Below are 61443 nucleotides of genomic sequence, written 5' to 3' on the forward strand. Positions count from 1 at the left end.
CAAGATCACCTCAAGGCAGTTTGAGTTGGGTTTTCTCTTACTTACAAATCAAAGCTTCCCAACCGAACAAGGCTCAGTAAATATTAATGGATAGAGCAAGCGAGGATGCTCGAGGCAGCCCCCCTCTCCAACTTGGGGACAGAACAACCCCGCCATCCAGCCCCCAGTCAGTCATTGATGCAAATGGTGAACCACTGGTCCTGTCTATTGAGGGCTCCAGAAAGAAGATCCTAAAGGCTTTGCTCTGAGGCACACTGCGGAAGTAAAGCCTCTTTACACACTTTTGAAAAATAAGAAAGAGTGGAATTCAGGGATATTGGCAAGCAGGAAGATATTTGGAGGTAATGTGTGCACATCTATTTTTGTGCCACACACATATTTCTGCATCTTGATCTGACTTTCTCATACGTGTAAGATGGGAATCTAGGCCTGAGACGACAACGTCAGGCGCCCATTTTTAGTTGATTTTCAGTTCATTGCTAGCTGTTTCTTTAACTGTTCCCACTGAACCCAGACACTGCAAGACCATCAGCTTAAAAGATCATGTTTGTAAGCTGGCATGGATCACGGCTGAGGGAGCAGATGAAGCTGTTATCTAGATGTGGCTGTGACATGAAAGAATCCCACGTCTTACCCACACCTGCCTCCTGCCAGCCATGTTTTCTGCCTGCCCTATGAGATTTGCGAAGGACACAAAAGTTTCCCAGCTCCTGTCAAGTGGGTGACATATGCAAGGTGTCTAAGTTGTCACAAGGCTCCTAGTCAACCTTAATTTCTACCCCCTTAAATTCAAAATCTAGGTTATTCTGTGGTCTTTACAACACTAGAATGACTTTTCTCTTTAAAACTTGGCAGATTGGTGTTTTTGTTTTTAATCCTTGAGCTTTGTGAGTGAGTTTTCCTGTGCCTACTTGCCCATAACTTACTCCTCCGGGCTAATGACTGCTTTTTAATGAGTTCAGCCTGTGCCTCCTTGGACACATTGGCAGGGTGAGGAGGTTGTTAATTAGCTATCAGATCTAGCCTGGCTTCTGAAGTCCAGAGCTTTGGAATGTTACAGAAGTGTAAACATAATCATGGCTTTTTGCATTTGGTAATTATACCACAGTTGAATCCTCAGGGAGCCTCCCACCCGAGGATTCTGCTACCCCTGACCCCTGAATGGTTCTGTCATTAATGGTCAGTCTCTGGGGACACATACCCAAAGGAAATGGCTGCCTGTTTTGTTCTAAGTGGCCTTTTTCCTCTGCAACATTCCTCACTGTTGACCAAACATCCTATTTCAGGATGGAGAGAATGAACCTTGTCCCCCTCCCCTTCTCAGAGGAACGACCAATGAGGCTGGGGTAAGAAAGCTCCTCTGGGAGTAAACTGCCTTCCTGTGACTACACCCACATGGTACCAAATTATACCAAATATGTTGGGGCCTTTGAATCAATACCTACTCCTGCAAGAAGCCTGCATGATCACCCAAACTGATCCTCTCACCCCCAATCTTGATCCACGCTCTCTTTCACAACACTTCCCAAGGACATCTCTGCACTGGCCCTGCGCCAGGCTCTGTAGACCCAGAGGGGAAGCAAAGGAACTCACAGTCGGGTGGCGCAGAGACCTCCTGTCCAGGTCCATAAATTTACAAGGAGACTGGAGTCTGAGTGAAGGTGAATCAGGGAAGCCTTTGGACTTCCACCACTAGGCCATTCTCAGGGGGTGGGGGAAGGGCACTACAGGCAGAGGCCACCACTGACCAGTGGGCATGTCTGCCCTGCTTTGCTGCTTCATTGCACGCTGCCCTGTGACTGATCAGACTGTGTTCCAGTGATAATTTTAAGTGTTGTATTGTGAATCAGTTCTTCCTACCTCTGAAAAGCTGTTCTCCCAATCGCCTATTTTTATAAAAGTGTGGACACTTAATATATGAGTAAATGAACGACTAATGAATGGATGAATGAGTGTGGGTCAAACGAGACCCAGCTTTACTCTGAATCTGTGAAGTCAGGCAACATTCCAGGAGCAGCGCTCCGGCCGCCACTTACCACCCTTTGTCCAGTGGCCAGCATTTTGGGGTGAAAGAGAATGGGGGGTGGGGTCAGAGGCTGGCAATTCTGAATTTGTTCCTAAAGCTTGAAGAGACACTCATCGGACTGCGTCGGTCCTAAAGATTCCCCCTCTCTACGCGAAATAAAACAAAGCCATCAGGAAAACTGCTCAAAAACTCGCTGAGGGCTGAAAAGTGACCGCCTTCGGCCACAGGACAGGTGCGTCCAGATCCACTTAGGGCATCCAGAGCCTCCCTGTGCTGCAGGGAGCGCCCCCTGAATGAGTCAGCAGTCTAGAGCCACGACTCGCGAAGGCCGACCGCAGCCAGAGCGGCGAGAACGGGCCCGCGGCCGGACCGAGAGCCGCGGGCGCACAGGCCGGCCTCCTCCCGCGGGGCGGGGCGGGCATGGCGCAGGCGCGGCGGGAGGGCCCGGCCCGGCAGCCCCGGGCGTCGGCGTGAGAGGAGGCGGCGGGCGGGGCGAGGCGCGTGACGGCCGCCTGGGCAGGTGAGGCGCTGAGGCGGGGCAGCCGCGGGCGGCCCGGAGGCCTGCGCGTGAGTCCGGCCCTCGCGCGGGGCCGGAGCCGGCTGCACGTGCACCTGCACCTGCGGCCATGGCGGCCCCGCCCTCAGGACGCCGCCCCGCCCCCCGGCCCGGCGCGGTCCGCGGGAAAACCCGGCGTGGGGTCGCAGGCCCGGGCGGGCTCGCGCTGGTCTGACGGCCTCCCCGCCCCAACCCCCCGGCGCTGGAGAGGCCGGTGGCCTCGTCCACCGGGACCGAGGACCCTGCCCTGGCGTCCGTGCGCGGGGCCGCGGGGCGCCGGGGGGACGGGTGCAGGGGAGCGGGTGGAGGGTCCCGTTCTCGGCCCTGTGCTGGCAGAGGGTCGTGTGTTTTATGCGGCCGCGGAATCTCAGAGGCACCTGTTCGCCTCTGTTCCCACGAAGGGTACAGGCTCGGGACAAAATTGGCAAGAGCCCAGCTGTACATTGTAAAACACTGAGCGGAAGTCTAGGAAGGAAAAGACCAACAAGGCAGTGATCAGACAGTCTGTGCTCGAGGTCGTTGCAGAGGCCGGAGGTGAAGGAGGTGGGAAGATGGCTAAGGCCCCCCAGACGAGGGCTGGGGGAGCAGCTCACGGGGAGTCCAGACGCCGGGCAGGGAGTCCCACTGACGCAGGCCTCTCTTCCTTACCACACCACGCTGTTTCCACAGCTCAATTACCTAGACCTCAATTTAGTTTTTCTTTTTTTATTTTAATATATTTTCCTTTGAGCTTGGCAGATGATTAAAAAAAGAAAATAATTGCTTAGGATTTATTTGAAAAGCTTGTCTGGGAGCCAGCTTGTATAGTCTTGGATGCCCCTGCTCCGCAGACCCTGACCCCATGGAATACACCCTGTCATCAGAACCCCCATTTCGTGTACAAACACACAGTTTAGGGGCGGTCGTTGACTAATACAAAAATGAATAAGAATTATACCTCACGTCTATGTCACCCTTTGTAAGGTAGCTTACAAAGCACCACCTGTACATTTAATCCTTTGATTCTTACAGCTCCGTATAAGGTAATTCCGGAATCATTCTTGTTTTACTGACACAAAAACAGTGCCATGTCCAGATTCTTACAGCTTGTAGTAATTTGAATTCGATTTTAATTATTCTTGGTGTGGCCCCTCCCAATCACCCGCCTTTATAAGGACATGCTACTGAGTTGAGATCTGATGCATTGTTCCTGAGGGGTTCAGAAGATGTTTATGATGATTGTCTTATCTGCTTATGTCACTTAAATGGTGCCCGGAAAGTTCGGTGAGGACTGGAGTTCTGGGGCTCGAAGCCCCAGTCTCTGTCAGTATCCCAGAAATAAGGCAGCTCTCCTGCCAGCTCGGTACTTGCCTCTTTGTGAAATGTCGAGCAGAGAGACACGTCAAGTCTGAGGCTTGTGTGGCAAGAACTGTCTGGAGGCACTTTGAGGAACCAGCCTCACCTCTGGGCTCAGTGGCCTCTGACACAAGAAGGTTACAGCTGGGCAGTGCCTTTTGCCTTCTCTGGTACTGCTGGTGCAGAAGGCAGTGTTGGCTGGCTGCAGAAGGGGCAGCATGGATTATGCATCGTGGAGTGGGCAGTTAGGCCAGAGGGGCCTGAGACAAGCCAGGGTTCCCTGCAGACCTAGAACCACCCAGGAGGCAGGCCTGCGGTGACACAGTTGGAGAAGTTCAGTGTTTCGTGTCTGTCCGTCAGATGTCCTGCCCTCATTGAGAATGAGTGAGCCCCCCAGGGAAGAGAAAGATAATGCCTCCTTACAATTCTGTAGTGCTTTACTGCATTTCGCGTTGCTCTTCTCATACATTCTTCCTGACAACCCTTCAAAGTGCTCTTGTTTTTAAGAAGGAGACACTGAGGTTCGGAGGGATGAGGTGACCTCTCAGAGTCAAAGAACGAGAACACAGGATTTTTGTCCTGAAGCCCAGTGTCCTTTGTGGTATCGCCCTTGCCTTCCCATGCACACCTGTGTAACTTGATAAGGTAGGTGTTCTGAGCCCAGATAGGAGGCTGTGCTGGTGAGGGGCAGAACGGCCAGACATTTGGGGGTGCTGTGTAGCTTCTTGATAACAGATCAGAGGAAAGGACCTCTCCCAGCCCCACATTCCTCACCCTTGGCAGTGTCTCCAGGTTTCCCTGTAGCTGATTATGTCCTGTTGTTCTGCTTTCAGCATCTGTTCAGAACTTTGTGAGTTTGGCACCTAAGAGGACGGCAGGACCGGAGCCAGGTGGACAGTCTCCCCGAGGAGCAGAGCAGGAAGTCAGAGACTGACGCAGGGAGGTGAGAGCTCACTGCAGATGGCCGCTACATGGTCCTTGAGGACGAGGGTGGGTGGGAGCTCGAGGGGTCCTGGGTGTCTGTGTCACCAGGCTGCTAAACTGGCATTTTCAAGCCTGTTTCTTTATCACCCAGAATTGGCAAGACCTTATTACTGTGGGGAGGAGAGGTACAGAGTGGCTTCTCAGCTGAGGATGGGCAATGTGACCTTAAGAAAACGTTTGGCTTTGGATTATAAACTGCTTGCAAATAACATCCATGCTAATCCTTCTCTTTTTGCTGAGGAAGACCGGCTCTAAGCTAACATCTATTGCCAATCCTCCTCCTTTTTTTTTTTCCCCAAAGCCCGAGTAGATAGTTGTATGTCATAGTTGCACATCCTTCTAGTTGCTGTATGTGGGACGTGGCCTCAGCATGGCTGGAGAAGCGGTGCGTCGGTGCGCACCCGGGATCCGAACCCAGGCCACCAGTAGCAGAGCGCACGCACTTAACCGCTAAGCCACCGGGCCGGCCCAGGGACAGTTTTGCTCTCAGCCTTCTTCAGGCCAGGGAGCAGACTTCAGCACCTGTGGGCCCGCTTCCTGAGCCCTGACCCCCACACTGTTCCAGCCTCTGCAGAAGTGTTCAATGCAGAATAAATAGCCATGGACTGGGAGTTGGGACACTCAGACCTGAGTCACAGCCAGGCACTGACCAGCCCCCCCATGTGACCTTGGACTAGCTGGCCCCTTCTCTGGGCCTTAGTTTCCTCATTTACTCAGTGAAGGATGGACTAAACTAGAGCTCTGAGGGAGGGAGAGGGAACAGAGAGCAGAGAAGGGAGATGAAGCATCCTTTCCAGCTGGGTTCACTGAGGGTCAGAGGCAAGGAGGCCCATGTGCACTCTTAGTTTGCTTTGTCTCCCTCAGCACCCATTTCTTCCTTCCTCCCTGTCTCTGCCTCCAGCCAGCTCATTTTGAGGAGGGAGGATTCCCTGGGTGGGGCTGGGCTGGGCAGGTGTACCCTCACTGTTTAGAATATGATGCTGTCTCTACTTGTTTCAGGCATGAATTAACCCACCTAGTGCTGATATTTTGTTTTATTAAGACTTTATCAGTTCCTACCAGAGGCAGCTTCTTGAACAGGCAGGAATTTGGCCTAGGGAAGCAGGGAGTAAGATGTGCACACCCAGCAGGAGAGCAGTGGTGGCAGATGCCCCTATGGCTTTCTGGAGCTCAGAACCCCAGAGTTGCAATCACGTGGTACTTCAGAGTCTTTCGATGTCAGAACTGAGACAGCCTCATAGATTTTCTAGTTCCTTCCTCTTTCTGTACAGATGAGGAGACCCAGGCCCAGAGTATCTTCATAGCTTATGTCAGATTGCCCTGCCAGGGAGCAGTGGAGCTAGGACCCAACCTGAGGCCACCTGAGCCCCAGGCGTGAGTGTTTTCTTTAAGGTCAGGCCAGCCAGACCAGTCCACAGTTACCTTCTGCACTGAGCTGAAATTGAATGGCTACAAATTAGTTCCAACTCTGCCTCACTGTGGAGTTTACAGAGTAGAATTCAGATCCTTTCATTAGACATTAGACATTAGCCTACTGATTACCAAGATTTGTGTTACTGTTACTGAACCAGGTTCGTTTTGCCTGCCGCACCATCGTGCCAGTCACCAAGACGACGAGTTTGCAAAGAGAAAGGACTTAATCACAAGGTGGCCAAGCGAGGAGGTGGGAAATGAATCTCAGGGCCGCCTCCCCGAAAATGGGGACTCAGGGATATTTATGGGGTTGGAGGCAAGGTGGTCTGAAGTGTGGGAATAGATGATTGGAGATAAGGAGAAGAGAGGTAACTGATGATCTGCGCAAGCGTAGTCAAGCTTCATGCCTCTTCATAGGAAGCGTATTCACAAAATGGTGGCATTACCATGATCTGAGGGTAGAGTTCTTAGCTCCTTGACATCAAAAAGTCACTTGTCAAGCCTTTGTGCAGGCCCAGTTGATGGGTTGGTGGTCTCAACTGGCTGAACTGGACAAGGAGTCTCTTCCTGAAAAACCATTCTTAATTACTCTGTTGATAAGATGAGATCAGTTGAACTGGTCCTGGAGGGCCCACAGTTACATTAAGTGCTAGAAATGCGGGGATGAATGAGACGACAGCCTCTGCCCTCAGATAGCTCCACCATATTGTGTAGACAGACATGTAAATAACTAAAATACACTAAGTCCATTTGCTTGTGCAGGGTGCAAAGGTATGTGTGTGTTTGCACATGCTCGCATGCTATATAATTAGAGGTGAGGGAGCAGTCAACTGTCGGGGCTTTCAGAAAAAGCTTTGGAGAGAAAATGTTATTTGTGCTGGGACTTGACCTAGTTGGCATGGGTGGGGCGGGCATTCTGGGTAGAGGAAACAACACGAGCAACAGTGCGGAGGCCCAACCAAACATGTCACAGGCCTTGCAGGTGGAGGGTCCAGCGAGGGTGGTGAAGCGGCAGGGAACGAGGCCAGAATGGTGGACGGAGCTAAGCTGTGAAGGGCCCTGTCGACGTGCTGAGGAGTTCATTGTTAGTGAAAGTCTGAAAGCAAAGGGAGGATGTGATCGGGTCGGGGTGTGTTACAGTCATTCAGGCGACAGCGTGGGGAATAAGCCGTGGAGGACCCGACTAGAGCCAAGCCAGGCTCAGTCCTGGGGTTGCTGAAACAGGGCAGATGCAAAGTAATAGGGGCCTGGGTGTGGACAGCAGCAGTGAGGTTGAGAGGAGGATGGGTAGCAAACATATTTCATAGGATGGACAGAACTTCCTGACTGATGGGATGTGGGCAGTCAGGGAGAAGATAGTAAAGTAAAGAAAAATGTGACTCAGTTTCTGGCTCGAGCAGTTGGCTGGGTGCTGTGTTGTTCACTGAGCTTGGGAACTCCAAAGAGAAACTGACTTGAGTGTAGGTCAGTTTTGGACAAGGTGCGAGAGAGATCACCTACAGAACCCTCCAGTGGAACTCTGAGTCAGGAAGAGCAATGGGAACCTGGATGTCAACACCAAGCTGGTGAGTGAAGCACTGGAAGTAGGTGAGGTTGCCCAGGAAGGGAGTGTGGTTGAGAGGAGCCACTGATGTGGCAGGAAAAGGAGAGAAGGCATGGGGAGGTAAAGGATAGACAGCAGGTGGGGGCCTCAGTGATGGCAGCTGACTTCCTGCGTGTGGGGTGAAGAATGGGACAAGGGAGCAGGCTGCACAAGCAGCCACAGAGAGAAGGCCATCTTCCTTTAATTTGAGTGTGACACGTGAGCTGTGTTAAGTGCTTCGCTTCATTAGTCTGCACAGGATAGCAAGAGGGAGTCTGTTGGCACTGGATAAATGTTATAATCTGCATGACTGCAGATGACTCAAACTTTGCTCAGCTCTTTGAAGGGCTAGGGGGCCTTGGCAGCTCTCCATTTTGATGTCTTCTGGAGATTGACTATTGGCAGCTGAAGGAGCCCCAGGGTTTCTGGGTGGCCTGGTGCTGCCTATGGAGTGAGAGTGTGGGGCCGTGGGCGGGGCTCCAGAGCCCCACCTCCAGCCCGCCCCTGCCTTCTGATTCCCTCGCTCCCTCTGGGCCAGCCTCGTTGTCAGCAGGAGCAGGAGCGTGGACGCTCTGGATGGTGAGTGCCTCTTCCCAGGTTTGAGCTGCCGAAGGGTGGGGATGAGGGGCCGTGTGTGGGGGATGGGAGGTGTCTCGTGGAGCTCCAGTTTCTTCCAGGGAAGAAACCCTGGAAATTGAAATGATGAGGAAGCGAGAGTGTGCAGACTCCCAAGTGAGCTGTTCGGATACCTGATGTCGCTGGCGTGCTTTAGGAGCCTTAGCATTCACCTTGTCCATGCGCCTCATTTTGAGGTTGAGGGACGCGAGGCTGGGGGAGGGATCCACCGAGCATGGCCTAGGGAGCCCAGCTGGGTCTCCCCCCACCCCCATGCTCTTCCCAGACCAGAGCTGCCACTCTGAGCCGCCACAGCTGTCGTGTGTTTGTTGTCTCATCACGCTTCACCCTCTTCTGAGGCAGAGGACTGGGTCAGATCCGTCCCACAGTGGGGAACTGAGTGCTGTAGCCGTGTCAGGTGGGGCTGGCCCTTCTGTAAACAGCCTTGCTATTGTCTTTCAGAGAAACTGACCCTTTTCTGAACGGAAGGGAGACAGAAAGGGGAAGAAAAAGAAGGGACAACTGTCATATGGTCAATTTCCTTTAGAATAAACATGGTTTGACTATATTTGATGACTGAAAAAATAAGTTGGCCTTTTTTAATTCTCTTTAAGACAAAAGGGATCATACCACTTGACCTCCAGAAACTCACAAATGGATGCGTGGGGAGGCAAGGTGTGACAGTAGAAAGACTACAGGCCTCGGAGTCCTAGGGAATTTGGGTCCAGGTTGTAGTACTGATGCTGGCTCTGTGACCCTGGAGAAGGTACTGAACTTCTCTGAATTCCAGTGTTGTCAGCGATAAAACAGGATAATATCTGCATAATGAGACTGCTGAGTGAAAGAAATTAGGCCAAGTGTGTGGCGTGACACTAACTAAATGCTGGTTTACTGGCTTCCCTCTCCCTCCAGTTAGTAGCCTTAGAGGCCATGTGAAAATGCGTCGTTCCGTTCAGCTGTGAAGGCTCCCTCTCCCCCTCCCCTGTTTTGTGGGTGGGAATGGCTGTGATTGAGGATTCAGAGTCAGCTCTCACTGCGCAGCAAGTTGCAGTGTGGCACATGCTCCAAGAAGGGCCAGGATGGGAATTGCTTTGTAGCTTGGGAAAGCTTGGCTGAGGGGCTGGGCCTGCACACTCTGTAGATGTTTCCAGAAGTCAGTTTTCACTCCTTCCCAGCAGCAGAAGAGCCAGATGCTAGAGGCCCAGGGGGAGCATGTGTTCACAGAGAGGCCTGACTCTCACCTCCAGTGCTAATGTTGTATCACATCCTCGTGCTGCAGGGTGTGAGGACGAGGTCCAGGCTCCCCAAGGGGATGACTCTGCTCACACTTTCTGGGTCACAGTCAGAGGTGTGGTGGGGTGGTAAACGGTGCACCTGGGGGTTTGAAGCCCACGTCTTGTACTCCAGCTCTTGAACTTGAGGTAGAGAGTGGGGGGCGTTTGGGATGTGGACGTTTGCATTCTCGGAGTGCCTTCAGCACTGACTTCCACCCCCAGCTGGCCTATTCAGCCCAGGCCTGGCCTAGCTCCTCCATGCTGCCCCCAAGTCCTACGCCGGCTCCAAAGACACTTCCTTCTGGATACTTCTATGGCTGCCTAGACCAGATATAACTGGCTCGCATCCCTGCACCACCACAGCCCCATGTTCATACCTTGGCCAAGCTGCCTCACCTTTCCACTTGAATTTCTGTTGTCTGTGTACTAGGCCTGTATCTCCTTGAGCATTATGTATCATTTAGTTTTATGTCCTCCCAAGTGTCCATTTATTGAACAGGTCAGTGCTGAATAAATGTTTGGAAATAAATGTTGAGTCTAGTTGAGTCTGGCTCCCTTATATCACAAGCAAACACACTGAACGACTGTTGACAGGCAGTGGGGAGATGGAGTCTCTTTTCCTCCAAGAACAGCGGTGCTGTGTTGAGAGGATGTGGAGCTGACTGTACTCCACAGGGACCCCCTGGACACACGTGCACTCGTGTGTCCCAGGAGCTGAAGCAGGTCCATTTGTAGGGTGGACATAAGCTGGCCTTTGTGTACTGGCGCAGAAATGATATCAAACCTGTGATCAGAGGCCATGCCACGTGCTCCTGAATCATACACACATCTGAAATCCAGGGACACTTTGGGAATGTGTAAAGGTACAGAAATACTTCCAGGCTCTGGGGAGTCTCCTGTTTACAGCAGGTAGGTGAGAGCTGTGGTTTTCCTCCTAATTGTTCTGTGAACTTTAATCCAGTAATGTGTCACTTGGCCACGTAAAAGACTTGGAAGCTGGCCTGTGGAAGGTTCTTTCCTGCTTGGCCCAAGCACTGTGATCCTCCAGAAGTCGTCACCTTCATCATTCACATTACGGAGAGCCCACCGTGTAACCACTGTGCTGGGCACGGGAGATTCAGAGATAAACTGACAAACAGAGTCAGGGGCGAGAACTGGCGGATAGGTCCACGTCAGTGTGTCCAGCACATCAGAAGGATAATGGGTACACACTAGGCACAGTACCAAGGTGAGGGTGCATGAACATCTCTTGGGGGTGGGAGTGGGGGTAGGCAGAGCTTCCAGGAAGACTTCTGGAAGAGGTGTCTGAGTCTTGAGTAGAATGAGCGAGGTAGGACATTCCAGGCAGAGGCGTGGACAGGTGTTCAGGTCTGCCTCTCGCCATTGCTGCTCTCCCACAATGAGGGAGGGGACGTGCCCAGCTCTCCACGGCAGCCTGCTTCTGTGGCTTATGACCAACCAAGCACAAAATCCTGAGATCTTTCCTCTAAGACAATGCTTCTCAAACTTTAATGTGTGTTTACATTGCCTGCCGATCTGATTAAAACGCAGTTTATGATTGCTTAGTTCTGAGGTCAGGCTTGAGATTCTGCATTTCTGCATGAGACCACTGTTGCCCATCCGTGAGACACTTTGTGAGTAGTGAGCTTATAAGAAGCTTTTCCCTCCCAGCACGTCAGAGATACCATAGTAACCCCCTCCCCCAACACACGCAGTGGGCTCCCTTCTTTCTCCTCGCCTAGTATACAGATGCCAAATTCCTCTTTCTTAAATGCGGTCTGCATTTGGTCGTCCTACCCCCTACCCGCGCCTGGAAGTTCCCTTTTATTTCTTAACTCAAATCTGAATTTCCCAGGCTGGCTGAAACACTAATCTGGCCTCCCCTTCTCTTCCCAAAGTCATCACCACCAGGTTCCTCCCAACCCCACCTCATGGCAGTGGGTCCCTCACAGCCCCTCCCTTGTCAGTGACATGCAGATGTCCAGGCCTCTGCTTAGTCCCTTGGAGAAATCCTCTCCCCAGCCAAGTCCTGCAAGGGGGAGGTATGTCGTGCTGAGGTGGGATGAGGGTAGGTGGGACACACACACACACACACACACACACACACACACACCCCAGGTCTATACCCAGTGAACTCAGCACATGGAATCAGGCTGCTACTTAGGGAAGAAGGCCCAATATAAGTCAGATCGTAGGATGGTGAGGGCCAAGTGAAGTGGACAGACGGGTGCTGTAAGTGGTTATCAGGAGAAGGAAGGCTGCGCGGGGTTCCTGCGGCTGTTACGGGGTGGGCTGCTTCCAGGAGCTCGCACCCAGGAGCACAAGGCTTCTCAACCAGAGGAAGGCTAGTGAGGCCCCTGGGCACCAGCTGGGAGCAAGGCTGGGTCTGTAGGACCTGCCTGGAACTCCGTTTCGATTGCCGAGCCCCCTATCGGTTACAGACGGCTCTTGCCCAGCCCCTCTGCAGCAGACCCCCAGCACCGTGCTCTTTCTGCCGTATTGCCTGCTCTCCCAGTCTCTACTCCCACTCATTTGACAGGCATTCCTCTAGTTCTGTTCACAGGAAACAGATGTAAGGTTAGACCCTGGTGTTTAGTAGTGGCCAGCTCTGTTAAACTTTGTGATTTAATAGCTGGTAGATATTTACGAGAGATTTGCTTTCTTGTTGAGTCTAGTTTTATGTATTGCTTCTTTTTTGTTTTTTTGTTTGTTTTGTTTTCACCATGAGCCTGGTTTACTTGTGTAATGAATGAAAAATAAAGCTATTCTCACTGGGGAGCAGTGTACCAAGATTGCCTGCCTACCATGAGTGAGGAGGCCCTGCTGGGCGCCAGCTGGTGCTGGATGAGCAGGATGCAGTCTCTGTTCCTGAGGGATTCACAGACTAATGAGGAAGGATAGGGTAACAGAACAGTGGGACTGGTGTTCTGAGTATCCTCTGGTCACGGAAGAGAAAGCTGCCCCCTCCCCAGGGAGATGGTAGTTGAGACACCTGGACCGTGAAGGGAAGCAGGCATCATGGGAGGGGACTGAGCCTGCCACCAGGGGATGCAGCATGGAAGAGTGCCTCAGAGCTGGGGGGCCCGCAGCCTTGGGCGTGGGAGAGGGAACAGCAGGAGAAGCATCGGGGTGGGGGGGGGCTGTCATTTCCCTGTGAGCACACCCAACTCACTGCTGAGCTCTGGGGCCAAGCCTCCCTGTGTCTGTTGTGTTCCCGACCTCTTATAGTGGCAGCGGGCAAGTGTTTAACACGGTCCTGTCTTCGACACCGCTCCCCTCCCCTTGCCTCTGGCCTCCTGGCTGCCCAGCCAGAGCCTTTCCCAGAGATCAGATTCCAGCTATCTCGTGGAAGCAATAATGTCTTCTTCTTTCCTCTTAGTCTCCAGAAATGTCTTTCCTGCAGGATCCAAGTTTCTTCACCGTGGGGATGTGGTCCGTTGGCGCGGGGGCTCTGGGGGCTGCTGCCTTGGCTCTGCTCCTGGCCAACACAGACGTGTTCCTGCCTGAGTCCCAGGAAGCAGCGCTGGAGTATCTGGAGGATGTAGACCTGAAGACACTGGAGAAGGGTGAGCAGTGACCCCACTGGTCCCAGTGCTTTTCCAAGGCGCCAGGGCACAGGCTTACTTATTTTTTTCTTTTTAAAATAGCGTTCTCTCTCTTTTTTTTTTTTTTTTTTGTGAGGAAGACCAGCCCTGAGCTAACATCCAATGCCAATCCTCTTCTTTTTTGCTGAGGAAGACTGGCCCTGAGCTAACATCGGTGCCCATCTTCCTCTGCTTTATGTGGGACGCCGCCACAGCATGGCCTGACAAGTGGTGCGTCGGTGGTGCCCCGGATCCGAACCGGCGAACCCTGGGCCGCCACAGCGGAGCGCGTGCACTTAACCGCTTGTGCCACCGGGCCGGCCCATCTCTTTTTTTAATTGAAAAGACAATATAACAATGTTAAGAAAAATGTAATAACACTTCTTAAATTACTATAATTCCATTGCCCTTTAATCATTTTTATTTTTGCACATTCCTTTCCTTGTGTACACATAGTAATATGTAGCTGTGATCTTGGTATAAATGATATTTTACATTTTAGCTTTTTCTTATCGAAAGCATTTTTCACTTTCTGTGGTTGTCTCTCTGACTATAACGATAATTGCTCCATAATATTTAGTAATGTTATACCACCATTTACTAAACTAAACCTTCCAGAGTGTGTTCTGAGGAATTCTGAGCACCCTGGATCTTCAAAAAAAGGAGCTCCCAAGTCAAATAAGTTTGGGAAACACTGTGTCTCCAGTTCCTGTCCTGACGCTCAGCACCGGGATTTGCACATTGAGATGAGGCGTCTGGTTCATTACTGGAAGGCGGGGTCAGCCCTCGCCCATGGTGCAGCCACAGCACATGAGGAGGCACAGGGCTGCACTTTTAGGATGGGCCTGCCTGTCTGCCTGCCTCTTCTTGGGGAGCCCGCCTGGAGTCCCTGCTGGGTGGCTGACAGCAGCACATCTGTGTGTGGTCGCTCTGTGGCCCACTGCGTGCTCTTGGCACTGGATCTGGAGCCCGGTGGGACTCCAGTCATGCTGATGGTTTGGGTGCAGTTGGCCTGAGAGTTTGGTGCACCTTGGGGCTCACTGACTGGGCGGTCTCCAGGTTGGCTCCTCAAAGGGAGGCCATCGTCATCTGTTCAGAAGGTGAAGAAGCTTGTCAAGGGAAGGCAGGGACTGTGACTGCAGATTTAGGACGTCAGTCACCCCAGCGAGGGACTCAGAAGCCCTGCAGACAGAGGGACCTGTTTAGCTGCATTCAACCCAAGGTTTCCCAACCTCATTTGTTTACAGACCTCCCCTCTTTTCATCACATAACATCCCACAGGGACGTGGATTCCTCTGAGGAATGCTAACGTAATCAGGGTTCTTACTGACTGAGCCATCCCTGACTCTATGTTACCAAACGCTATGGGGAGCACTTCATATCCATCGTTTCATACTCCCTACAGCCCAGAGTGGAGCTGCCAGACATCGGCCTTTACAAACGAGGAAACTCAGGTTCCAAAAGGAGACCTGGCATGCCCAGGTCACACAGCTTGACGCAGACTCAGTCTGACCATGGAGCTGGCTTGAACTACAGTACTGGGCTACCCCAGAGCATTTCCTTGTTGGGCATCTTCTACCCTCCCCTATAGATAATATTGCAGTTAACATATTTCGGTTAAAAAAAATTTTTTTTTCAATTTCTGTTGACTTAAGTCCTTTGAATACTTTTTAAAGAGTTGGCGTTTTCCTGGCCAAAGTGCAAGATCTCTTTCAGGTTTTGGCCATGTATCTGCCCTACAGGATTGTTACAAGGCCCATCAATACCAGCAAAGGAATTTGCCATTTTTCCAGAAATGTTCCAGTTTGGGATTTTCCAAGTTTGCAAATCGATTTGATGGGGGTGAGGCCTTTAGGGAGACAGCAGGACCCTTATGCTGTTAATTTCCCTCTGCAGGACGGATATCCCCTGTCTGGGTTTCCTGTTTGCTTTTCCCACGTGTGAAATGCCTGTCCAGGACCTCGGCTAGGCCTGGTGCCATTTCTGAGCTGCTTAGCGGTTGGGCTGGGCTGGGCTGGGCTGGCCTGGGAGGAAATGATACTGAATTTGCTTTTCTTCCCCACAGAACCAAGGACTTTCAAAGCAAAGGAGCTCTGGGAAAAAAATGGAGCTGTGATTATGGCTGTGCGGAGGCCAGGCTGTTTCCTCTGTCGAGAGGTGAGTGCATTTGAAGCTCTGTTCAGAGAGAAGGGTCCTAGCAAATGGAGCCCAGTGCATTTCCAGCCAGAACCAAGGACCGGGAGGCCCACTGCAACCATTGATCCACACAGCCCATCCTCTTTTATTTGCTTTAGGTATTTCTTTTGACTTCTTCTCTGTTTCTGTTCATTTAACAATTCACTACATCCTGGGGTTAGCAACATACTTGACTTTCCTTTGGTACTCCCAAGGCCTCTCACCCTTGTGGTACTATCTGTGTCCTGGACCGTCTTCCTTCCTTAATCAAGGATGGGGACCAGGTCCAATTCCTGTCCTGATGCTCAACACTGGGATTTGTGCATTGAGGCGAGGCATCTGGTTCGTTACTGGAAGGCGGGGTCAGCCCTCGCCGGTGGTGCAGCCGCAGCACATGAGGAGGCAAAGGGCCGCACTTTTAGGATGGGCCTGCCTGTCTGCCTCTTCTTGGGGAACCTGCCTGGAGTCCCTGCTGGGTGGCTGACAGCGGCACGTCTATGTGTGGTCACTCTGTGGCCCACTGTGTGCTCTCGGCACTGGATCTGGAGGCCGGTGGGACTCCAGTCATGCCGATAGTTTGGGTGCAGTTGGCGTGAGAGTTTGGTGCACCTTGGGGCTCACTCACCAGGCAGTCTCCAGGTTGGCTCCTCAAAGGGAGGCCATCGTCATCTGTTCAGAAGGTGAGGAAGCTTGTCAAGGGAAGGCAGGGTCCAGCCTTGTCACCTTACTGATAGGTAAACCGAGGACAAGAGTGGTTTGGTGACCTATCTGTGGTCATACAGTTGGTCGGTGGCAGAAGACCCAGGCTCTGAGAGCACTGCCTTGCCTGGGGGAGAAGTGGGGATGATCATGTTCCTGCTCGTGAGACAACTTTCTTCTTAACTGGTGGTCTTGGCCCTGTCCAAGTTGTCGTCCTCCGTCACCCTGAGGCAGTTCCTTTCAGCCATGCAGGTCCCTCACCTGCTCGTGTGGTTGGGCTGGACAAGAGTCCACTTACATTATGTGATGCCCTGCTGTCCTTCACATTCAGGGCGTGCTCATGCCTGGTATCCCGTTGGTTCCCCACCACATCCCTGGAAAATACATCTTGCTGCTGTTCTTGTTTGACAGAGGAGGAAACTGAAGTACGGAAGTTGTGACAAAGTCACGCTGCTGTGGGGAAGGGCATGAATTTCCTAATGTTGCTTAACAAATTATCACACAGTAGTTTTAAACAACACAAATTTATTATCGTACAGTTCTGGACGTCAAAATTCTGAAATGGGTCTCACTGGGCTAATATCAAGGTGTCAGCAGGGCTGCAGTCCTTCTGCAGTCTGTAGGGATAGATAATTTCCATGTCTTTTCCAGCGTCTAAAGGCCATCTGCATTCCTTGGCTCGTGGCCCCTTCCTCCATTTTTAAAGCCAGCAATGGCCAATCAAGTCTTGCTCACATCTCATCACCCTGACGTTGACTCTTCTGCTTTTCTCTTCCACACTTAAGGACCCTTGTGATTGTACATTGGGACCACCCAGATGATACAGGGTAATCTTCTTTAGGATCAGCTGATTAGCAGCCTAGATTTCATCTGCTGCCTTAACTCCCCCTTGCCATCTAACAAAACATATCCGTGGGTTTCTGGGATTAGGAGGTGGGCGTCCTTAGAGGGTATTATTCTGCCTACTGCCAGAGATGAAATTTAAACTCAGGGATTTTGATTCCAAATCTGTGACCCTCCAGATGCCCATGTGGAAGCCTGTTGTGACTTGATTTCTCAAGTCCAGTTAAACCCAAAAGTCTCCAAGAGCGACTGCGGTGATTACAGCCTGGTTTCCTGTGCTCTGGTCTCTGTCCTGGCAGAGCGTTTTGTGGAAACTTATGTTTCTAGAAGGATGATTGGACGGCAATCAGAGTTACTTCGAGTCACCATGGGGGAGATGTGTGACTCAAGTTTCCGCTTCACGGCTCTGTACAGCGACACACCCAGAGTACAGAGTGCAGGAGGAGCAAGTGGGGCCTTTCGTCTCACACGGGTCGTGTTTGACCACATCAGGCCTGTAGTCCTCTCTGCTCTACAGCAAAGTTTGCCCTCACTGAAGCACCTCATAAATGCGTTGTCATGAATTCTGCTTTTTGTTGTTGTTGCTGTTATTCTGGAAAATAAATGGAAAATTAAATGTAGTTGCCATCATAAAGCAACGTATTTGTATTGGACATGAATGGGCTGCATTTGAAAGGATTTCTTGCTATTTCTTTAATTCTGACACCAAATGTGAAAAAGGAATTTGTTCTTAACATCAAAGCTTTACCATGACACCTGAGGTTTTATTTATGCATCCAGCATACAGTTCATGAGAGTCAAGGGTGTCTGTACATGTCAGCTCAGCTGCATTCTCCCCATTGTCCACCTTCTCCTTCAGATCCTTCCACCTAGTGTCTAGTGCCTTCTCTATGTCCAGCTGTGTGCTGGGCACTGAGGGATCCAAGAAATGGAAGACATGGTTTCTAACTTTGAGACACATTTGGGAACTTAAGTGACAATGCTCAACTTAGTGGTAACACACAGTCAGTATCGGAAAAGTCCCCAAGCAGGAAGGATTGGATGTGCCAGAGAATCAGGGCTTTACTCCAGGCTGGACTAGCCAGGGAGAACTTTTTAGATCAGGGATCCCTTTCTAGAGGGTAGGATTTGAGCTAGAGAAAGAAGAAAGGGTAACTGCAGTCAGGGGAGCCAATCGAGCAAAGGTGTGGAAGTCGCTGTTCACGTGCCCTGGGTGGAGCTTGTCTGAGAGGCCCCGTGCAGGTTTGGTCTAGTGCAGGGGAGGGGCTGGGAGATGAACTGAGAGAGAAGCGTCGTGGCTAGGAGTGGAGACCATGCTTGGGTGCAATCTCATAGTTATTGGGTGCTCCCCAGGCCATGGGTAGGACACCCATAAGAGGAGTCTAGCCTCTCCTTCCCACTGTGGAGAAGACAAGAACCTGGGCTAACATCCTACCCTGAGACCTAGTACCCAGCTAAGACAGTCTTGTGCTGGGATACACAGGCTGTAGCTGTTTCTGGTATTTTGTTGCCTTTGTTCTTCTGCAAACAGTGCCAGCCATGCTGTGGACCTGTAGGAAAGAGGGTGTTGTTGGCTGCAGAGCCATAAGAGTTCATGCTCCTGAACTTTCCTGTCTTCTGCAGGAGGCTGCGGGCCTGTCCTCCCTGAAGCCCAAGCTGGACGAGTTGGGTGTCCCCCTCTATGCAGTAGTGAAGGAGCAGATCGGGACTGAAGTGAAGGACTTCCAGCCTTATTTCAAAGGAGAAATCTTCCTGGATGAGAAGGTGCATGTGCTGTGAGCCTGTGGGCCAGACTGGTGGGGACTGCTTGCAGGTGTGGAGGGTTCGGTGGCCCAGGGTGTGTCTTGCCTGGAGCTGGAGGCTGGCCTCCCTTTCAGCTGCCCGAACTTGCAGGAGCTTTCCCAGCCCTCTGAGCAGAGCATGATTGAACACTTACGAGCTCTTTTCTCAGTGATCGCTTGAGCCTTTCCTGACTTGTGAACTGGGAACAGGAGCCTAGGAAATGCAGTCAGCCCTCCGCATCCACGGGTTCCAATCCACAGATTCAGCCAACTGAGCATGGAAAGGCTGTGATGGTTGCATCTGTACTGAAAACATACAACTTTTTTCTTGTCATTATTCCCTAAACGATACAGTATAACAACTATTTACATAGCATTTACATTGTATTAGGTATTGTAAGTAATCTAGAGATGATTTAAAGTATACGGGAGGTGTGTGTAGGTTACATGCAAATACTCTGCCATTTTATATAAGGGACTTGAGCATCCACAGATTTTGGTGTCCTCTGGGGTCCTGGAACCAGTTCAGTCCCCCACAGATATTGAGGGATGACTGTACCTGAAACCCCACTGGGTTCCCCTCTCAGCCCCTGTCCCTTAATTCGTTGCAGCCATATTTCTTTCCCCTCTACTCTCATCTCTGCGGAATGTAGGACTGTTATTGCCCTTCAAGCACAAGAACCCTGTGTATCCGTAGCAAGAGGCTGGAGTCAGGGTGGGAATCTGTCTCCCTAGACTGGGCCTGCCTTGAGTTTGGAAAGCTGGCGGAGTGCTCTTGGGTGGAGCTGTGTGTGTGTTGGGTCGGGGGAAGGACACGAGCCAGCAGGCTCTGGGTCTTGAAGAACGAATGCCCTATTGGGAAGCTTTCCTCCTTGGGGAAGGCAGGCATACAGGCTACTCATATGGGATCTGTCTTTCTTAATCCTACAGAAAAAATTCTACGGTCCCCAGAGGCGGAAGATGATGTTTATGGGATTTGTCCGCCTGGGTGTCTGGTACAACTTCTTCCGGGCCTGGAGTGGAGGCTTCTCTGGAAACCTGGAAGGCGAAGGCTTCATCCTTGGGGGAGTTTTTGTGGTGGGGTCAGGAAAGCAGGTGAATCCCTAGTGTTCGCTTGTGGGTCTGTGGGTGTCTGTATCTGTGAGTGCGAGACCCCAATGGGGAGGTGACTTTCCCTACTTGGAGTCTCCCAGTCTTCCTTCCAGAAAGCCAGGGAATATGAGGAAGGGGAATTATCGTTTATCATATCTGTTCTCATTTATCATGATGTGCTCTCTTGGCACCTCACACGTGAGTCTCTGTACTCATCACCGTAATGTCATGAGACAGCCTGAAAGTTTTACAGGTGAGTAACTTGGGACGGAGGAGGTGAGTGATGACACCAGGGAGCACAGCTCATCAGTGGCGCCGCGGGGCCCAAACCCAGGTTTTCTAATTTCAAGTTTTCTGTGCTCTGGATGTTAGCCCAGGGCCAGTCTTCCTCAGCAAAAAGAGGAGGATTGCTGACAGATGTTAGCTCAGGGCTGATCTTCCTCACAAAAAAAAAAAAAACTTTTCTGTGCTCGAACGAAAGCATAGTTTTTGTTGTGTCAAGAATTTACTCCCTCACAGTGTTCCCAGGTCATCAAGGATGAACAATAGAGAAACTTGAAGAGGAAAGAAGCAATACAAACAGGCCCAGTTAGGGGAAGTGGCAAGTGGGGGAGGTGGTGCGTTTCCCTTTTCCCTGGTGTCAGGGCCACCCCTGGAGAAGTAGCAGCCCTCTCAGTGGACGGGCCATTTGGGCCCTGGTTATGAGGATCCAGACTCAGCACGGGGGCTCTTGGGGAAGGCATGGAAAAGTGAGGGCTCTGTGGGCCCAGGAGGCAAGTGGGTGGATGCTCCATGTCAGACTCTGGGCGGCCTGGAGCCGTGGCGACACCCTCCACGGGAGGGCAGTGCCGGGTGGACGCAGAGCAGGGATGGGGTCAAGTGGATGCAGGCTCGAGGGGAGGGCAGCAGGACCTGGAGACTGGTGGCCTGACTTCTAGGCCTATCTCTGCCAACCTTGGGCATGACATTAATGCCTGGCATCATCTGTAAAAGGACGGGGTTGCCTGCACTGATGGATCTCACTACTAACATTGATCGTTGCATACTTTTCCCAATTTGGGAGGAATAAAAGCTAGTGGGAATAGAAATCCTTCAATCTTCAGCTTTATTTCTAACCTCTTCCTTTTAAACCTTGGTATCTGCTGTTGCTTGTCTGTATTTGAATCTAGCATGAATTGGTGTGTGATTGAACATAAACCTCTGTGCTAACTTGCTGGTAAATATATCAAAATGTCTTAGTGATAATGGCTGCCAGCAAGTACCTGCCTTGTTCCAGGTGCTCGTATACATGATCTCTTGTCTTCCTCATAACCAGTCTGGGATGTTAGGTCTTTCTATTCCCATCTACACATAAGGAAATGGGCCTCGAGTTATGAAATAACTCAGCCAAAGATACACTGCTAGTAAGTGTATGGAATGAGACAATGGAAATGAGACTCAGGAACTCAGATCTGTCCTATCCCAGAGTCTCTGCCCTTCCCCAGCCCAGAGCCTCTCTTCGGAGGTGGTTCCCAAAGAGCCCTTCCAGATGCCCCTGCCCTTGGGCAGGCCACTCCTCAGAGGGTCCCTCAGCCTCTTCCCACCCCAGCACTCTGGGACTCCATCCCCTTCCTACCTCGGCCTCCCCTCAGCCTCCAGGGCAGGGCCTGGCCCAGCGGCCAGCCTTCTCTTGCCTGGCAGTGACTCATCTGGTGCTCACGGGCTCCCAAGCCTGGCTGGCATGCTCCTGCTGTTGCTAGGTGTGTTGTTTGACTTTGTTGGTGCTCCCTGGAGCTCCTTCCTTCTCCCTTCCTGGTGGAAGGTTGACCCAGCTGGTGAGCTTCAGGACCTTCCACTTCAGGGAACACAGAAAGCTCCGTGCTTCTTGAGAGCAGAGGTTTTGCAGTTCCTCTGTGCCAGGTGCCACTCGGTGGGGGTTTCCTTTGTAATAATAATCTTTAAAGCATACTTACTTTAAGGAAGAAGCATGTTTTCAACATGGAAAATTTGAAAATGAAACAGTAGAAGGTGGAGAGAGCCATCCTGTCATCTGAACCACCACGGACAACCTATTAGAACAGAGCCGAGCTGAGAGGCCTTTGGTTTTGTTTTTAGAAAACGATATCTTATTAAACTAGATGTTCTTTTTTCATTTAACAGTATATCATGAATATTTCCCCATGTTATTATATATTCCTCCTTAGTATTTTTTTTTAAAGATTTTATTTATTTATTTATTTATTTTTCCCCAAAGCCCCAGTAGATAGTTGTATGTTGTAGCTGCACATCCTTCTAGTTGCTGTATGTGGGACGCGGCCTCAGCATGGCCGGAGAAGCGGTGTGTCGGTGCGCGCCCGGGATCCAAACCCGGGCCGCCAGCAGCGGAGCGCACGCACTTAACCGCTAAGCCACGGGGCCGGCCCATCCTCCTTAGTATTTTTGATGTCTGCATACTGCTTTATTGAGCAAGTGAATCTAGTTTCCTGATCTACTTCCCTGTGGTCACCACAGTGTGGTGGGACTTCTTGTTTTTTTAAAGTCTTTATAAATAATAGTACAATGAACATGTTTACAGATGTTTATTTTTTTAATTTAAGATGAGTTCCCAGATGCTATGGGTCAAAGAACTCTTTAACAAGGATGCGTTGATGCTGATCTCAAACACATTATTGTATCTTTCTTGCCCCGTTAGGGAGCTTTGGGGTGTGCTGTGTCTTGGTGCGTTTTGCTTCACCGTATCAGAAGTGAGTGGCCTCCAGTTTCTTGGGAAAACTAAAGAGAGGGCCCCCTTTGTCAGGTGGTCATTCAACGCCTGCCCAAGTCTGACCTCTGGGCTCCACTCCACACCTGCAGGCTTTTCTGTGTGAGCTCATTCTCTTCTCCTCACCCAGAATGTTCTTTACCTCCCTTTACCTGTAGAGAGCCTGTTTCCCTTCCTGCTTCATCACCTGTGAAGGCTTTCCTAACCCCTACCTGTCTAATCATCCTGACTTCTTGCTCCCAGAGTGCTGCTTGTGCGGTCCACATTCTGTGATGTTGCACAGGACCGACCTTCCCCAGAAGACTGGCTCCACAAGGGCAGAGCCAGGACCGATTCAGATCTCTGTTCCCTGCTGCCCAAGTGCACGGCTTGATGGACAGCTGCCGCTCAGGGCCTGTCTCACCAATGAGTGCCTCAGGCTGAGGACTGATGTTCTCTCTTGTTTCCTTTCAGGGCATTCTTCTTGAGCACCGAGAAAAAGAATTTGGAGACAAAGTAAACCCAGTTTCTGTTCTGGAAGCTGCTAGAAAGATCAAGCCACAGACTTCGGCCTCAGAGAAAATATGATTGTGTGAAACTTCCCAGCTCAGGAATAACCAGGGGCACTCACCTGTGTTCCTGGGATGTGTTCTCTCTCTACTCATGTCCCTAAAGAGTTAGAAACCCACTTACGCCATATTCCCAGTATAGATCATTAACGTATTTTAATATCGTACTCTATTTAGGCCCAATAAGGCACAGTAGCCCCCAAACAAGACTGATAAAATCTAAGAAACTAATGAGAGTTATTTCAGCTAAAATTTGGAAACTATGAGGCTTAAAGTTAACTGCTGCACCTCATTGCAAACATCATATTTGAGTGCTGTTATTTGAAATGATTTTTATTTTCATGTCTTCAGAAATCTAAGAAAAGTTGGTGATTGACTTGAAGATTAAGGATATAAGGTTTCTGGTTTGTGTTTTCTATTAATGGCTTGTTATATAATGTTAAAGTAATACTCATAAAAGAATTGATGTGCTCTGGTGGGCTTGATAAAGGTAAAATATAAACTGAAATCTATTTTTTGATTGTCTTCCATTCTAACCTCATAAACCTCATTGTTTTTTTAGAAGAAATGATCATATCTGGATCTGATAAAATGATGCATCAGAATTTTTCTGTAATACAATTTTTTTCTGATAAAACTAATAAAAATATTTACCATAATGATGGCTGAATTTAAATCAGTAGTGCCAAAGACACTGAACCTGAAAAATCAGTATTTTCCATGTGTAAAGGGTGAGAGGTGGGGGAGTTCCTCTAGTTCTAATGATCTAAGAGGTTTGCAAATGACCAGAGAAATGCATCCTGTCATTTCATGTTAGTGATTTTGCTGTCTTTCCTAAAGGAATGACTTTGGTATTTAAAATCGGTAGCTGCTTTCCTACTGATGGTCTTTTAGCCTAATTTGGGAAGCAGGAAAAGGGACAGAGAGGATGTAATATAATTTAATTCATTAATTATTATGTTTGAAATTTTGTCATGTGAATAAGTATGAGGTGAGCAAGAACTCACAGGGAGCCCTGCTGTAGGGAGTCTGCTCAAGGCAGCAAGTCAGCCCAGGACTTGCCCAGGAGTAGGCAGGCGGGGATGGGAGCCCAGAGAAGAGGGGACAGGGGAGCAGACCAGCCAGCAGGAGGGATGTCAGCGTTTATCCAGGAAAGCAAGAATGGAGACAGGTTGGAGGTAAAGCTGGGAAAGTAGGAGTGTCAGCGCTGAGCGTGCGGAGTGAGTAGGCGTGGCTGGTCCAGGACTAGGATGGGACTGGGTCTGACTTCACGTGATGGCAGCTGCATGGTGTGTGCAAGGCCCAAGAAGGGCTGGCCTTCTGCAGACTTGGAGGTAACGCTCTTCAGTACTTGGACAGGGTCAGTGTAGTGACTCATCCCTCAGTAGCTGTGATCTCAGGCAATCGGCTACTCAGCATAACTCAGATGAACATTCTTTGGTGCCTAGAAGACACTTATTCTGAAATGATTTTCTTGCAATTAAAGAAGAGCAGAGCCTGCGAGGACATTGCAGCAATGGATGTGTTATTGTGATCTCCTTCACCAACTGTCTTGTTCCTGGGTCCTCATGTGCAGAGTGGTCTTCTCTCTGTCATTAGCATGGCGTTATGGGAAGAGCACCAGATTGAGTCATGAGGGGGGTTCAAGTTCTAGTTTAACAGTGTGACTTGGAGCAAAGCTCTGACCCTCAGCTCTCTCTGGTGAAATGGGCATAATAATTCCTGTCTACCGTTCAGGGCTGTTCATTAGAAGTCGTTGAGGGAATGATAAACATTATAAAACAACACTTCTCAAACTTTAGTCTACACGCTCATCACCTAAGGATCTTGTTAAAATGGAGGTGGTTAAAGACAAGCCAGACACTAGTTAAAGGCAGTAAAGACAGATTTTATTCAGTAACTACAGCAGTAGGGGCGAGGCCTCAGTATGGAACTGAGCTCAACTGGGCTCTGTGCAGAGGTGACTGGAACTTTAAAGGGAGATGAAGGAGTAGGGAGGGGGGACAAGTGGGGGCTTGAGCAGTCAGAGAAGTGGAAAATGACAAAGAGCGGGTCGAGGGCATTGGTGGATGTAATTAGGTTCTCTGTGTCTGCTAACTGGCTAACTTGTCAGGTTAGGCTTCTACCCTCTCACAGAAATTGGAAGATAGAGCCCTGTTTGTCCTGATGGTTACATTTCAAAGGGATGGCCCCCAGGTCCTTGAGAAAGATACTCCTGGGTTTCAGAGATACATATACATCTCAAAAGGACAGAAAAAGGATTTACAATCACAAGTTTTTTTAAGTAAATACCCTAAGAAAAGGGAGGTCAGAGGCCTATGGTCAGGTGTTTGGCTGGAACCAACGGTAAGTTCTTTTGGCAGCCTGGAGCTTTCCAAGGCAGGGTCTCAAGGGGGGTTGGGTTGTCCCGGGGAAACAGCCTTGAGCTGCTAGAAACTGCTAGTGTTTATTCAGGTCTCCTAGCGTGGCCGGTGGACAAAATTGTTTGTGCTGAAAAGTGTTACAGTTCTCAAGACTGGGGGGGGCTGGAGTTTCTGCGTTTCTAACCAGCGCCTGGTGATCTTGATGTTCTACTGGTCCATGGCTCACACTTCGAGAAGCAAGAATCTAAAAAACCCTACAAATCAAAGACATTAGTATCTGTGGGCTTTGGACTTGAAGCTTCAGCAGACTTTGACAAGCATTAACAGGTTCTCTTTTCTTTATTTGATTAACAAATTGAGAATCAATAATAATGCAAATTATCAAGACAATGTAAGAAAGAACCTTGCTACAAAGCTGATGGTCTCAATTTGGATTCACAGTAGAACCACTTGGGAGAGGTTTAAAAAAATTCTGATGCCCAATCCACACCCCGAGGCCCATTAAACCAGTATCTCTGGGATGGGACCTAGGCAACAATATTTCTTAAAGCTCCTGGGTGATTCCAATATGTAACCAAAGTTGAGAACCATCTGAAGAGAACTCAGTGTCAAGTAAAAACTGGACTTTGTTGATGACCGAATCACTAACCAATCAATGAAGTACAAGTCTAACTTTTTGCCTGATGACCGAATCTCAAGCCAGTTGATGAAGTACAAACAATCTGACCTTTCTAACACCAGTGAACTCTTTAATGCAACTCACCTCATCCTCTTTTTTTCCCATAAAAACTCTAAGCCCCTCTCCTGTAATTGGAACATATTTCGGGTTTCTACCCAAATCTGTTTCCCAAATTGCAATTCTAATTGCCCAAATAAATATCTGCTGTTTCAATTGTAGTGATTTTTCCCCAGCCAACATTTCTTGGCATAGCAGAATCCAGAGCAGCTGACCCCGGACACTTGTTCTCTAGTGTTTCCACCGGTGAGCCTCAGAGTTCCCACAGTAAGTTCTTCTGGATCTGAACCTCCCATTTCGTTAGTTGAGGTTAAGACCAGATTTTATTTGGGTGGACTAAACAGTTCTGTCCTCACTCCTTTGGAGGAAAGGATTCCATCCTCGCCTTAACTAGGCAGAGGATTTGAGTTTAAGGACTTCCTTCGGTGAATGTTATTGTGGCTCTAGTAGTTTTCCATTTTATTAAAGTGGCCACATTCTCTTACAATTTGAAATTCAGCTGTTCTTGATAACAAACGCAGACCCCTTAGCTTCTCCTGTCATCTAAATGAGGGTCCTCTGACTCTGAAGGTAAGAGACATTGCTCCTTCCAACCCCTTTCAGGGTGTTTCCAGGTGACTAGAAACCTAGCAGAAGTGTGAGGACTCTGTCCGTGACATGCAGCAGTCTCACAGGGCCTCCCAACAGAAGGACATCCCCTGTTCCTTGGTCAGAAGTACCTCCATAAGCTTGTCCAGGAGGTACACATAAAGGACTGGTCATCCTAGTACCTTGAGCAACCTGACATGGCTTAGTGTCCAAGATTTTCTGAGACACATAAGAGAGAGACCAACAGCCCATTGGTGACACTTTGGGAGGTGGTCCTCATAAGCAGCGCATACCTGACCCAAAACACATAGCCTCCTGCCTTGGTCATCCAAGAACAGCCCTCTCTAAATTATGGGGAACAATTGATCTAGAACAACCATAAATGATCAACCTCTCTTGAGAACTCCAGCTCATTTTATATTTAAGAACTATGGTCCTTCCTCTTGTAAATTTTTGTCCCAGTGGACAGATAATACTAAAGATGATGTAAAATTACAGTGGCCACTTTGGGGCTCCTTTCAGCTTCCAAAACTTGTCTTTCCACACACTAGATTTGAGAACCATGGACCATACAAATTAAATGCAATCTTTAATTTCTAAAGAGTCAAGTGTGCCACCTTTTGGCATACTGCTTAAAAACTATGGTCCAGAAGCCATAAATATTTACCCAAAAAACCCCAGCAAGACCTTACTAAGCTTGTTTTGTATTGCGAGAGCTTGGCTTGGTAACAGTGAGGTTGGGGGCCAAAATATGGTTGAGCAGAAATGTGGGTAGCACCGCATTTGTAGCCAGATATGGCTAGGCAGAAATTGGGGTTAAAACTCCATTTGCAGCTAAGGTCCTACCAGACTGCTGCCAGACCTCACAGAAATTACATTGGCCATTAGCAGGAATGTTCCAATTAGATAAAATCATTTAAGAAGTGCACTTAAAAGCAAAGTCTTCAAAATTCCCAAATAGCCTTATTGAAAGTTTCATTGCAAAAAGCTAATGAAAAATTAAGATAGAGGTACGTAAAAGAAAGACAAACAAAAGTCTGTTACGTTAATGGCTTCACAGACACACCATATCTACCTTTGAAGGAGGGCCTCCTATGAGCCCCTTCCAAAGTTAATAAGACTCAGGGATTTTCTGGGAAACTGCTACATTATTCCCTTAAACAGTCAAGCAGAAACTAAAATTAAAAATTAATGGAGTTAATACTGATAGAAATATTTACTGTTTGTCCTGGCTAAAACCTGACAAGATATTTGAAAGGATTTAGTAACTTATGATCAGAAATTTGGCCAAACTGAAAGCTGATATTCAGAGCCTGATAGGATTGTTTTATATATATAGGCGCTCCTCCCTAAGTTAAAATAAAACTATGTACCCAGAGGGAAAGAAGCAAATTAGGGGTGATGTAGTTGGACAGGTTGATCAACCTATGATGTCATTTAAGTTACAACCCAATTTCTCAGGAATTGAGAGCAACTGTCCTTTTATCTTATCTTTGCAAAACTGGAAATGCAGCTCTAGAGGGAAATGGATATAGAAGCAACCTTGTCCAAAATCTAGCATCTTAAGTGTTTTCTCCACAATTATTAGTTTAAAAAAAAAAAAAAAAAAAAAGCTTTAGCTATCTAAGCAGATATCCTTACTTTATTCTATCTGCCAGAAACACAGTTTGGACCCAACTGTTCTTTTATAAACTACTGAGTATTGCATTATCATACCCATCTCATGGCTAAAATTTTAAAACAAAAACTATTTAAGGTCTCTGCTTGCATCTCTCTATGTATCTATGTACGTTTATGGATGTATGTTATATATATATATATGTGATATTTTTCCACCTTTGGGTGGTATAATTTGTAAAAGAGCTCTATTTAATTGGCTTAAAGTAAGTGCTTATATAAACTATTTCTAAATATGATTGAAACTAACTCATGTTTTTCAAGTTAACGTGATATAAAACTTTTGTTCTACTTATGTTTACTAAAAGTCAAATTTATGTTATCTCTGTTACAAAATTTGACAGCAAAAAAATTGATGGCTAACTTTGTCTAACATCTGATGAAGGTTTTGTAAGTAATCTAAATATAATCATTGGGAACTAAATAGATGTAAGTAAGATTAAAAGCTTTTTAGGTGAACTTTTTAAAAATAATTATGTGTTATGCTATACGTACTTGAAAAAAAATCTTCCAAAATCTTTTGGTAACTTGAAACCTTAGAGTTTTACTAAATTAAGTTAAATGATAGAAATTTATTGAGTATCTGGATCATTTCTACATAAGATAAAATATTAGACATTAATTACTAAACATAGGTTTATCTACCTTTGGCTTCTTACAGAGAAACTAAAAAATATTTGGGTTTATTAATAAACGTGTTTTGTGCCATGCTGAGAAATTTTCTGTGAGGAAGGACATGTTTCTAGGTAGTGTTTATAACTCTGCCAATGCACAGAATGCTTATGTAAAAGAATAAGGGAAACATCTCTGTATACAAGGAAAGAGAGATGTATGTTTTCAGTAAAGAAGGTACAAGGAATGGAGATATTTTTGTTTGTTTATTTTGTTAAGAAAGCAAATTTGTCCTAAAGTAAAACTGGTTATGGGAAAGAGGAAAGTAATTTTTGTCCTAAGGAGAGGCTATGAAGGAGAGAAGGCATGGGACAAATTCTGAATGTAAAAAAGAAAGTTATAGAAGATTTATGGAAGAGAAACCCTGAAAAAAGAGTTTTGTGCATGGCCAAGTTGACTAAGATTGAAATGAATTTAATTAAGTAAATGAGTTTTAATATCAAAAGTAAGTTGGTACAAAATTAGAATTTGGTTTTCTCTCTCTCTTAAAAGAATAATTTTCTTGGACTTTTAGTCTGCCCTTGATAAAGAGATTATGAAGTGTTTTTGTTTACCTTTGAGTAAGTCTACTTAAAAGGCAGAAATTCTATGTTTTGTCAAAATAATTTCCTATGTTCAAAAAGCTAAGGCCTCTCTATTAAGAGAGCTAAGGGTTTTTTTTTTTTTTTTAACTGTTTAACTCTCTATGTTTTCTTTTAACATCTTCTGTTGTCACTTTGGTTAAATGGATAACTAAGCATTGTTTCACAGTGACCTGTGATCCTATGTGACCAAGTGTTTTAAAATCTTTTGATATTTTTGACAAACTTCCCCAGAATTCACATCCTAAATAAAGTCTTTCTTTTGACCTGAAAGTAACTTTGAGAATTTCCAGAGGGACTCTAGGACTTCTCAAAGAATTTGTTCTTTCTTTCTATAAAAAGGGAGATATTAACTAATTAGGCTTATTTGGTTTGTTAAATTACATGGGAAGCATTGTCAAATAAATGATGATAAACCTTGTTAGGTTATATTGCTTGAGTGAATGTTATTAAAATGAGTGTCGTAAAAATTATATAAAATTCATAAAATTCTGATATGTCCTGGTAAAATATTATAATTCTAGTCACTATTTTTAAATGTTATATGTCACAGAAATAACCAAATTTCCTTGTCAATTGCATTTTAATCACACATTTAACCATGCCACTTTAAGTGTTTTGTCATTTACAGACCATTATTGTTTTACTCTGATGCTTTTACAAATATGTTTCGTCTTCAGAGAGATTCATGGAAAGGACTCTGAACTTACTCTTGAATACGGGTTTCTGATAAACTTTCAGATCATAAAACTGAACTAGGTAAGAAATTACAGAATTCCAACAGAGAAACTGATGGCTTCATAAAATTGCTGACAATATATCAAGCACAAATATTAATTATATGGGACTACATGAACTGAGGAGGATGCTCTAATGTTTTATTTTTACAGATTTAAAGAAATATTTTCTCTTAAGCTATCAACAATTTGGTAAAATATACCTTTGTGAACGAAGATGAAACATTTACTTTTTCTCCCTACCTGATCCCTCCAGAATTCAGAAACTCTCAGTGAGTATTCTTATTTTCATTTAATCAGGCCAAGTTTTTAATATAAACAAGTTAGTTTTACTGTGATTATCTTTGGTTAAAAAAAATGAGGGTAATTGTGGAGAGAAAAATTATGTTGTACCTTTGTAGATGCTGGATTCTAGTCCTGTTAATGGTCATTGAAGTTTGTTGTATACCTATAGACTGGACTCCCTTGGCCTAAGATATTGCCTTTGGTCTCACTGACTGCTTGCAGTGCCCTCTCTGGAAAACATGAACTGACCCTGCATGGGATGATCACCAGCAGATCAGTGTCCTTTGGTATACAACCTTCTGCTGGTCCCTTGTCTTATGCTAATATGACCAGCTACTATAAGTCTCTAATGTCTTATATTCAAGCCTGTCATCAACAGGTTAAAGAGGCTTTCCTGGCTTCCAATTCAAAGGATCTTGTTGGTCACAGTCTAGAGCATGGTGACTGGATATTCTGGAAGTGGCATAAGAGGAAGACAGCCCTCGAGCCCCATTGGAAAGGACCTTGCCAAGTGCTCCTGACCGCTGACACTGCTGCCGAACTAGAGGCACTGAACCTTGGAGATACCTCGCACAGCTAAAGAAGGCTCCACCTGACATCGGTCCTGTACAAATGTTGGAGACCTCCAAATCCAACTGACTAAGAAGAGAAGCAACCCACATCTGAGGCAGACAGCTTTCTGAAGATGGCTAAACCAGGCTTGTATACCTTTTGCTTGCTGTTGCTTCTTACCTTATTTGCTCCCTCCACGTCTCCCAATCTATTACAAAAGGGGGAAATCTTTCTGATTATTGGGTTTGTCATCAGAAGCCTCATTCTGTACATGAATCTAGAGATCCTTTAGTACACTTAATTACCAATCTCTCCACCATTCTTCCCCTAATTCATTGTGCTAAATGTCTAGAACTTCTCACCTAACCAATCAAGCCTCCAGGGATTTAAGAGGTAACATTTGTAACTGTTGTAAATACGTCTTGTTTTACCTGAGTAAACCCCTCTGGCAAGGTAGAGACAGAAGTAGACAGATTTCGGGCACAAGCTGAATGGTTAAATGCAGTGCCCACTGACATCCTGTATTTCTTCGATCTCTTTAGCTGGCTGCCCTCAGGCATCGCCTCCTTTTTCAGGTCTATTCTCCAATTTGGACTTAGCATTTTGTTTGCTGTTATAGGAATTCTCATTGTTATAAACCCTTGTCTCCTCTGCATAGCTCGATGTTATAAAAACACCACTCCGATAACAGTCACTCGTTGCTTTGAAATGATTACTAAGGCTTATGAATCTTCACATGGGAAACTTCAAGGAACTGCAGAAGATGTTTACCCTTAAAAGAACTTGAAGGCAGAGCCTTCCTCTGCTCTGGCACTCTTGTTGCTCAAACGTGGCTTAAAATCTCCTAAGGGGGGCTAGCCCAGTTGTTTAGTGGTGAAGTTCACGTACCCTGCATTGGCAGCCTGGGATTCACGGGTTCAGATCCTGGACACAGAGCTACACCACTCATCACCCACACTGTGAAATAAGCCTTCCTGGTAACAAGGGACCAGAGAAGTTTTGATGGCTGATCAGCAATGGTTTCCAATAGTCAATCAACAATGCTTTCCAGTGTTTGATCAGCAAGGCTTTCAGAAAAAGGTCTTGATCAAAAGGGGAAGATGTGAAAGATGACATGAGTAGAGCCATATTAAAATGGAGCCAAAGCAGCCATTTCAGAGGAATTGACTTGCACATCTTATTTTCTTTACCTTCCAAACTGGATCAAACTGCCAACATTCCAAGAAGTCAATAAGGACAAGAATATCCTGTTTCTTAGGACTGATAAAAATGGACTTTGCTGATGACTGAATCACTAACCAATCAATGAAGCACAAGTCTAGCCTTTTGCCTGATGACCAAATCTCAAGGCAATCTATGAAGTACAATACTAGCATCACCTCATCTAACACCAATAAACTATTCTTTAATACAACTCATCTCATCCTCTCTTTTTCCCATAAAAACCCTAAGCCCCTCTCCAGTAATCAGAGCATGTTTTGGGTTTCTACCTGAATCTGTCTCCTCAATTGCAATTCTAATTGCCCAAATAAATATCTGCTATTTTAGGGGCTGGCCCCATGGCATAGTGGTTGAGTTCGGCACACTCTGCTTCAGCGGCCTGGGTTTGCGTGTTCAGATCCCGGGCGTGGACCTACACCACTCATCAGCCATGCTGTGGTGCTGACCTACATACAAAGTAGAGTAAGACTGGCCACAGATGTTACCTCAGGGCAAATCTTCCTCACCAAAAAAAAATGTGCTATTTAAATTGTAGTGATTTTTCCTTGGTCAGCAGGTGGCAAGGGTCAGGGATGGTGTGGATGTGAATGTAGGGGGAACCTGGGCCAGAACCGAACCTTCAAGGTGGAGAAGATTTGGATAGGAGGACAGGGTAAAGAGGTCACTTCAGGCAGGATCAAGCACCTGAACAAAGGGGTAGCCAGAAGGAAAGTAAATAGTAGGATTGGGAGAACAGGGAGGGATCTGGTCTGTTTTGCTTATCTGATTCTATGTTCTCTTCCCCAATACACTAATTTCTCAAAAGCCATTCCCTTTTCACATTGATGACTATTTTAAAATTAAATAAAACTTTTTTTTTTTGTTTTTTTTGGTGAGAAAGATTAGCCCTGAGCTAACATCTGTTGCCAATCCTCTTTTTGCTGAGGAAGATTGGCCCTGGGCTAACATCCGTGCCCATCTTCCTCTACTTTATATGTGGGACGCCTGCCACAGCACGGCTTGATAAGCAGTGAGTATGTCCATGCCTGGGATCCGAACCCGTGAACCCCAGGCTGCCAAAGTGGAACACGCAAACTTAACCACTACACCACTGGGCCAGACCCCAAATAAAACTATTTTATTGAGGGAGAGAAGCAGTGCCTATTGCTACTTTATCTCTCTTTTTCCAGAGCCAGAGATGCCCTGGAGTGATGAGGGGTTGGGGGAGGGGAAGAGAAGGTGAGCTGTGGGGAAGAGGCTGTAGGGGTTGTGAGCGTAGAGGGTAGATGAAACCAGAGGGTCCAGACTGAACAGTTTTCCTCAGCCCTGGCGACCTTCCCTCCATTCTTGGTTGCTCATGTCCCATGGGGCAAGTTGGCACGTGCATATTTGTGAGTTTATATTTCGGAGGGAAGGGGAAGGCAAAGTTGTCTTGTTCTGGTTTAACTCCTCAAATCCTTTCTAGGTTTAAGGGAGCAGGGTTTGTTTATTTCTTAATTACTTTAAAGGATGATCTGTGGGTTTGGGGGGGATCCTTTCAAGGACCTGCTCCTTTCTAGGTATACCAGGTCACCTTTCTGTGTTATATAATGTCAGTCCGGGCCAACCCAACAAAGTAGTTCAGAGCAGGAGTCACTGCTTCCCACACTTCAATAAGAGCACAGGGAGTGAGGGGTTGTGTGTGCTGCTCTAGACAAGCTGGCCAGGGAGGGCCTCTTTCATAAAATGACACTTGGACAGACACCTGAAAGAAGTAAGGAAGTAGATCTTATGCATATTGGAGGAATAACATTCCAGGAATAATATTCCAGAGGAAATAGCAAGTACAAAGGCCCAGAGGTGGGGATGGGATTGTTATGTTCAAAGGACAAGAAGAAAACAAGTGTGGCTAGAGCAGCATGAGTGAGGGGCAGAGGTAGGCCATGAGACCGGAAGGTGGTGAGATGGAGACATGCACACCATGTAGTTCTGGCAGGCCATGGTAAGAACTTTTGAATTTTACTGAGAGAGATGGGAATCCATTGGAGACTTTTGAGAAGAGGAGGGACGTGATCTGATTGACATTATTATTCTGACTACTTTGAGACAATAGGTTGTAGAGGATCAAACAAAGGCTCCACCAGGGAGACCACTTAGGATGCTATTGCAATAATCCAGGCAAGAGATAATGGCGGCTGGAACCAGGTGGTAGCAGTCAAGTTGGTGAGAAATTGTCAGATGATATTTGAAGGCAGAGCTAAGAGGATTTCCTGAACAATTGGATGTGGGATATAAGAGAAAGAAGAGTCAAGGATGATTCTATTTTTGGCCTGAGCTGCACATGAATTTTGCAGCAAAGAGGAGCAGAAAATGATGGGGTAGAGGGAAGATTTTAATGTGCTACAACAGTTAGAGTGAATGAACCAGAGGTAAAGCGTTAACTCAGATGTATCAAAACAAGCTAGGGTCAAAAAACAAGCTTCCTAATGGTACACTCAGCAGGGTACAGCTTACATAAATTTTTAAGACATGCACAAAGTATTATTTGGATCTCCACACATACGTAGTAAAGTGTGAAAACACATATGGAATGATAAAAAATGTGCAGCCAGGGTTGACAACCATCTGGTTGCTTCACACTTTAAAAAATCCTATTGCCCAGGACAGATCCTAGTCCAGTTAAACCAGAATCTCTGGGGATGGATCCAGGCCTCAGTATTTTTTAAAGCTCCCCAAGGGATTCTAATATGGACGCAAAGTGGAAAACCAATGCCTTAAATTGATAAACAACTATGAAATCTTAGAGAAGCACAAGGAATTTTCCCTTTTTATATCTAAGCCTTGGACAGAGTATCTTTTTTGGAGTTAGGCAAGAGACACCCATGCCCTAATTTGCATGTTGTGCAGCCAAGAAACATGAAGAACCTCTCCCAAGAGGCTCTTGGGCCCAGACTATGGGCTTCCAATACTCAAGGAACTCCTTGGGGAAATGGCTGATTACAGGCTTAGGATAGAAAATGTAAAATATGAACCTGGAACATCTTGTCATACCAGATATCAAGCAAGCTCCCAAAGACCACTGAAGTCTTGTAGAAAGAAAAGCCTGTGGATCTACCTTGAAGAGGGTCTCTCTTGCTAAAGTTGGGACAATTAGAGCATTAATGATAATAATTGCAATGAATTAAAATAAATCAGATATGTTTAAATCCATGAGTTCATAATGATCCTTTGAAGAAAAAGAGAATCTGTGGATGATGCTAAGAAATCAACTTATTTTAAAATCTGGAAAATAAAGAAAACGGGCTGGCCCCATGGCTTAGCGGTTAAGTGCACGCACTCCACTACTGGCAGCCCGGGTTCGGATCCCGGGTGTGCACTGACGCACCAACTCTCCAGCCATGCTGAGGCCACGTCCCATATACAGCAACTATGTGCAACTATGACATACAACTATCTACTGGGGCTTTTGGGAAAAAAAAAAGAAAATAAAGAAAAAGAAATAAGCATTTATCCTGCGTTTATTATTTCAAAGTAACCAAAGAGCTGATGAGAGAAATTTCTCACTACAGAAGTACTCAAGGCTGGTCCAGCCATAATTAGAATGGGAGTGGTCAAGGGGTGTCCAGTGGGAGAGGCCACGTCCTGCAGATGCCTCTCCGGGTCTGTCCATAGGACAGCTCCCTGCAGAGCTTTCTTCCCAGCAGATGATGCCTCTAACTACACTTGCTTCATCCAGCAACATGTGCTCATATCCCTTCCTACTCCAAATGCTCCCCCAGCACAGACTTAGTTAAAATCTTGATCCTACCCCCTCACTTTATGGGGGGGGACAGAGTTCTGGGGAGATGAGGTTACAAGACCCAAGGCTGGTCAGGAGCAGCTTTTTGATAGAGAGAAAAGAGCTCTGAACTAAGCCTCCAGAGCTGGGCCACCAAGTTGCCATGAAACCTTGGACTCGTCTCTTCCTTCTCTGGGCCCATTTCTCCATCTGAACCATGTAGCAGCTGTTCTAGATTTGGTAGCCACAGGCCCTATAGTTCCTTCATCAGGACTAAACCTGGAGTCCAGATCTCTCTTCACATCTGGTCTTGTTACTGAATCCAGCCTCCTCTGGATCAATGGAGTGGACATTTCAGGAAAGCAGGGAAGTCTTGGCCTTTTTCATCCTAGTTTCCTCAGCACCCAGCACAGAGCCTGGCCCTCAATAAATAATACAGTTTGGATGGAAAACAAACATAAGCAAAGTCAAAAGACCAACAAACAATGGGTAAAAAACATTTGCAACTCATACCGCAAAGGACTGTTTTCCCAATACCAGCTCCTATAAATCAATAGAAGGTTGACAATGAGAACTCCAGTTCCCAGTCCTGCATGTAAGGATCTTGGAAGTTAACACCCTAGCCTAACAACAAGTGAAAAACTGGACAAACTGAAAAATCAACAACTCTTCTTAGATGCATAAGAGAAGTGAGGTAACAGGGCAAACTGCTGCCCCCAAAATTGGAGAGGCCAACAGTAAGTACAGAGAACCACAACTTTCTGAAACAGAGATCCATTTGCAGAACCTCTGTGGGTACCAGTGGTGGGATATGGATACCTAAGCTGTAATTGATGAATTGCTGGAGGCTCAATGTGGACAAGTCTGAGAGTCAAAAATTCCATGGAAACTAAGTGGGGAGGGTCCCCACACTTTTGTGAGTTTTACCTCCAGAGGCTCGGCTACATTCTCACAGTAAATATTGGAGAAAAATTCCTCATGCTTCTGGCAGGGGGAGGGGAAAAGCGACCATTTTGAAACATGCCAGAGCATTTTGTTCTTAACAAGGTGTGCCCTCAGGAGAAACTGTTTAACCAGAGCCTAACCCGATGGGGTTTTATCAGAGCCTAACTGACTTAGGAGAAGGGGAATACCCAACTCTAGCAGGTTCTAGCCATCCTGTTCCAACTAAGGGGGCGGGTTGGGGTGTACTAAGAAGCACTTGTGAAGTTCACAGTCCAGAGACACAGGCTCACTTAAAAAATGAGACTTAATCATAAGACTATAGATCACTTCTCACCCACACACACATTACTAAATTTTACCACAGTATAACTAAAGGACTACTAAGAGCAATTTATTTTACCTAATACATCATGTCTAGCAATAGAGAAAAAATTACAAGGCATACTAAAAGGCAAAAATTATAGTTTGAAGAGACAAAGTAAGCATCAGAACCAGACTCATATATGGCAGGGAAGTTGGAATTATCAGATCGGGAATTTAAAACAACTATGATTAGGGCCGGCCCCGCGGCTTAGCAGTTAACTGCATGTGCTCCGCTGCTGGCAGCCCGGGTTCGGATCCCGGGCGCGCACCAATGCACCGCTTCTCCGGCCATGCTGAGGCCGCGTCCCACGTACAGCAACTAGAAGGCTGTGCAGCTATGACATACAACTATCTACTGGGGCTTTGGGGGAAAAATAATTAATTAATTTATTTATTTATTAATTAAAACAACTATGATTAATATGCCAAAAGGCTCTAATAGATAAAGTAGACAGCATGCAAGAACAGATAGATGATGTAGGCAGAGAGTGGAAGTTCTAAGAAAGAATAAAAAAAATGGTAGAGATGAAAAAAACACTGTAACAGAAATGAAAAATTCCTGTGATGAGCTTACTAGTAGACTGCACACAGCTGAGGAAAGAATCTCTGAGCTTGAGAATATCTCAATAGAAATTTCCAAAACTGAAAAGCAAAGAAAAAAGACTGAAAATAATATGACAAAATATCCAAGAACTGTGGAACAACTAAAACTTAAGTGTAACATATGCACAATGGGAATACCAGAAGGAGAAGAGAGAAGCAAAAGAAATATTTGAAGCTATAATGGCTAAGAATTTCACCCAAATTGAATACAAACTGGTGCAGCCACTATAGAAAACAGTATGGAGATTTCTCAAAAAATTAAAAATAGAAATACCATATGACCCAGCTATCCCACTACTGGGTATTTATCCAAAGAACTTGAAATCAATGATCCAAAGAGATCTATGCACCACTATGTTCACTGCAGCATTATTCACTATAGCCAAGACATGGAAGCAACCCAAGTGCCCTTTAACTGATGATTGGATAAAGACGACATTGTATACATACAGTGGAAAACTACTCAGCCATAAAAAAAGACAAAATCATACCATTTGCAACAACTTGGATGGACCTGGAGGGTACTATGTTAAGAAAAATAAGCCAGACAGAGAAAGACAAACACTCTATAATTTCACTCATATGTGGAAGATAAACTAACACATGGACAAAGAGAACAGTTTAGTGGTTACCAGAGGGGAAAGGGGTTAGGGGGCAGGCACAAGGGGTGAAGGGGCGTATTTATATGGTGACTGACAAATAATAATGTACAATTGAAATTTCACAATGTTATAAACTATTATGACCTCAATTTAAAAAAAAGAAAAAAAAAAGAATTTCCCCCAAATTAATGTCAGACACCAAATCACAGAACAAGGAAACTCAGAAAAACACCAAGCAGGATAAATACCAAAAAAAAAAATACACTTAGTATCATATTAAAATTACAGAAAATCAAAAATAAATAAAAATCTTGAAAAATCAGAGGATAAACATCTTACCTATAGAGGAACAAAGATAAGAATTGGATCTGACTCCTCCTGAGAAACCATGCAAGTGAGAAGGGAGTGGAATGTAATTTTTAAAGTGTTGGGGGGAAAAAAAGAAAACACCAACCTAGAATTCTGTGTCCTGTGAGGTTATCCTTCAAAAATGAAGGAGAAATAAAGACTTTCTCAGGGCCAGCCCCGTGGCTTGGCGGTTAAGTGCACGTGCTCCACTGCTGGCGGCCCAGGTTCGGATCCCAGGCGCACACCGACGCACCGCTTCTCTGGCCATGCTGAGGCCGTGTCCCACATACAGCAACTAGAAGGACGTGCAGCTATGACGTACAACTATCTACGGGGGCTTTGGGGGAAAAAATTAAATAAATAAAAATTTTAAAAAAATTCTCAGGCAAACATAAATTGAGGGGCTTTGTTGCCAGTATATCTTCTGGGCAAGAAGTGTTAAAGGAAGTTCTTCAGAGAGAAAGAAAATTATATAGATCAGAAGCTCAGACCTACATAAATGAAGGAAGAGTGTCAGAGAAGGAATAAGAAAAGGTAAAATAAAAGTTTTTATTTTACCTTTTCTTAATTGATCTAACAGATAAGTTAGTTCAAAATAATACTAGTAACAATATACAGATCTTCCTCAACTTATGATGGGGTTACATCCCAATAAACCCATTATAAGTTGAAAATATCATAAGTCAAAAATGCATTTAATACACCTAACCTACTGAACATCATAGCATAGCCTAGCCCACCTTCAACATGCTCGGAACACTTACATTAGCCTACAGTTGGGCAAAATCATCTAACATAAAGCTTATTTTATAGTAAAGTTTGAATATCTCATGTAGTTTATTGAATACCGTACTGAAAGTGAAAAACGGAATGTTTTATGGGTACAAAATGGTCGTAAGTGTATCAGTTGTTTACTGTCATGATCGTGTAGCTGACCAGGAGCCACGGCTCACTATTGCTGCCCAGGAATAGGAGAGTGTCACACCACACATGGCTGGCCCAGGAAAAGATCAAAATTCAGAATTCAAAGTACAGTTTCTACTGAGTGCACATCACTTTTGCACCATCATAAAGTCAAAAACTCATAAGTCGAACCATCGTTAAGTCAAGGACTGTTTGTATTCAATTACGTATGCTTATATATTTGCTTATGTATGCTTATATATAAGTGAAGTGAATGAGAGCAATGAATGGGAGGGAGGAATTAGGATTATTTTGTTACTATAAGGTACTGACACTGCCCATGAAGTGTACAGTGTTATTTGAAAGTGGACTTGGATTAGTTGCAAATGTATATAGTCAAGAATGGCATAATGACATTTCGGTCAACAACAGACCATATACATGACAGTGGTCCCATAAGATTAGTACTATATAGCCTAGGTATATAGTAGGATATACCATCTAGGTTTGTGTAAGTATACTTTATGATGTTAGCATAATGATGAAATCACCTAACAATGCATTTCTCAGAGTGTATTCCCCTAGTTAAGCAATGCATGGCTGTACTGCAAACTCTAGGGCAACCACTTAAAAAAGTAAAACAAAAAGAAGGATAACTGATATACTAAGAAAGGAGAGAAAATGGAATCATATAAAATGCTCAAAGTCATAAGACAGAAAAAAAGTGAATGACAAAAATAGGAACAAAAAAGGCAACAAATAGAAAACAGTAATAGATATAGTAGATATTAATCCAACTATATCAATAATCACTTTAAATGTCAGTGTTCAAAATACACCAATAGAGAGGGGGGGGAGTCAAGATGGCAGCGTAAGCAGACTCGGAACTCACCTCCTCCCGTGGACACAGCCAATTTACAACTACTCGTGGAAAACTACCCCTGAGACAGAACTGAAAACTGGATGAGAGGAACTCCTGCAACAACGGACAATCCTAACTGAGGTGGAAGAGGCAGAGACTCCCCTCTGGAGAGGAAAAACGCCGCCTTCACAAGCCGCCAGCTTCACGGCCGCCGGGAGCAGCGCACAGGTACGCAGCCTCCCTGGAGGCGCGGGGCCCTGAGCCGGGGAGCGCCCCCGCTGTGGGCATATTGTGGACCCAGCACAATCGACACCAGCGGCATAATATCTGATGTTGCCTGCTACTAAAACACTGGGGAGCACCCCCAGAAAACCCGGTTCACAAAGAAACTAAAACTGGCTCTTAAAGGGCCCGCGCGCAAACTCACCCATTTCAGGAAGCATCCTAAAATCACCAGAAAGAAAGGTGCACAGTGCTTTGGTGACAAGAGACTCACCTAATAGGCCCTGAGTGCATCTCGGTGAGGGGTGAGACCTCTCCAGGGACTGGGACATTGGCGGCGGCCATTGTTGTGGCCTGGTGTGGGCGTGCTGACACAGACGCCATTGGAGTTCTCCCTGAGGCCTGCTAGCCCAGGGTCTGCCCCACCCGCTAGAGCACCGATTTAATCCAGCTCAGCCAGGGCAGGCAGCCCACCCTAGAGACTGGCCCCACCCAACAACAAGCCCTCAGGCAACTTGTGGGCCTGCATAGATTGGTGACTGGATTCTCTGCTGCCTGGCAACTGAGCCGACTTGAGCGGCGCAGGGTGTGCACAAGGAGCGGGTGGAGAGTGTGGGGCCGTGGCAGAGTGTGTGGGGCTCCTGCCGTGGAGAGACTGGGTCCGCTTGGGGAGGTCGGGGCGCTCACACGGGGCAGGACTGTGTTGACTGTGTGTGTGGACCTGTGGGCGGCAAGGCTTCTCAGCCGCAGAAGACTTGTGCTTCTCAAAGACCCACATAGGAGGTTTGCTCCACCTTCCAAAACCTGAAACAATTGGGTGCTCCTGTGCCTGAGGCCAGCCCCACCCAGCTGCAATCCTCAGAGAGCTGACAAGAGACCTAATAGGCTAGAGGCTTACAGCAATTGTAAGGCCCTGAGCATAACAACCTGCCACGCTGGGGGCCTACTCACTTAAAAGAAATACTGCAACACAAATGTGGTATTAGAACTTGCAGCCAACTGTGCTGGGGCTCCCCACACCTGATAAAGAGACTGAAGGGCCCACAACAACTACAAGCAGCTGAGCATTACAACAGCTGGCCAGGAGCATATCTCAGCCTCCCTGGGCGCCTACAGGGAGAGCAAACAGGCCACAGCAGAAGGATACACGTAGCCCACATAGGGGTCACCCCTGGATCATTGAGAACTGAGGGAAGCACACTGGAAGCCTCCTAAGCCATCACTTACATAAGGTCACCTATCCAAGAGCAGGAGACATAGCTGACGTACCTAATACGTAGACACAAGCACAGGGAAAGAGGCAAAATGAAGAGGCAAAAGAATACATTCCAAGTAAGGGAACAGGACAAAACCCCAGAAAAGGAACTAAGTGAAACAGAAATGAGCAACCTACCCGACAGAGAGTTCAAACTAAGAGTGTTAAGGATGCTCACTGATCTGGGGAGAAGAATAGATGAACTCAGTGAGAATGTCAACAAAGAAATGGAAGATATAAAAAAGAACCAATCAGAAATGAAGAATACAATACTGGAAATGAAAAATTCATTAGAGGGACTCAAAAGCAGAGTAGAGGATACAGAAGAACAGATCTGTGAGCTGGACGAAAGACTAGAAGAAATTACCCGAGGTGAATAGGTAAAAGAGAAAAGAATTAAAAAGACTGAGGACAGTCTAAGGGACCTCTGGGACAACATCAAGCGCACTAACATCCATGTTATAGGTGTCCCGGAAGGAGAAGAGCGAGACAAGGGGGCAGAGAATCTATTTCAAGAAATAATAGATGAAAACTTCCCTAACCTAAGGAAGGAAACAGACATCCAGGTACAGGAAGCACAGAGAGCCCCAAACAAGATAAACCCAAAGAGGCCCACACCAAGACACATCATAATCAAAATGTCCAGAATTAAAGACAAAGAGAGAATCCTAAAAGCCGCAAGAGAATGTCAAGTTACGTACAAAGGAAACCCCATAAGGCTATCAGCTGACTTCTCAGCAGAAACCTTACAGGCTAGAAGAGAATGGCACGATATATTTAAAGTGCTAAAAGGAAAAAACTTACAGCCAAGAATACTCTACCCAGCAAGGTTATCATTCAAAATGGAAGGAGAGATCAAAATTTTCCCAGACAAGCAAAAATTAAAGGAGTTTGTCACCAAGAAACCAGTGCTACAAGAAATGTTAAAGGGACTGATTTAAGGGGAAAAGAAAAGACCACAAATAGGAAAAATTATCTATTTCCATGATTAGAACGTAATGGATACATATGCACAACAAAGAGGTTAGATATGATATCAAAAACATGAGGGAGGAGGGGAGTTCAAGAGTACAGCTTTCAGACAGAGGTCAAACTAAAGTGACCATCAATTCTGTATAGAAGAAGAAAGGAACAGAGAAGGACTACTAAAACACTGAGAAAAAAAAAAAGTTAAAAAATGGCAATAAGTACATACTTATCAATAGCTACTTTAAACGTCAATGGACTAAATGCTCCAATTAAAAGACATAGGGTGGCTGAGTGGATAAAAAAACAAGACCCATATATATGCTGCATACAAGAGACACACTTCAGACCTAAAGACACTCACAAACTGAAAGTGAAGGGATGGAAAAAGATACTCCACGCAAATGGCAATGAAAAGAAAGCTGGGGTAGCAGTACTCATATCAGACAAAATAGACTTTAAAACAAAAACTGTAAAAAGAGACAAAGAAGGGCATTACATAACGATCAAGGGAACAATCCAACAAGAGGATATAACACTTGTAAATATCTACGCACCCAATGTAGGTGCACCTAAATATATAAAGCAATTATTAACAGACATAAAAACAGAAATAGACAGTAACACAATAATAGTAGGGGACTTTAACACTCCACTTACACCAACGGATAGATCATCCAAACAGAAGATCAATAAGGAAACATTGGCCTTAAACGACACACTACAACAGATGGACCTAGTAGATATATACAGAGCATTCCATCCAAAAACCGAAGAATACACGTTCTTTTCAAAGGCACATGGAACATTCTCCAAGATTGATCACATATTAGGCCACAAAACAAGTCTCCATAAATTTAAGAAGATTGAAATAATACCAAGCATCTTTTCTGACCACAATAGTATGAAACTAGAAATCAACTATAGGAAGATAATCAGAAAAGCCACAAATACGTGGTGATTAAACAAAATGCTACTGAACAATGACTGGGTTAACAAAGAAATCAAAGAAGAAATCAAAAAATACCTGGAGACAAATGAAAATGAAAATACGACATGCCAGAATTTATGGGATACAGCAAAAGCAGTTCTAAGAGGGAAGTTTATAGCGATACAGGCCTATCTCAACAAACAAGAAAAATCTCAAATAAACAATCTAACAATGCACCTGAAGGAACTGGAAAAACAAGAACAAACAAAGCCCAAAATCACTAGAAGAAGGGAAATAATAAAAATCAGAGCAGAAATAAATGAAATAGAGACCAAAAAAACAATAGAAAAAATTAATAAAACCAAGAGCTGGTTCTTTGAAAAGATCAACAAAATTGACAAACCTTTAGCTAGACTCACCAAGAAAAAAAGAGAGAAGGCACAAATAAGTAAAATCAGAAATGAAAGAGGAGAGGTTACAACAGACACCTCAGAAATACAAAAGATTATAAGAGAATACTATGAAAAGCTATATGCCAACCAATTCGACAATCTGGAAGAAATGGATAAATTCTTAGAATCATACAACCTTCCAAAACTGGATCAAGAAGAAGTAGAGAATTTGAATAGACCAATCACCAGTAAGGAGATCGAAACAGTAATCACAAACCTCCCCAAAAATAAAAGTCCAGGACCAGACGGCTTCCCTGGTGAATTCTACCAAACATTCAAAGAAGACTTAATACCTATCCTTCTAAAACTCTTCCAAAAACTTGAGGAGTGGGGGAAGCTCCCTAACTCATTCTATGAAGCTGACATTACCCTGATACCAAAACCAGACAAGGACAACATAAAAAAAGAAAACTACAGGCCAATATCACTGATGAACATCGATGCCAAAATCCTCAACAAAATACTAGCAAATCGCATACAACAAGACGTTAAAAAGATTATACACCATGATCAAGTGGGATTTATTCCAGGGAGGCAGGGATGGTTTAACATTCGCAAATCAATCAACGTAATACACCACATTAATAAAATGAAGAATAAAAATCACATGATCATATCAATAGATGCAGAGAAAGCATTTGACAAGATACAGCATCCATTTATGATAAAAACTCTAAATAAAATGGGTATAGAAGGAAAGTACCTCAACATAATAAAGACCATATATAAGAAACCCACAGCTAATATCATCCTCAATGGTGAAAAACTGAAAGCCATCCCTCTAAGAACAGGAACCAGACAAGGATGCCCACTGTCACCACTCCTATTTAACATAGTACTGGAAGTCCTAGCCAGAGCAATCAGGCAAGAGAAAGAAATAAAAGGGATCCAAATTGGAAAGGAAGAAGTGAAACTCTCACTATTTGCAGATGACATGATTTGATATATAGAAAACCCTAAAGAATCCACCAGAAAACTTTTAGAAGTAATAAACGAATATGGTAAAGTTGCAGGATACAAAATCAACAGACAAAAATCAGTTGCATTTCTGTACACTAACAACGAAGTAGCAGAAAGAGAAATTAAGAATACCATCCCATTTACAATTGCAACAAAAAGAATAAAATACCTAGGAATAAACTTAACCAAAGAGGTGAAAGATCTGTACACCGAAAACTATAAAACATTGCTGAAAGAAATTGAAGAAGACACAAAGAAATGGAAAGATGTTCTGTGCTCTTGGATTGGAAGAATTAACATAGTTAAGATGTCCATACTTCCTAAAGCCATCTATAGATTCAATGCAATCCCTATCAAAGTTCCAACAACATTTTTCACAGAAATAGAACAAAGAATCCTAAAATTTATATGGAACAACAAAAGACCCCGAATAGCTAAAGGAATCCTGAGCAAAAAGAACAAAGCTGGAGGTATCACACTCCCTGATTTCAAAATATACTACAAAGCTGTAGTAACCAAAACAGCATGGTACTGGCACAAAAACAGACACACAGATCAATGGAATAGAATTGAAAGCCCAGAAATAAACCCACACATCTATGGACAGCTAATCTTTGACAAAGGAGCCAAGAACATAAAATGGGGAAAAGAAAGTCTCTTCAACAAATGGTGTTGGGAAAACTGGATAGCCATATGCAAAAAAATGAAAGTAGACCCTTACCTTACACCATACACAAAAATTAACTCCAAATGGATTAAAGACTTGAATGTAAGACCTGAAACTGTGAAACTTCTAGAAGAAAACATAGGCAGTACGCTCTTCGACATCAGTCTTAGCAACATCTTCTCAAACACCACGTCTGACCGGGCAAGAGAAACAATAGAAAAAATAAACAAATGGGACTACATCAAACTAAAAAGCTTCTGCACAGCAAAGGAAACCATCAACAAAACGAAAAGACAAACTAACAATTGGGAGAAGATATTTGCAAACCATACTTCTGATAAGGGCTTAATCTCCAAAACATATAAAGAACTCATGCATCTTACCAACAAAAAAACTACCAACCCAATTAAAAAATGGGCAAAAGACCTGAACAGACATTTCTCCAAAGAAGATATACAGATGGCCAACAGACACATGAAGAGATGTTCAAAATCATTAACTATCAGGGAAATGCAAATCAAAACTACAATGAGATATCACCTGACGCCCGTCAGAATGGCTATGATTGACAAGACAGGAAACAACATGTGTTGGAGAGGATGTGGAGAGAAGGGAACTCTCATACACTGCTGGTGGGAGTGCAAACTGGTGCAGCCACTATGGAAAACAGTATGGAGATTCCTCAAAAAATCAAGGATAGAACTACCATATGATCCAGCTATCCCACTGCTGGGTATTTATCCAAAGAATTTGAAAACACCAATTTGCAGAGGTACATGCACCCATGTGTTCATTGCAGCGTTATTCACAATAGCCAAGACTTGGAAGCAACCTAAGTGCCCATCAAGGGACGAATGGATAAAGAAGATGTGGTATATATACACAATGGAATACTACTCAGCCATAAGAAACGATGAAATCCAGCCATTTGTGACATCATGGATGGACATTGAGTGTATAATGCAAAGTGAAATAAGTCAGAGGGAGAAAGTCAAATACCGTATGATTTCCTTCATTAAGTAGTAGATAATAACAACAATAAACAGACACATAGGGACAGAGATTGGATTGGTGGTTACCAGAGGGGAAGGGGGGAGGGAGGAGGGTGAAAGGGATAATTCGGCACATGTGTGTGGTGATGGGTTGTAATTAGTATTTTGGTGGTGAACATGATGTAATCTATGCAGAAATAGAAGTACAATGATGTACACCTGAAATTTTTACAATGTTATAAACCAATGTTACTGCAATAAACAAAAAATTAAAAAAAAAAAAAGAAAGTTATATCACTACTCTTAGTTCCATTGTGATACTAAATAATATACTTGAATTCCTACTTGTTGTTCCAGCAACTTTAGACAATATCTCTCAAATCTCTGAGTTATACTGTGAGGATATTTTGTTAATCATAGCTAAGTCTTTCAAGATTTGGCTATGGCTTGACTCTCAAGCTAGAAACATCATATTCAGGGATATAACTATGTAAATATTGCTCCCTGCAGGACAAGAAAGGATATCTGAAATATATTTCCTTCTCTAGGGGTTTAGTGTTATGCCTTTTTTTGCTGCTCAAAAGAGAATGGTCTTTCAGGTGTACGTCATTATACTTCTATCTCTGCATAGATTTATACAATGTTATAAACCAATGTTACTGCAATAAACAAAAAATTAAAAAAAAAAAAATAAATAATTAAAAAAAAATACACCAATAAAAAAGATTGTCACAATGGATCAAAAAACAAGACCTAGCTATATGTTATCTACAAGAAACCCATTTTAAATATGAAGACACATATACATTAAAAATGAATGGATAGGGGCCGGCCCTGTGGCTTAGCAGTTAAGTGCGCGTGCTCCGCTGCTGGCGGCCTGGGTTCGGATCCCGGGCGCGCACCAACACACTGCATCTCCGGCCATGCTGAGGCTGCATCCCACATACAGCAACTAGAAGGATGTGCAGCTATGACATACAACTATCTACTGGGGCTTTGGGGGGAAAATAAATAAATAAAATCTTAAAAAAAAAATGAATAGATGAAGAAAGATATACAATGCTAACACTAGTCCAAAGAAAACAGAAGTAGCTATATGCATTACTTTCAGACAGAGCAGACTTCAGAGCAAGGAAGTTACAAGGGATAAAGAGGAGCTTTACATAATGATAAAGGGGTTGATTCTCCAAGAAGACAAAACAATCCTAGTGTGTACCTAGCAACAGAGTATCAAAATACATGAGGCAAACACTGATAGAACCACAAGGAGAAACAGATGAATCCACTCTTATAGTTGGAGACTTCAAAACTCGTCTATCAGAAATGGACAGATCCAGCAGGCAGAAAACCAGTAAAGACACAGTTGAACTCAACAACAATCATCAGTCAACTGGATATAATGGACATCTATAGACTGCTTCATCCAACAGCAGGAGAATACACATTCTCCTCAAGCTCACAGGGAGCATTCACCAAGACATACCACAGTCTGGGCTGTTAAACACAACTTCACAAGTTTAAAATAATAGAAATCATACAATGTCTGCTCTCAGACCACTATGGAATTAAACTAGAAATCAGTAACACAAAGACAGCTGGAAATCCCAAAACACTTGGAGATTAAACTACACACTTCTGAATAACACGTGTCAAACAAGAAATCTCAAGAAAAATTAAAAAATATTTTTAACTAAATGAAAATGAAAATATAACGTAAAAATTTACAGGATACAGGGAAAGCAGCATTTAGAGGGAAATTTATAGCATTGAATGCATATATTAGAGAAGAAGAAAGATCTAAAATCAATAACCTAAGCTTCTACCTTAGGAAACTAGAAGAAAAAGAGCAAATTAAATCCAAAGTGAGCAAAAGAAAAGAAATGAAAATTAGAGCAGAAATCAAAGAAATTGAAAGCAGGAAACCAATAGTGAAAATCAACTAAACCAAAAGCTGATTCTTGGAAAAGATCAATAAAACTGATAAGCCTCTAGCCAGACTAACTTAGAAAATAAGAGAGAGCACACAGACTACTAACATTAGAAATGAAAGAAGGAACATCACCACAGATTCCATGGACATTAAAAGGATAATAAGGAAATACTATGAACAACTCTATACCCACAAATTTGATAATCTAGATAAAACTGATCATTTCCATGAAAGATATAATCTGCAAAAACTCACACAAGAAGAATTAGACAATTTGAAGAGGCCTATATCTATTTGAGAAATTGAATCAATAATTAATAACCATCCAAAACAGAAAGCTGGTTAATTCTACAAAACATTTGGGGAAGAAATTATACCAATTCTCCACAATCTCTTTCAGAAGACAGAAGCAAAATGAATACTTCCTAACTCATTCTACAAGGCCAGCGTAACCCTAATACCAAAACCAGATAAAGACATGACAAGAAAAGAAAACTACAGACAAATATCTTTTGTGACCATAGATGCAAGAATGAAAAAAATCCTCAATAAAATATTAGCAAATCAAATCCAACAATGTATAAAAATAATTATAGATCACAACCAAGTGGGCTTTATCCAGGTATGTAAGGCTGATTCAACATTCAAAAATCAATTTATGTAATCCATCACATCAACAGGCTGAAGAAAAAAAGTCACATGATCATATTGTGAAAATTAATAAACAGAAACCATTTAAAATGGAGTTGGGAAGCCAGAAGAGGGAGCTCTCATGTCCTACGATGATGGCAGAGCCCAACAGTAAGAAGAAAGACTTCCTCTTCTTGCCAGGCAAGAGCTCAGCCAGTGAGAGACTGTCCCACCCCAGCCGATGAAAAGCCACTATACTTCGAACTCTCAGTTCCTCCAATGGACTCTTTATTTACAATAGCCCTCCCAACTTTTTCTTCCCCTGATAAAAGAGTTTCTCCTCTCCTTGTTGCTGTGAACTTGCATGCAGCTCACCATGGTTGCAGATCCCAAATGGCAATTCTTTGTTGATCCCAAATAAGCCCATTTTTGCTGGAGAGATAACTGGCTATTTGTTTAAGATCAACAATATCAATAAATGCAGAAGAAGCATTTGACAAAATCCAAAACCCAGTCATGATAAAAACTCTCACTAAAGAGGATTAGAGGGGAAGTTCCTCAACTTGATAAAGAATATCTATTTAAAAAAAAATAACACATAGACAATAATGTCATTTGCACTCTATTCTCCTCCACTGGTCTATGTGCATATTTTTATGCCAGTAGCATACTATTTAGATTCCTATAGCTTTGTAATATAGCTTGAAATCAGGAGGTGTGATGCCTCCAGCTTGGTTCTTCTTTCACAGGATTTCTTTGGCTATTTAGGATCTTTTGTGGTTCCATACAAATTTTAGGATAGTTTTTTCTATATCTGTGAAAAATGCCATTGGAACTTTGATAGGGATTGCATTGAATCTGTAGATTTCTTTGAGTACCATTGGCATTTTCACAATATTAATTCTTCCAACCCAAGAACATGGGATATCTTTCCACTTATTTCTGTCTTCTTCAGTCTCTTTCATCAATGTCTTATGGTTTTCAGTGTACAGATCTTTCACTTCCTTGGTTAAGTTTATTCCCAAGTATTTTATCGTTTTTTGATGCTACTGCAAATGGAATTGCTTTCTTGTTTTCTGTTATAATCCTTTTTATTTCTGAAAAGTTCATAATAATGGCCCTTCTTTTTTCATAATTTTAATAATTTGAGTATTTTTTTTTTGGCTGGTCTATTTACAGATTTGTCAATTTTGTTGATCTTTTCACAGAATCGACTTTTGTTTTTTTTAATTTCCTCTCTATATTTTTTCTACTCTCTATTTCATTCATTTTATCACTCATCTTTATTATTTCCTTCCTTCTGTTTGTGTTCAGTTTAGTTTGCTCTTCTTTTTCTGGTATCTTAAGGTGTAAGGTTAGGTTATTGATCTGAGATCTTTCTTTTTTAATACAGGTGTTTACACATATAAATTTCCATCTAAGCGCTGTGTTGGTTGCATAAGTTTTGGTATGCCATGCTTTGTTTTCATTCATCTCAAAATATTTTCTGATTTCCCCTGTGATTTCTTCTTTGACCTCTTGGTTATTTAGGAGTATGCTGTTTAATGTCCACATAATTGTGAATTCCTCAGATTTCCTTCTGTTAATGATTTCTAATTTCCATTATGGTCAGAGAACATACTTTGTATGATTTCAATTCTTTTAAATTTTTTAATACTTATTAGATTGCCTAACGTATGGTCTATACTGGAAAATGTTTCTTAGGCACTTGAGAAGAATGTGTACTCTGCTGTTGTTGGATGGAATATAGGCGTCTGTTAGCTTAGTTGGTTCATAGGATTGCTTTGTCTTTCAGATATTTCGTTGTTAGTGTAGAGAAATGCAACTGATTTCTGTATGTTGATTTTGTACCCTGCCACTTTATTGAATTCATTTATTAGTTCTAGCAGTTTTTTTGGTAGAATCTTTAGGGTTTTCTATATCATGTCATCTGCAAAGAGAGATAATTTTACCTCTTCCTTTCTGATTTGGATGCCTTTTCTTTCTTTTTCTTGACTAATTGCTCTGGGTAGGACTTCCAGTACTATGTTGAATAGAAATGGCAAGAGTGGGCACACTTGTCTTATTCCTGATCTTAGAGGAAAGGCTTTTAACTTTTCACCATTGAGTATGATGTTAGCTGTGGGCTTGTCATACATGGCCTTTATTATGTTGAGAAATAGTCCTTCTATACCTAACTTGTTGAGAGTTTTTATTGAAAAGATGTTGAATTTTGTCAAATGGTAAATGTACTTCTTTCCTTTAGAGTATAGCCTGGAAGAAGCACACATCACTTTTGCTCACATCTTACTGGCCAGGGCTCAGGGCTGTACTTAACTGCAAAGGTGGATGGGAAATGTAGTCTTTCTCATGGACAGCTTTATACCCTGCTAAACTTTCGTGATTCTGTTCCTAAAAAGAGAACACAGAATGGATTTGAGGGTTCAACCAGCAGTGTCTACCACAACAAATTGATAGGAAAATACATGAAAAATTAGTAACAGTACTTGCTGCTAGGAACAGGACACTGGTGTCTGTGGACATAGTGGGAGGACAATGTCCCTTTTAATGCCCTTTTGAACTTTATAATTTGTTCCATGTGAACGTATTGACCAATTAAACATTTTTAACAAAGTAATAAAAATAGCACCACCCTATGTGCTTAGTAAACCTCCACAGCTAGTTCACTGACCAGATGTTTTCTGTGCCCTCACCCTCACCCTGTCAGTGGTGTGAAACTCAGGCCACATCAAACTGTAGGAAACCCAAATCGTTTGAGGAGCCAGGGAAGCCCCATGGGCCTGCATGGGCAGAGACCTGGAGAGGAATGCAAATTCAGACGAGGGCCTGAGAGAGCCGCTCTTCCTGAGCCGGTGGACCCAGCTGGCCCTGGGGCTTCCTGTGCCCTTCGTGACTATGCCAGGCTTGGTTAGGGGGAGATAAGGACGATTCTGCTGCCAGGCCCATGCCCAGCACTGCTCAACACACAGGGAGGAGTGGCTGGGGAGCTGGGCCTGGAGACACAGCCAGCTCCTGCAGTGGGCGGGGCTATTTGCCCTTTGAAGCAGGAAGCCTTTGAAGCTCTGCCAGACAGAGGCCACAGCAGCCCTTATCCGGCTCTCATCTCTTCCCTAGCCTTTGTGACTCAAGAGAACCTGGGGCAAACTTCGGGCCTGTGTGGGGTGAGGGCTGGGGCCCACCTCCTGTGAAACCCTCACCCTAGTGCACTGGGGCAGCCCCTCCCAGGGGCCCCAGATGGGCCAAGGGGCAGAGCACAGGACAGACGCCCTCCCACCCCCGGTGCACAGACAGCACAGGTCCTGCTCCCTCCACTGGCTCCCAGCATCCCACGGGGCTCCCCACAGCTGCTCTTCAGTGCCCCAGGGGCTCTGTGCACACAGAGAAACTTATCCAGTTCCACACCTTGTTCAACATGTAGGGTACGAAAACTGAAACAGTTAACATTTCTCTAAATATTCACATACTATTTCTATAATTAATAAATTGAATTTTCATAATTTTAACAAAGTAGATTTCCCTGAACATTTAAACATTAAATGTAATCAATTATACTCTTCCCAGTTCTAATAATTCAGTCTCGTCATAGTTTTGTTTTGTTTTGTTTTGTTTTGAGGAAGATCAGCCCTGAGCTAACATCCATTCTAATCCTCCTCTTTTTGCTGAGGAAGACCAGCTCTGAGCTAACATCTATTGCCAATCCTCCTCCTTTATTTTTTTTTCCCCCAAAGCCCCAGTAGATAGTTGTATGTCATAGCTGCACATCCTTCTAGTTACTGTATGTGGGACGCGGCCTCAGCATGGCCAGAGAAGCGGTGCGTCGGTGGGCGCCCGGGATCCAAACCCAGGCTGCCAGTAGCGGAGTGTGCGCACTTAACCGCTAAGCCACGAGGCCGGCCCTAATTCAGTCTCATAGATGTTTCAAACACCTTTAAAAATCGACAAAGAAGAATATAATCATCACAAACCAGATGTGCCTACTCATACTAAAACCGCTCACAAATGCTAATGTGTGGATCTAAATTTGTTTCCTTATTATCTGTAGTCAGCAGGCACAATACAGATCATGTGTCCGCATCCCACGCATCACTGCCCTCTCCTGGGGCCCTCAGAGAGCAGGTCATGCTACACCTCTTGTTGAAGGCCCCTCACCAGAGCTCTGTACCACAAACTCTCCATCCCAGGCACAGCGCCTGGACCAGGGCTGGGTCCGGGACTCTAAGTCAGGACCTCGTGGGCTGGTCAGGCACCTGCAAGGCCTGCACAAAAGTCCTGCCCAAGAAGGAATGTGGATGGTGACAGCTGACCACAGCCATCAGCAGCTCACTCTTGGGGCGCCTGGATGTGCCTCTCAGAGAGGGCAGGGGGCAAAAGCCAGAGACCCACAGAGAAGGCAGTGGGCAGAAGCCAGGCGGGAGCCCTGAGGGGAAGCTGGGGCCCAGGTGGCCAGAAGCAGATGGAGTAGTGGAAACAGTGAGACACCAGTGTTGGAGTATGAATGGCGCTCTGGGAGCCAGTGACGTGGGGACACCTCCAGGCCTGTTCTCCAGAAGAGTCTGGCTGAGAGGGTAGGCTGGGTGGTTTTTTACTTCCCTGCGTGTCCTCACACAGGCAAAGGGAATGATGTTCTAAGCCGAGGTGACGCCATGTGCCCAGGAGACAGGAGCTGATCTGGAGATTTGTGTATAAGAACTGAGGGAAGCAGGGCCGGCCCCGTGGCTTAGCGGTTAAGTGCGCATGCCCCACTGCTGGCGGCCCGGGTTCGGATCCCAGGCGCGCACCGACGCACCGCCTCTCCGGCCATGCTGAGGCCGCGTCCCACATACAGCAACTAGAAGGATGTGCAACTATGACATACAACTATCTACTGGGACTTTGGGGAAAAAGAAAGAAATAAATAAAATTTAAAAAAAAAGAACTGAGGGAAGCAGGAGTCGGGGGAGAAACTGAACCATGAGGCCATTCCACGGGAGGCCTCAACTGACCCCACAGGGAGACTGGAGCTGATATCATTCATCAGTTGTTGGGAAATGAGGAAAGGGGGCTTTGGGCCCTTGGGCAAGACAGCTTCCTTCTGCCAGGGCAATCCCTCCTGAGCTATCAAATTCAACACCTGGTCCTGAAGGGCAGTCTGTGTGGCCACCACCACACTAGAGGCGACAGCCTGGTCACCGGATGTGAGGGAGGCCTGTGGTCAGAGATGTGGCTGCAATGACCAGGCCTGGTCAGCCTCTGTAGAACTGTCTGTGAAATGAACGTCTAAGGGTTTGGGGGAGGGAATGATGGGATCAGATTTTCATTCTAGACTGGGGCTGGAGCTCGAGAGAGACTAAGTCTGGTGATAAACACATTCTATGGCCAGTGCACAGACGACATCTAAGGAAGCAGGAGTGGCTGAGGCCTCAGAGAGCCTGTGGAGATGAGGGGGGTGAAGAGGGGCTTAAGTGTGGAGTCTGGGAAGAGCGGCAACACCTATAGGGAGGATAGTCTGTGAGAGGAGTAGGGTTTGCCATATGCGGTCCTTCCTGAGTGGGCAAATAGGAGAGGAGAGCCAAGAGAACAGTGCTCCAGGAAGAAGGAGAGAGCCGCTGGGTCAGACAAGGGCAGAAAGCCTCCTCCCCTCCCCCAGCACACACAGCAGTGGCTCCATGAGCTCAGAGTTCAGCCAACTGCCCCTAGGTGGCAGTGTGCGCACGCTGCAGCAGCTGCCCGGGAAAGCTCCCCAGGGATGGCCAGGCTCTCCCAGGAGACCAGCTAAAAGCCACAGAACTGTGAGGACAGGGAGAGGCCTTGGTGATGCCTGCAGCACCCACCTGAGCTCTGCTCTCCTCCCTCCCTGGGGGGTCCTATCAGGGTCCTTCTTGGCAGGGCCTAAGCACAGAGGTCCCAGGGACTTAGTAGACCCCCAAATTTCTGTGTTCCTGACTCTCCCGGGGCACAGTCTTGGGTGGGAGATTGAGACAAACGGGGACTCAGGTCTGGACATAAAGCCGACAGTTCTGGTCTTTTAGTCACTTATGGGCTGAGGGACTCCCTCTCTCTGAGCCCTCTTTCCACATCTATTGCACCAATGCAGAGTTTGTGAGGGCTAGGTCACGTGAGATCATTCCAGAAGAAACACTCTTCACACTGTCAAGTGACTTTCACATTTGTGTGTAACCCATAGTTCCCTGAGTGGACACGGCTTTTAGGGGCAGACCTGGGGTTTAGCCCAGGCATTCTGACTCATGGGTCCTCACTCTCAACCTCTCTGATCTGCTCCCTCTTTCTGATGCTTTGTCTGGCCACATCTGGGGCTTCCTTCCTTGGCAAAATCATCTTCTCCCATCTGGAGTAACTACAGTATTGTAGACTCGAGACAGTCAGGGAAGCAAGGGCCCTGGGAGGTCACTGACTGAACAACCTTCCTCTCTCTCCCACCTTCAGTTCACGGATGTGACAGCTGAGGTGAGGGATGAGGGGACTCCTTGCCACCATCACCTGTTAACACAGCCTTAGCCTCCATCATTAAAGTGTGCTCCACTGTGTCTTATGCTCACACACAGGCCCCATCACAAATCTTTACAGTCTTGTAGAAGACACCTTCTGAGGGCAGAGGTCTTATGGCTGAGGCTGCAGATGCAAAGAGCAAGAGGCTCTTGGAAGTTTGCAGATTCTTTAAAATAGATTGTTCAGGAACAAATAGGGCAGGCATTGGGTGACAGGCCAAGGAATCAATTTCTTTTCTGTTCACCTGTCCCCAGGGCTCCCTGACCTCTTTTTCAAGAAAGGCAGAATCAATGCAAAACTGAGCTTGGAGTGAAAGGTCTACCAGAGATGGCACCTGGCTCATTGTCAGCACCTGCATCCCGAGTCCTGCCATACATTCATATGGTTACCCATCCTCACACTGGCCTTTTGGGCCATTGATCCCTTCATTCCATCTCGAACACCCACTTCCATGGATACATCCCTCTGTCTGACCACAGCCGTGTGCAACCATACCTGTCTTCTAAAGTCATTGAGGGTCTTCCAGCCCCAACCCCCCTCTTCTACTTTCTCCCCATCTACTAGCCTCTCCAGCTGTCACTTCTCTCCCCTACTGGCCAAGACTCATGATATAACACCTCAAGTGCTTTATTTCCAATATTCTTGAATCCTCTGCACCATTGTTTTTTTATCGTGCCTTCCTGGCAAAACTCCAAACCTCAGTCAATTGTACTGTTTGTGCTCTCTGGCCTGTACATGCCCCAGCTGCTGCGTACTGATGAAGAAGGCTGTGTAATCTGAGATGTTACTCTGACTTGGAGTGTCCATTCTCGGCTAAGCTCTCAATCCTTCCCCAAACCCTTCTGCTTGGTCCTCCTCAGAAGCTTCCTTCACTGTCTCCTAAGTTTCTCTGAAATCCTTGGGTCCCACCAACTCCCACTTACCTTCAGCAGGTGACCATTCCTTCTATTTCCAGAAAAAATGGAAGCCTTCACTCAGGAACCCCCACAAAATCCACAAACATCTTCACTCTCAGCTTTTCCTCCTTCCTCTTGTCTCCATGGAGGCCCATCTGTCCTCCAGTCTTCGGCTGCCCTCTTGTTCTGAACCCCAATCCTTCCCACGTTCTTCAGCAAGCGTCATCTCTCTTTTCCTCCAGACTCTTCAATCTCTCCTTGTCTACTGCCTCTTCCCTTTATCATTTAAGCATATTCAAGTCTCTCCTTTCTTAAAAATAAAATTCTCTCCCTTAACCCCTCATCATCTTCCAGTTAACAACCTCTCTCTCATCTTCATTTACTCTTTGGAACATTGTTAACTGCTTTGACCCAACTATTCCACTGAAACAGCTCTCTGAAGCTGCCAACGCCAATGGTCACTCTTCAGCCTAGTCTTGCTGACACTCTCTGCAGCACTGAAAACCAGGGATCACTCCTTCCTTCCTGAAGCATTCGTTTCCCTGGACTTCCACACACACCACCCTTCTGGCTTTGCTCCTTCCTCACTGGCCGCTCTTTCTCAGTCTCCTCGGTCCCTCTCATCTTTCTCTTCCTGATCTTCTCCAATTTTGTGTTCATTAAGATTCTGTCCTTGGTCCTCTTCCTTCTCATCTCCCAATCCCAGGATCATTTCCTCTACTCCCATGGTTTTAATTATCATCCATGTGCTGCTTTCTCAATATCCATTCTCCTCTTCTTTTTCTCAAATAGGCTTGGAGACCTAATTTTTTAAAATTACATTTCACAGCCTCCCTTGGAGCTAAGGCTTTCCATGTGACCAGACTTGGCCAATGAGGCATAAGCAGCCAGTCTGTGGGGATTTGGGGGGAAGTTTTGCTTTCTAATACAGTCATGTGTCGCATAACAACATTTCAGTCAATGACGGACTGCATATACGGCAGTGGTTCCATAAGATGAGTACCATATAGCCTAGGTGTGTAGTAGGCTATACCATCTAGATTTGTGTAAGTACACTCTGTGAGGTTTGCACAATGACAAGATTGCCTAATGCCGTATTTCTCAGACGTATCCCTGTCGTTAAGTGATGCGTGACTGTACAGGTGCTGCTCCTTCATCCTTTTTGCTCTTGCTTCTGTCTGTCTGGAATGCAGGTGGGAAGCTGGAGCTGGAGCAACCATTGTATGACCACAAGCTGACTCCGAGGATGAAAGCTTCCCAGTAAGAAGAGCTGGAGCAGGCCTCCTGAGTGGACCTGGGGTCTGAATGACACTGTGGAGCTGCTGACCAGCCTTGCTCTGCTTACCTTTCGACTTTTCATTATGTCAGAGTTTTTCAATAACTACAGCAACAAAACCCATTTGGTTAAAGCAACGTAGTTGGATGGCTGTTACAGGAGTTGAACACTATCTCTAATTAATACAACTCCCAAATTTATATCTTCTGCTTAGATGTCTGTCCTGAACTCCAGACAACAAATTGAGCCTCTCTCCTCTGTCCAGGGACACTTCAAATGGAAGGAGGTCCATGTTGTCACCTCTCACCAAACATACGCACACACAGGGTCACTCGGATTCCTTGTCTCAGTGAATAGCATCACTGTCTGTGCAGCCAGAATATGACGTCTCTTTATTTCTCATCTTCCCATCCAATTACTCACCCCTTGATTCTATGTCCTAAATGTATCTTGAATCTGTTCGCCTCTTTCCTTTTCCTTATCATCTCCTTCCTGAACCATTACAAGTTTCCTTCCTCACTGTTCTTTACCCCAATCTTGCTCCCTCCAATCCACTCTTGCTACTGCAGCCTTAAGGGTCTTCCAGAAGGACAAATGTATAACAATGTTACTATTCTGCCTAAAGCCTTTCAGTGACTGCTTAGGGCCTAAGGAATACGAGGCATATAAAATTCTGCCAGGATTTATGATGTTGGTCAAGCACAAGCCACCCCTTCTTTGGCGTAGGTGCTGCTCCACTGACCACAGGGATGGACATGCGACCCAGACCTGGTCCAATTACGGAATTCTCTCTCTCTCTCCACAGTGATTGGTCCAGGAATTGGCATATGACCAGAGCTGGACTAACTGGAGTCCTTCCTTGGGGTGTTCATAGCAACCTAGAGTGTAGGGTTTTCGTCAGTCACATCTCCAACATGGGGCAAACTCTGAGCACCAGGAGAGACAGAGGGAGGGGCTCCTGATCTGAGTGGACTGAAAGATCAGCCCCCAGTGTCCAGAGTCAATCTGGTTTCAAGGCTTCTTTTGATTCTGTGAGCAACCTGATATCCTCCCGGTCACCTCCCCTCCTTTGGCCTAAGCTAGTTTGAGTGGGTTTTCTCAGTTCCAACCAAAATGTTGTGGTGATTAACGAAATCGTGAGGATCCTCGGTAGTCTGGCCCTAATAAGGCAGCATTCCCAGATAACAAATAGAGTTCCTTGCACCTTACATGATGTTTTACAAATGTTATCTCATTCGATTCTTACTATAAGCTTGTGAGGGGGGTTTTATTGTTATCTTGACTTTACAGATAAGAAAACTAGGGTCAGAGATGTAAACTTTCTGCTCAAGATCAAGAGGCTGGGAATTAGGAGACCGTGAATTCCAAAGTCCCCTTTCTGTTCAAGCTCCTTCCCCATGCCCACCCCCGGCCTGCACACGCACAGAAGGTGCTGCAAGTGTGCTGCAGAGTGGTGCCCAGGACGAGCAAGACCAGCCCTGGGACCGGGACGGGACCAGGGCAGAGGGGAAGGAGGAAGTCAGAGAAAGAGAAAGGCCAGGTTCTTCCATCTAAAACTTTATTTGGAGCCAACTCCAGGTCCAGGAAAAGGAGAAGAAACTCAGCTTCTTTCTTTTCCTCCTTCCTGTCCTGCTTTTTGTCCCTGTAATCCACTCCTCAGGCTTGTGGTCGGCTCTACTATTCAGCTGTATTTTTGGCAATGACAATTCTAGGGTTAGCCTGGAAACTAAGTGACAATACAGCCCTTTTATGAGTTGGGACTGTCCATCTCTCAATTCTTTTTATTTTCCAATAAAGGAAAATAAAATGGGCCTGCTCTTCTTTGACTGGCCCTGAAGCCACCCCACGTTTCTGTCAAAATGGGTCAAATAAAGCTTTGCGGGTCTCTCACGGCAGCTGGCAATGGCAGGTGAGTGTCATAAGCAACTGTTGAGAGAGGCTCGGTTGGGGGTGGGGTGGAAGCATGCTGGCTTTGTGGGCATTTCCCTCACCCTCTTCATGCCCTGTGCAGTGTGGCCAACTAGTCCAGAAAGGAGCTGCGATCCAGAGGCTGCTCAGGGGGGCAGGACCTCCAACATTGTCTAGACCATGGTTCACTAAGTTGCTTCACCCTCTCCTTCCTCCTTGCTCCATGTTCACGACCTCCTTCGCATGCAGGATTAAGCAGAAAGCGTCAGGTGTGAACGATCATCTCTCCAATCCCAACCTTCCCTGGAAACATCTTCTCTGCTTCCACACCCCTCTTTACAATGGTGGAGGTATCTTCTATCAGAGGGTCCCCTCCATCAGTGCCCATAGCCCACCTCCTCTCCCCTTTTCTTCAGAATCATCACTTCTGCCTTCTCTCCTGGATAACTCCTGTCACTGCAAACCTGCTCTAGGAACTTCCGTATTTTAACAAAACCCTCTGTATTCTAACAAAAGTTAAAATTAGATGAGGTTACAAGCACCAGAAAACAGAGGATTAAACAAGAAGGAAATTTATTCCTTTTTTTCATATATAAAGTGAAGAGATAGGTAGCCCGGGGCAGGAATGGTGGCTCCCTAAACATTAGGAACCCAGATTTATTCTAACTTGTTCCACCAACATCCTCAACACATGGCTTCTGCTTCCAAGTTCAATATGGCTGCTTGAGTGTCAGCTACATATTTACACACTCCAGGGAGAAGGAAAGAGCGATGGCTAAGGAAAGCATACCATTTCCCTTTAAAGCTGGTTCTCAGAAGCTGCATGTGAACACCTCCACTTACTTCCTGTT

General features: G+C 45.4%; 1 protein-coding gene across 6 annotated transcripts; it reads left to right on the forward strand.

The window, feature by feature from the left end:
* The first annotated feature begins 2478 nt into the window (after nt 1-2478).
* Nucleotides 2479-23917, forward strand: PRXL2A (peroxiredoxin like 2A). Of its 6 annotated transcripts, none has more exons than XM_058542778.1 (7): nt 2479-2546; nt 4751-4860; nt 13165-13351; nt 15435-15526; nt 18710-18850; nt 19798-19962; nt 23153-23917. In XM_058542778.1, the coding sequence occupies exons 3-7, from the start codon at nt 13174-13176 to the stop codon at nt 23264-23266; spliced, it is 690 nt and encodes a 229-aa protein (XP_058398761.1). In that variant the 5' UTR covers nt 2479-2546; nt 4751-4860; nt 13165-13173; the 3' UTR covers nt 23267-23917. The 6 variants fall into 6 exon arrangements, with proteins under 6 accessions (XP_058398761.1, XP_058398762.1, XP_058398764.1 ...); XM_058542779.1 differs by lacking the exon at nt 2479-2546 and adding an exon at nt 2960-3125; XM_058542781.1 differs by lacking the exon at nt 2479-2546 and adding an exon at nt 2960-3116.
* The last annotated feature ends 37526 nt before the right edge of the window (nt 23918-61443 follow it).

Source organism: Diceros bicornis, chromosome 6, assembly GCF_020826845.1.
Source record: "Diceros bicornis minor isolate mBicDic1 chromosome 6, mDicBic1.mat.cur, whole genome shotgun sequence".
Taxonomy (NCBI): Eukaryota; Metazoa; Chordata; class Mammalia; order Perissodactyla; family Rhinocerotidae; genus Diceros; species Diceros bicornis.

What these genes read in the sequence shown, in the direction of transcription:
- PRXL2A (XM_058542778.1), top strand. Translation starts at nt 13,174, where the DNA reads ATGTCTTTCCTGCAGGATCCAAGTTTCTTCACCGTGGGGATGTGGTCC. An exon ending in CCTGAAGACACTGGAGAAGG is followed by an intron (nt 13,352 to 15,434) that starts GTGAGCAGTGAC and finishes TCTTCCCCACAG; the next exon opens with AACCAAGGACTTTCAAAGCA. An exon ending in TGGTGGGGTCAGGAAAGCAG is followed by an intron (nt 19,963 to 23,152) that starts GTGAATCCCTAG and finishes GTTTCCTTTCAG; the next exon opens with GGCATTCTTCTTGAGCACCG.